This window comes from Manacus vitellinus, unplaced genomic scaffold, assembly GCF_001715985.3.
Source record: "Manacus vitellinus isolate BGI_N305 unplaced genomic scaffold, ASM171598v3 scaffold_0_pilon, whole genome shotgun sequence".
Lineage (NCBI taxonomy): Eukaryota > Metazoa > Chordata > Aves > Passeriformes > Pipridae > Manacus > Manacus vitellinus.
In genome coordinates, this window is record NW_021938789.1 from 9,212,412 (window position 1) to 9,282,643 (window position 70,232).

At 40.7% G+C, this 70,232-nt stretch overlaps 1 protein-coding gene across 2 annotated transcripts; it reads left to right on the forward strand.

Moving 5' to 3' along the window:
- Window positions 1–9,115: 9,115 nt before the first annotated feature.
- On the forward strand, window positions 9,116–59,654 carry C1QTNF7 (C1q and TNF related 7). 2 transcript variants are annotated; one of them, XM_018077406.2, is made up of 4 exons: window positions 9,116–9,319; window positions 56,563–56,761; window positions 57,659–57,904; window positions 58,640–59,654. In XM_018077406.2, the coding sequence occupies exons 3-4, from the start codon at window positions 57,667–57,669 to the stop codon at window positions 59,269–59,271; spliced, it is 870 nt and encodes a 289-aa protein (XP_017932895.1). In that variant the 5' UTR covers window positions 9,116–9,319; window positions 56,563–56,761; window positions 57,659–57,666; the 3' UTR covers window positions 59,272–59,654. The 2 variants fall into 2 exon arrangements, with proteins under 2 accessions (XP_017932895.1, XP_008928603.1); XM_008930355.3 differs by lacking the exon at window positions 9,116–9,319 and adding an exon at window positions 24,009–24,274.
- Window positions 59,655–70,232: the final 10,578 nt, after the last annotated feature.

The window sequence follows — 70,232 nt, forward strand, 5'->3', positions numbered from 1 at the left end:
CCATAGCAACACACCTTGGAGACTGAGGAAAAGCATTAAAACCTTCAGCTGTGCCTGCTGAAGTTGCTAACTTAAACTTCTGGTCTTTCTGGTACATCTCTGAATGCATGAAAGACAGATTTTTCTGCTAACAAAAATAAATGTTCCAGCTTTTTGAGATAAATTACTCATTCTGGTCACTGCTGTTATGCTCCCTCATCAGGTTTAAGTAGTCCAGCTAATTATTATAGCAGTGATTTGTTTGTTCTTAATCAGAAGTTTCATTTCAGAAAGTTACCAGCTATGTTTTGTTACCATTAGTGTCAGAGAACTTGCATAGGTCAGGAAATGCATAGGGCCAGCAGTCTACTCACTTGGAAAGGCATTCGTAGAAAATAAAGTTTTATTAACGGAAATTTAATGGCATGGATCTTTCTAGACTTTCCAAAAAGCCTGAGCATAAATGATTTTTTTTTATTCTGAATCCTTTTAGTTAGGTAACTGCTGGTAGAGCAAGCTGCATTCTGCTCCACTGCAGTACAATGGGGCCATCTGTAATTAATGGAGCTTCAGCCTCCCTGCATTAGTTTTGTCTTAGCTTTGGGGGATGGTGTCAATTAAAAATTAAAAGAATCCTCTTTCCATTAAATTAAAGAGCATTTAAAAAAAAGAAATGCCACCCTCTGTTAGCAGTTTAGCAGCCGGAAGGATAGTCTATCAGCCAGCCAGAGAAGGAACAGCAGAGATGAATATACATGCGTGTCCATATGTACTGTTTGGTTTTCTTGAGCAATTTTATCCTTGGAGTAACCCTCGAATCATTTGTAGGAGGGTGTCAGATAATGCTTTCCTCAAACCCAAGCCAGCTGTATGTGCAGTCAGGGAGAACCGTATGGTGCCTCATGTGCAAGGCTGATATTTGCTGGGTTCTGAAGATAGCACTAAAGCCTGTCTAGCTGACTGTCTCATGGCATGATCCCTGAGCTGCACTTGGCAGCTGCCCTTTCTGCCTGAGAGATGCACGGATCAAGGGCCACATTGGATGGGTTGGAAGGTAGGGCATTTCCTGAACTATGTAGAAGACTTGCCTCTCTGAAAGGTAAGGGACTTTCAGTTTCACCATTCATACAAACCACTCTCAGCAGATAAAGTAAAGGTGTATTTTTTTAATGCATTTATCTTCCTGGTTATGCATTGCATGAATTCAGTACAATTCTTGTCCTTCTTGGAGGTATACAGCCTTTTCTTATCCAATGATTTTCTACTGTAGTGACTAACTGCTAGAACTTTATCATGAGTTTTGAGACTGGGTAAATATGCTGAAACTCATCCAAATGCCATATTTCTGTCTGGATAGGACTGCCAACATTTCAGCACAAATTGTTATATGTATACACTTAAAAATTCACTTTTTTGGTGTTTGAATTTCTTTTACAGTGGGCTTTCACCTATGTTCAAGGACAGTAGAGCTTGAAACAACCCATTTTTGAGAGGTTTGTGATATTCTGAGCCTCCTTTTTATTTGAAGGACTCTCTCCTTGTAAAATATGGTTGGAATAGATGCAGACCTTCATATCCATGGACTTCATAGCATTTTATAAATATATAAAATATATGTTATAAATCTTTTACAAATAGCATTTGTGCAGGGGAGTTTTATATGCAGTTTAGGACTTGCCTGAGGGAATTCAAGTCTAGACCTCTTGCTGCTCAGGAGGATGCCCTGACCATCAGGCTGTGGGCTCCTCTGCCCAAAGGACACTCTCTACCCTTCTGTGTCACACTGTAGTGGAGAAATTGTGGATTCAAGGGTCACTGAGCAAATGGGAGTTTAGTTGCTCTTTAGCCCTGTGCTTAGTGTCCCTGTTTGGAAAGGGCATATCTAGAAGCCTCGGGCTGCTCTAGTACCCATGCCTAGCACTAGCAACGTTAGTGTTAAAATAAACATAGCACTGACCCCTGCATTTTTTCAGGAGTTAGGAGCAGGGAATGTGGCAAATCTGAATGTGTAAGTGGCACAGCAGAGTGAGTAAATTCTGGAGAACCTTGCCTGAAAGCTGTGATTATATTCCTAACTCTGTATCGGCCTGTTCATCTCTCTCTTTTTTTTATCCTTCTTCGTATTCCTGGGAAAAATTGATAGGTTACAGAAGATTAGACAAGGAAAACATGGAGTTCGGGTTTAGCTGTGTTAAATTAAAGGGGTTGGCAAGGTAGTCAGAAAGAAACTGGAGAGACCAACAGTAGAAGTTAGATCATTGTGAGAAACAGGAATATTAACTGCTTTGTACAGGGGTGATGGGATCACATAAGATTATTATTTTTCCCAAAAAGATTTATCAAAATATTGTAATATAGTCATAATTTGTCAGCAATTGTGAGGTCCAGGCAACTCAGGCAACTTTTCAAATTCTGCATAATCTTCAAGGTCTATGGGAAACACAATGAAATATGCCCTGTTCTTAATTGATTCCTTTTGCACCACATTTTTCACACAGACTTGGCTGTTGGCCTTTCTTTGCTAAGTGAGGGTTTCAACAAGTGAAGAAGATGGATGGCCAAACCAATCAACTCCAGAACATGCAAAAGGTCAAAGCACTCAACTAGCACATTGCGGACTGCTTCCAGATAACCCAAGCATAATGAATCGGATAACTTTCTCTTTGAACAAACAAAATAAGGAAACTAGAAAGTAGTTCAAGCTGATAATGTTTTCTTTATGACTCAAAGAGCACCATGGATAGCCCTGTGGAGTATGAAAGATAGTAAAAGTGCTTTCTTAACCTATTCTGTTGAAATAGAAGAGAATAAAATAAGTAGTTTGCATTTGTAATGCTGAATAGATTTGTGTCAATATTTAAAGTAAATTAAGACTGATGTGTGCAAGCAGAGAAATGTTGTTAACTTTTGTGTGTGGTTACAGCTTTCTTCTTCATAAGGGCTTTAAATGAGAGGCTTGTGGAAACATGACCTCTGTACTGTACCCTTTAGCCCTGGGCAATGGACACAGCAAAGCTGAGGGAGCACAGGAGCGCTTGGGTGCTGCCGCCACCATGGTCTCTCTTTGTGGTCTCCAGTGCCAACAAGTCCACATTGTAACAACTGAATTAAAGCCTAGGACTTAATGTTTTGGTGGGTAGTGCTGGGGGATTCCTGCCTGCAGCATGCCAGCAGCAGCAGGGCTGTGGGAGCTTCACCGGTGCCAGCAGAGCACCAACGAGAACTCTGTGTGCTGCACCACAGGGCCAGCAGATTTTGCTTTCTCACTTGTACAAACTCAGTGCAGGGAAAACTGTTCAGAATGCTCAGAGGAAGTATTTGGTTTCCCAATCCTCCCTAATCAGTATGTGTGCTAATTTTTAATGGGTCTCTGTTACTTTCAGGCTTATCTTTAGTTACTGCTCTACTGCACTTGGCAGAAGAGAAATAAATATAAGCCATTATTGCCACACTATCTTGAATACCAAGCATGTTTTCATTCCATCTAGCTAATATGAGTAGAAGATAAAGTGGCGGCTTATTTCCTCTCTATTTACCAAAATAAAAGAGCGTGATAAGTGGAGACCTCATGCAGAGGAGGCTGTGATGACTGTGGAGGGTACATCTCTACAATCACATATGAGATGAAGACAATAATACTGCTCTGAAAGGGAAATGAACTGACAGATGTGAAAATTATTTCCATTTCCATCATAAACAGTTTATGTGGATTTGGAAGAAATAAAAACCTGGGTATTTAGTGAAATGTCTCTATCCCTGTGAAGGGGCTTCACCTTAGCCCATGTGAGATCATAACTCCCACTCAAGGTAATGTGGAGGTAGACCTTGTTTTAATGTTGAGGAAGGGCCTGTACTCAGTGATATTAATCTGACACTTTCTGCGAAACGCAGAAGTCCAGCTTTTGGAGAAGAGATGCATTTGATACAATGGTCACTCTCTCTGCTTTGGGAAAACAGACTAACTGAGACAAAATGAGCTAGAAGATCTATACAAAACATTGCTTTTGGCAGATCTTATTCTCTTACAACAGCCCCCACTCATTTCAGGAGCCCTGTAAATTTCACTGGGTTCCAGTGATGGACTGAGGCATCAAAACATCTTTGGAAGTCTGGGCTCTGGTATTTAAGATTCCTGCTGGAAAAGTGTGCTATTGAAGGCAAAGGGAGAGGGAAGTGGGGAGCAGTGCTGGAAAAACCCTCATCATGTGGAAGTGTAGGCATATGAAATGAAGCTCCAACTAAAATTTTAATTGCAAATATGTAGTGGAGGCAATGGAGCTGCAATGTTCTGCCCCATTAAGACTCCAAGCTCTTTCACTGAGGTGATCTGACTCACTGGAGGATGAGAAATGTAATGTGCTGTACTTCTTGCCACAAATAACATTTGATTTCAAAACAGTAAGTATACCAGAGTTGTTCCAAGCTGTTCCAAGCAGATAAGATTTAAACCCAGCATGCTAGCTTTACGTTGGTGACTAATGATTGCATGGAGGTGCAAAGCAGAAGTGTCTTTAGGTAGGTAATCTCATTGGGTAGATGAGATTTGGACTGTGTTTTCTAGCAAATTTAGGCTTAGAATAAATTATACTTGTTTGAAAAGTCACAGGCCCTGTTGGAGATGAACTTTTCATCTCATATAGATAAAAAATGCATGTGGAGTTAATCCATTAGTACCTAGGTGCCTCCCTGAGGTGTGCAGCCCCAGCACCTGCACTGTTATCTGGACATGAGCTGTTTTTCATTGATGTTTCTCCATCCTGCAGCCATTCACTTGCTGGACATCTCCAGATGGGTGTAACAACTGGGAATCATGTATTCATAGAATGGTCTTGGTTAGAAGGGACATTAAAGATCATCTAGTTCAAATCCCCACCAGGGGCAGGGATGCCACCCATTCAGGTTGCTCAAAGCCCCATCCAACCTGGCCTTGAACACTTCTGGTGATGAGGCAGCCTGTTGCAGTGCCTCAAAACCCTCACAGTAAAGAATTTCTTCTTAGTATTGAATCTAAACCTAATCTCTGTCAATTTAAGGCCATTGCCCCTGGTCCTGTTACCATGTACCTTGTAAAAAGTCCCTCTCCAGCTCTCTTGTAGCTCCTTTAGGTACTGGAAGGTGCTAAAAGGTCTCCCTGGAACCTTCTCTTCTCCAGGTTGAACAATCCCAACTCTCTCAGCCTGCCTTCAGAGCAGAGGTGCTCCAGCTGTCTAAACAGCTTTGTAGCCCCCCTTTGGACTCACTCCAGCAGCTCCACCTCCTTCCTATGTTGTAGGCCCCAGAGCTGGACGTAGTGCTCCAGGTAGGGTGTCACAGAAGCAGAGCAGAGAGAAGGGCAGAATCTCCTCACTAGATCTACTGGTCACATTGGCTTTCACACTCATATGCCAGGCCATATGAGCTTCTTGTCAATCAAAAAGCAGCACCTCTTAAAATGGGTCGTGACTTATCATGAAAGCAGGACCCCTTAAAAGCAGACCTATCCCTTCCTATTCTGTTGAGTTGCAAATGCCAGGAGTTAGTGATCAAAAAATCCCCCAACAAACCAAATAATAATTAAAAAGCTGAAAAATCAGAACAAACCCACCCCCCGTCAAAATAAGCAAAAAATTCCATGTGTTTTGACATCTTATTTCTTTGTAACAACTGATTTTTCTTCTCATTTAGGGCCACTGGACAGTGACATATTTTTGTTTACCAGGATGAAGCCAGTCTCCTGTATGAGGGGAGAATTGGGCTTCTGGCTTTGTGCCCTCCTAGAGTTCACTGGGCCTTATAAACCTGCTCATTCTCTCAGTACTGAGGCAATTGAAATCCTGAGCATTTACATTTACATCCACGTCTTGGCGATTGAACTGAGTACTATATGGACTTCAGTGCATTCAGCCATAACACAGGAAAATCCCAAATTCCAGCATCACAGGATACTTCTCTTTTTAATGCCACAAAATCATAATTCCTTCCTGCCAACAAAACAACTTCTTAGTGGTTCACTGAAGATGAAGGATTTTGTTTGATTCCTGGTTCAGATACTTGTGTTGGAAACATTCTTGATACTTATTTAAACATGCTGAGTCTTAAAATATTTTGGTAAGAGATGGGACTTAAAGATGTCACCAGGAAAAAGTCTCAGCTGCTTGCCACCTGAGAGGATTAAGGATCACAATTCGTCAAGGGTGTGACAACTATATTCCTTAAAGCACATGCATTCTCATGCATCTCTTAAAAACATTCATGTTTTTTGTCTTCAAGATGCAACTCATGTCCGCACTCACAGGACCATGTGAAGACTTGCACTCACAGGTGAGCCAAGGGGCATTTTCTTCCCCTTTGAAATTTCTCCGAGATGAATGATTCCATTTTTCCTAAACCCTGTGTTAGTTGTTCTGTTGTACCTGTGAGGACATGAATGCCAAGTAGCAGTTCCTAGCTCAGTGCTGCAGCTAGCAGCTCAATCCTACCTAAGCTGTGTCCAGACACCGCCAAAAGCAAGAAAATCAATGTTCTGGTGAAGTGCTAAAATACGAAATAGTTGCCTAGAACTGTAACTTTAGAGGGATTAAAAACAAGCCTAATATGGCCACCAGTGAACCACTCTATAAATATAAAATCTTTCATCCAAAATATTCTTCTTTTCTGTTGAAAACTTAACCCTCTGAGGCTTGCACAGCGCTTTGCAATTTTTCCTTCACTTTTACCCTTGTCTCCTGCCTCTAATCTGAAAAGCCTGGTAAGCAAATGAAATAGATTCAACTTCTTCCTTGTAGGACTTTTGCTATGTTGGCGCTCATATCTCTGGCCCTCTGACAAAGCTTTAGCTGCATCTTTCCCCTTATACCTCCTTCCCTATAACCTAAGAGCGGAACTGGCAGCTGGTTCTTTAACTTTGTGTTGTGGACCATAGGAAACTACTCAGGTAGTCTCAGAGGGCATAAAATGTTAGCAGCTTAGAAGGAATATTTGATTTTTAATTATTACTGCTATAAAATTAGTGTGATTAATCTTATTTACTACTTCACCAATGGCTATTTAGCCTTAGTTACATTCCTATAAGGCAGGTAAATAAATGACAGCGAGGAAGATTCCTAGCCCAGAGCTAGGTATGAATCAGTGGCAGAGCTCAGGTTCATAATTCCTGCCAGTCTTCTCCACAGACTGCTAAAAAACATGGGGTTTTTTCCCATGTGATGGGCAACGTCCTTTGCTTCCCCAAGAAAGACTTATCAGGACGAGGAAGGATCATCTCATGCTTTCCTGAGCAGAAGCAGAAAGAGATCAACTGAGAGAATGAGGGCAACACTCTCTGGGTAATCTTTAAAACTTCTGTTTAACACCCACAGGCATGCAGGTACAAGTTTTCAGAGGCTTCAGTACCTAAAAAGATATGCCTAATGCCTGATCACTAAATGAAAATTAAGATACAGAAATGACTTAGGTACATTTAAGTGACATGACAGGATGGTATTTCTACTTTCACTGTTGCCCACCAGCAACTAAGCTGTACCAGCAGATCCATAGAGCAAAATGAAAATATTCTGGTAGAAATAATTTGGGGGAAAATTGAGACTTGTGAAGTCATATACTGAAGTTTTCACAGCACCATATGGTTTTGTAACAGTTTTCTATATCCTGGTTATTGCCATTTAGCGCTGAAATGAAACTCCATTAGAAGAAAAGAAAAAAAAAGTTTGGTTTTCCTTAAACCCTTTCTTCCAGCTTTGGGCAATACTTTATCTATATGTTTGAATGCACAGGACTCCAGGTTTTAATTCTCAGTTTAAAATATGAAATACTTAATATTTCAGTCATGGAAATTAGAACATTCAAACGAACAAGATCTTTCTTAGCCATGCCACAAGTGACATCCTGACATTGACTTGTATTTTCAGAGAAGATTCATTCCTCTTTTAGGGCCATCAAACACCTTTGAAATTTTCAGTCTAATGATTCCATCTTCACTTTCATTAGTTTTACAATAAAATATGGCTGACAAAACCAAAGTCACTTAGTAATAACCACAGTAAACCTTATGTCACCTTAACATCAGCAGGTCAGTTGGATGCATTTCCAAAAGTGTTGAATGATTTGGGGTACAGTCTGAGGTGGACTTTTCAGAACCCTCATTAACAAAAAAAAAAAAAAAGAAAAAAGTTTTTTATGGTACCCACAAGGAAGCTTGGAGACTGAAATTTCCCAAATCACAATATTTTATCATTTGGCTTTTTGTTTGTTTGCTTTTAGCTACTCTGCAGAGAAAACTCATATTTACAAGAGGGGACCTATTTCATAGGTTCATAAATGCACACCACATGTGCCAACCATAACTGGTTGAAATAAGTTCCTCGTAAAAAGGAGGAATTTGACATGGGCCTAGGCAACTCTCCTGTATGAACAACATTTTGCATACTTCACTCTCTTAATTTGAGCAAAGCAGAACAGAACCATGACCAGTAAGTGGATGCCTTTGAAAACCATGCCTCTGTTATTTAAAGCTTGACAGTGTCTCAGGAGGTAGGATCATTGCCGTGAGCGTATTTTGAACCAAACAATTCCAAAACCCCAAGTTTGAAACTCTCCAAAATCAACGTGTTTGTGGTTGTGCTCAACCACGAACCTCAGACACCCCACAGCAGAGGCACCTCACACTACACTCCAGAGCAAGCCCTGGAGGAAACCTCTGGCCCTGTCCCCAAAGCCTCAGACAAGGACTAGTGTCTTTTGGCCAATTTGGTGTCCATGTTCATCTGGGAGCTCTGAGCACTTTATGTATTTGAGGCTGTTGCTTCTTCCTGCACTTTGAGGCAGATGCTGCTCCTCCCAAATCCCATGCTGAGGGGACAACATGCCAGAATCAGCACGATTTTTTCCTCTTCTCTGTGCTTTTACTAAGAAGGAGGCAGCTTAGCCTATCATGCTTTCCAAAGATGATATAACGTTACCTCGGGGAGGATATGCCCCATGTCCTGTTAGGATTCTGTCATACCACGTCAGTCTGGAGCACATGCTTGCTCCTTGCTCCATGGTATACACTGAGCTCCTTCCAGAAAGAGTTTTACAGCAAGCTCACAGTTGCTTTAAATTAGAAAAGTTGGCAAATGGCCGAGGAAAGAAGCGAGAGCTTATTTAGCTGAGACAGACAGTTACAAAACTCCATGCGAGAGAATCAAGCTTCAGATACCTTTTCACAAAGTACCCTATTTGTCATCACAGCATTTGAATTTGCTTTAAGGGCTTTTGAATGACCAAAAATTGCCCGTTGGCTTGAATTTACAACTCTTACACTACCCAAACGGAGCACGTTGCTTTCCCTGAAAAATCCGATGTCATCTACTCGAGTGTGAGGGTAAGTTGTAACTGATTCTACTTTCCTGAACTGACTTCTCTGAAATGCATTTGGAGAAGGGGAAGCAATAGAGGGACTTTTCAGAAAAATGTGTATTTTTGCTGGAATACATGGGATTCTGTTAGAAATAGACTGTGGTAAGGTCTCTGTGAAATCTATTTATGTATCTTGTAAGAAAAAAGTAATAAACTTGGACATTTATGGACACAACATTCCCATCAGAAAATTAGAAGACAAATTGTTTTGAAAATCAAAGATGTAATTTCCTGGCAAAAAAAAAAAAAAGTAGTTTTAAATGTCTACCTTTCACAGAGTTTAGGGTGATTAAATTACCTAGAATATTTTGAAATATTTCTCTCTCTCTAGTGTTAATCTTACATTCTAACAACCGAAACCAAAGACTATTTGGGTTTTTTTGCTTGTGAGTGATTTCATCATCATTCCAAATCTTCACTTGAGCAGCTGTTGCTATGGTTTCATAGAAACTTGTTTTGCAAAAAAAAAATAAATTATAAATACCAAATAAATCATTTTGCTTCAGGGCTGTGCTATTGCAAAGTTAAGCTCCTGCATTTAACTTACTAAACCTTCACAAATATATCCATTTGTTATTATGCTGGTGTGTTTCTTCTGTTTGGTTGGGTTTTTTCCAAGGTCATTTAACTTTTTGTGCTTCCATTGCTACCAGCAATGGGCTTTGTGCCTGTGTGTAGGCTGGGGAGAGAATGTGTGTTGTTAAATACAAATGAAATGCAGAGTGTAGAGTGAATAATCACAGTCTTGGTCTGGGTAGGTGAGAGTGTAAATGGATTAGCAGTTTCTTGCTCCCTTTTTTCCCCTGGGTCTCTGGTTACCATTACCCAGGCGAGGCTGAGGAAAGCACTGCCTGCATGCCAGCTGCCCAAAACCTGATACTCACAGTGGTGGCTAATTTCTATCCCAATCATTTTCAAGGAAATGATGAAGCTTTTCAGGCTGATGTTTTAGGAAAATATGGGTGTGAGCACAGCATTACCCACAACCCTTGGAGCAATAATGGAATGGAAATTCAGTAATAGCAACCTGCTTCAGAAATCACACAAGTATTGGGTTCTACAGCTGCATTCAAGAGGCAGAAAATCCTTCTTCCTGTAGTGCCTGCTCCCTGTTTTCCCTGACTTGGGACAACTTCAGCTGTGCTACTGGAGCAGATTTACCCTGGTGAGAATGTAGGGCTGTCAGTCCCCCTGATGCTGTGTCCCTGTGGGTCACACTGTAGGAAATTAATTTAACAGTAGAGAAACAGGGGAAAGAGTGCAGAAAATAAAAACTGGAAGTGGAGGAGCTGATATGCCTGCCCACTGTCATGGAGAAAATCCTAAAGTCCTGGTACACTTTGAAGCTGCCCTTGGGTTAAGTTTGTGCTGAGTGGGAAGCCCACCATCACCATCCTTACTGAACTCTGGAAAGGTAGAGGCAGGGACACCTTTATCAGGTATCACCTGGGTGAGGATTACGTGGAGTAGGGATTGGGAAGTGTATTACCCTCTCTCAGTGGTTGCCTATTCCTCGTCAATGTGATGGGCTGGTGGGAGTAAAGGTGGTAAAGGCTGGTCCTGCTCCATGTTGCTTAATGACACAGGAGGCAGGGAGGTGTATGAAACTGAGTATCTCAGACACAGGGGCTGTTTCGGGCTCAGCAGCAATGACAGGGAACGATGCAAACAAAGAATGTAGTGGTTTATTATTTCATTCCCTCTGTCTTCACACTTCACTTTTGCATTTATCCACAGTTCAGTCACAGTGACAAGGTGAGAAGGTAGATGGAAATTCATATTCTGAGGGCTGGGTTTGAGTGCCTGCAGGAGAAGTTCCTGTGCCCCATTCACAGAGCTGGCTTATATCCTTAATTTGCTGTGACATGTCCATTCACAGGTCAGTCCCATGCACTGGTAAGCCTAATTTCCAGAGTCCTTAACAGATGCTACATCAACGTTACATATACTGTCATTGCATGATCATATAACATCCATATTACCAAAGGGATACATTGCAAATGATAAAATGAGAACTTAGATTGACAAGACAAACTTAACCTCACGCAGGAGTGAAAATCCTAAGGCTGCAACCTTTTATACAAATAAAGTTCCTCAGAAAAAATCCAGCGCGCTTGTAGCAAGTGTGGGTAGAGTTCTTCCCAAATCTTCGTTTGCAAAGCCTAGCCATGATGATGAGAAAAAATACAGCGTTTCTGATTCCCGTGAGTTGCTTGTCACAGATAGAAGACAGGTCAAACTCCATTTTCACTGCTGAAGTGGCTTCTCTGTTAGCCAAAAGGACAGCAAAGCAATTATGTGATTGCCTTGGCAGAGAAATCTAGAGTCTTTGTAGGCTCATTTTCATGGTCCTACTCCCCAAAACAAAGACTGCAAGTGAGATAATTACTGAGATTTACATTTTAGTCACAGATATCAGGCTGCGAGTGTCAGCAAAGGGTATTCATTTCTGCTCCCAGTCTCTCCAAAGTAAGAGGTACAGATCAGTAGAGTAGTTTCTCTGTTGGGCTGAAGAAGGAATCTAGATTACTCTGATTTCCCAATGCTGAAATAAATTGTTCCTGTTCTTCATAAATTAGGATTCAGTTTTCATTTTGGAAAAGCAGTGTGAATCTGTTCCTGGTTCTGTCCAAGCCTCACCTATTGTTGGATGCAGATGGGAAAGCTCAAAGCACCTGATTCAAGTCTTCAAAGTTTCACTAAGCCTTAGAGTGGGGATAGGGCCATGTGATCAAACAGTCTACACATTTCAGGGGGGGGGGTGTTGGAAAGGACAGAACTATTTAGTATAAAGCTAATTCTTATCACAGAGGAAAATGAGGACCACTTTTAAAGGGGAAGAATAGGCTATGCATACTGGGAAAAATATCCTGGCAGTGGGAGTTATACAGTTATAAAATAATCAGAGGGAAAGAGGGAAAGAGGAGGAAAGTCTCACTGTCTGGGATGTTTCACTTAGTCTGGGCAAACCTAGCAGAAATCTGTGGGGAGCAATCTTTCCTAGGCTGAGAGATGTGATAGTCCATATGTTGTGCTGGAGTTAATGTATTGGCTCATCTTTAGTCTATCTATTGGATTTATCTTCCTCATCCCTGTGAGTATCACGTCCCTCAGACCCAAGTGGGATGCAGCCTACAGGAGTGGAGGCCAAATCTCAAATAAGAATTAAGGGAAATAGTTGATTGTGTTTGAACACCATCAGGCCACCCATCCTATTTGCAGTTCACACTCTCCCCTTCCCCTTTGGAAAGACCCCAAACCCAAAATCAGACATCTTGCAACAAACAGGAACATCTGTCAAGAGTCCAAGGTTAAAGCTGGAGAAGGAAGGGAACTGTTCAGTAGGGGGATGGGTTTTTCGCATGTAATTCATGCACTCTGTGTTATTTCTCTCATTTTTGCTATGTTCTTTAATAAAGATATTTTTCTTTCTGGAAAAAGTGAGTTGGAGAGGGTATTAATAGCTGAGGTGGGACCTGAAATGTAGTTTAAAAAATGTGCAATAAAAACAGGGAGTGACATTGCTAGAAAACCAAGGAGAGCTCAAATGGCAGAGCTGAAAAGGTGTGTCCAGACTGCTCACCCCACCTCTTTCCACTGGTCTGATGGGCCTTGTGACTGGATTCAGGCCAGTGTGGGAGTCCCATCACTGCAGCACAGGGGAAACTGATCTGTGATCTGCCGAGAGAGGCACCTCTTTTGGGTTTTTTACTCCTTGGAAAAAAAGAGAGAAGTCTGTCCTTTTTCTGGATTTGTCCAGGAAAACTCTCCCTTTTCTTGGAGGGGGACTCTCCCTGTGCTGGAACATGCATCTGCTATTCTCACTAGCAGTTACAACTCAAGACCAAAAGTCTTTTCCCTTTTCAGCAGTCTATAAAAACTTGATGTTACGCCAGCCTTGCTAGCCCTGCACTGATGTTCCTGCACAGCGCCTTTCAGTGCGCCTGGGGGTTGAACCCGCCTTCCTAACATATCCCAGACTGCTGTTGCAAATCCTTTTTCTCTGTCACTAAGCAGTGGGAGTGCAGAGAAACACCTAGATTACTCTTTGCATCCATTCCTTATTCTAGACACCACGTTGGTATTTATTTTACAGAGCAATTGGCTCATTTGAGTCTTTATAAGCTCCAGCTCTGCACAGATGTGTTCTGAAAGTTATCTTCCAGAGACTGTCCTTTTTTAGGCCCCTAAACCTGAGGACACCCTTTGATCATAGCCCTGCATTAGCCACCCTCCCAGTCTCACACATCTGTATTTGTCTCCAACTTCACTTCCTTTATCATTTCCCTCCTGTAAATTACTAACCTGGTAGCCTCCTAGACCTTCCATTTTTCTGGTGTGTCTGTGTGTTAACCCATGGGCTCCCCTTTATCACTTCCTCACAGGGGGCTTCTGAGGAGGGCTTGCTGGCAGCCATTCGTCCCCAGACTCATGGTGGTTGATGGGCCACCCTGTAACCTGCTCAAATGGTGTGGGAAGGCACTCTCCAGATTCCTGAGAGCTGATTTTCCAGTGGAAATACAGAGGCTGCTTTGGTCTCTCTTCAGTTACTGTTTGTGTTATTCATTGCAGACATTCATGCTAGAAAGCGGCGATACATGCCTGCAGATGACCTCTGAGCACCAGATTTGAGGTGGGGCAGCAAAAAATTATTCCAGGGAGAGGCAGTGATTTTGAGAGTGGGAACAGGTTAATCTATGCTCCAGCAAAACAGCTTGCATAAAGTCCTGGTTGTTGGATCACAGCTCCTCTCCTGGAAGAAGGGCGTTTTCATTTCTCTCCCTATCTTGGGTAAAGGGAAAAGAAAATAAAGAAAAAGCATCCCCTTTACTGATTCAACTTCATCATCATCAACTTCATCATGTATCTGAGTCTTCCTCATGGGAATGCCAAGATCAAGTAACATCCATAGTCAGGCTGATGGAAACAGTTTAGGCATGATAAGCAGGACCAGGGGTCCTGGCTAGTTGTGAAACAGGTTGTCCTATTACCTCTTCCCTCTCTCCTGCACCCTCAGAAAGAGCACGTACTGTCTGCCAAGGGTTGGCCCTTGGGGTGTCAGAGGGGCTGTGCTGCATAGCCTCCATGGACCTCCATGACTGTGCAATGAATATTTATTTGTTTCTCTAATGGAGAGGCTGCATTTCTCTGTATCTTCATCTTTACAGATGGATGATGCTGCTTTGCATTGGAATGGGGTTTCAGAGGCTGCATTGGGGACTGCCTTCAGCTTTTTAAGGAGAACTGAGAGTTTCATCTGCAGGATTGCCTAGGATGATCCCCTGCATGCTGACAGACCACACACCTCAGTACTGATTAAAAATTTCTGTGTCTGGAGTTTCTCAGACAGAAATACATACACTTTGCACTCACTGTGTCACATTTGAACAGTGCCTCCTGCACTAGCAGGAGGTGCCCAGCTTGTAGGACCTGTTCTGTAATGCTGGTCTGAGAGCCTGTTCTGAACCTGCCTGGAGTTTCTTGTTCTTACAGATTCTGATAGATTATGGGGAAATCTTGATTAAATGTAGATAATCCTTAAACTCACCTGGAGAAAATATCCAGGGGAAAAAAAGGGAATCTTGGGAATAGGAGCTGTTAGAAACTACCCATCATCTTGTCTTCTCCCTTTCTGCAGTCATACTCTGTCCTTGAGAGTCAGGGCTTCTGTCTGAGAATTTTGACTGCCAAAGGCTGGGAAAAAAATGTCTGACTGGTGTGTGTAAAGTGTCTGTTTCTGCAGCCCAACAGGGCATGTATTAAACCTCTGCAGTGAAAGTCAGGACACACCAAGGTCAAATCAATCCTTCATGGAGATGCACAGACTGAGTCTGCCATGGGTGCAGCTTCAGGGATGGCCAGGTTATATTTGTATTGCTGTATCTGGCAGGATTCAGCCCCAGCTTTCCCCTCCTGCAGATAATGGCTCGTAGCCAGGGGGGCTGTTTTCATACCTCCTGCACAAGTTGAATGCCCATGTGAAGTACTGTGATGTGATGTATCTCTTGGCCATTTCCAGCCTGCCTTGGCAATCAGAAAGTTATGACATCTCTGCAGGGATATGCCAGAGTTGTAAAACATCTTGGTTCCCTCAGTTAGGACCATTTTCTTCATCGGAAGGGATGGCCAGGCCACTGATTGCCATCATTGCTCATCCTTGAGCAACCTCCACAATGACTCTGGCACAAGGTTTGGATTCCTTGACATCAAGACTTGATGATCCCATAGCAGAAACAGTTTTGCTTGCACAAAAGAAGTGCCAAGACACCCTTAAAAGGAAGAGTCTGCAGAGAGCAAACTGCTGGAGATGCTCACCACTGCTCCTGCCTCACTAGGAACCATCCTGAACAAGCCCAGGAGCAGGCACACACCTCCCTTGGCCCACCGAGTCCCAGTGCAGAGGGGGGACAAGCCTGATCCTTTTGGACTCCACAGGCAGAGGTGGGAAGGACCATGCCCCGGTACTGAATCCCCCCACATTAGAGCAGCCCAGCCAGCCACGTTCCCGTATGCGCCTCCATTCCAAGCTGTCAGCGGAAGCAGATGTTTCTAATTTATCACTAAAACCAAACAACTTAATCCCCAAAATATGCAGCAGTGGGGGGTGAGGAGGGGCCCTTTCACTTAAAGCTGATTTATAAATTGGGTGATTAAGGTTAATTTGTCTATGAATGAAGCAAATATGTGTCAGATATCATTTCTAACGTTTCCTCCCTCTAATTTTTGCAAGTCCTAAACATCCAAAGCCTTTTCAACCTGAGGCAATGGGATGCGTTCCTATTCTTCTGGCCAAAAGTGGCTGGCACTGCTTCCTTTCATCAACAGCTCCAATATTTATCTATTTAGACCTTCAGAACATTATTTAGATGTAACAGAGGTTGCAGCCCTCCGTAGCACAGGTGCCAGAGGCAAGCCTCAGAGGTAACTCCAGTGTACCCCTTCTTGCTTTTGGGGATGTTAGTTCCCCCCTGGCTGCCTGGGAGTGATGGCTGGAGGACAGCCTGGTGCCAGAGAATCCTATGCTGAAAGCCCTGGCAGGGGGAACTGTGCCATGGGTTTGCACAGAAACTTCACCCACTTCACTCCACAACATGGCTGACAACACAGATGGGAAGGGGCCTGAGTCCAAGCCCATTTCGGATCAGACTGAGGAAATTATTGGGTTTGCCTGTGTTGTGTCAGTGCTGGAGGTTATGGCCAACCTCAGATCATCTGTATTTCAGCACATGCACAGATATCGAGCCATCCGGCCTTCAAAAAGTACACATACCCTGCTCCTGCAATCAATACACGTGCCCTGCTTCTGCTGACACCCACTTCAGACCACCAGTTCCTATTGCTCATAGCTCATGTTGTTGTTCATGGAAAAGGGCTCCTCTCCAGGCAGCTGGCACCCAGCTACAGCACGTCTGCCATGCAACAGCAGTGCAGTAGCCTCAAAAAGACCTTAACAGCATAAGCATTGTGTGTCTGTGAAAGGTGATGGGAAAAGGCAACCCCAAACAGCAGCAGGATGGTCGATATGCCTGGGCATCCACAAAACAGAAGATACCTCATATGGGCCTCAGCAGCCCACGGACCCCCCACCCCAGGATACCAGGCTGGGAACACCAGAGCTCAGTGGGGCCGGTCCCAGTGGCTGTGGCTTGCTGTGCAGCCAGGAATAAGGTGCACAGGGAAGCAGAGTTCATTAGCATGGCATTAACCAAACCCTGGTCGTTATGGGTTTATTGCCTATGGGGTAAATGGGAAGAATACTGAGCTCAATCTGCAAATTGCTGCACTAAACCCAGCCTGATTACACAGAAAAAAGACAGCCGTACCATTTTCTTCAGCTATAGCTTTAAAAGTAAGGATTTAATTAGGTGTCCTTACCTGGTAGACACTGCAGTGCTCCTTATTCCTCACATGCTGGTGCCCCTGCTGCAGAAAGGGACCCAATGTCACAGGCTGACCCCTGGGTCTCACATGCAAGAATAAACCCCTGCAACCGCAGGGGTGTCAGTGCCCGTACTGGAGCCATGGCATAGCATACTGCCTTTGGACATCGGGGTTTCAGGTTTAGTTGCAGCTGCTGAGTGGGTTGTAAGAAAATGCAAAACAGCCTCATGTGCAGCTCTCTGGAAATTCAGCTTTGAACTGAAACAGTGGTAAGGTTGTGGGATGCTGTTGCAATGACCAGTGCACCTCTCCTTAGCAGTCTTTTCCACTGTAAGCAGCATCTCCTGCAGCTGGAGCAGACAGGAAATCCTTCTTCTCCATTATTTCTATTAAATGGTAGAATTAGACAATTTACCAGGATTTCAAGGAACTTTTCTTCAAGCCCAAATGTCAGGTAGGCTAAAGGGATGAATGGGAAGGAGAATAGAAGAAAACCAGAAGGAAAGCAAGTCATCAACAGCAGTAGTAGGAGCAGGAATCAGAGCCCTCAGTGCTCTGCTCCAGCCACTACACTCCCATCCCTCCCACACAGGATATACATAAAGTGAGCTGGGAAAACAGGGGGTTTGAGAAGAAAACTGAAGACAAGTGGAACAACACTGAGCTTGAACAGGCCTGAATCAATTCTAATTTTTTTCTAAAAACCTACCATTTTTATACTTCAATCCAGACAAGTACAATCACTTTAGTAGTTTTAAGCTACATGCAATGGGGGCACCAGCAACAGTTTATTCTGCAAACCTGCAATCTGCTTTTTAATCTTGGAGCCTTTTCCCAAATGAAGAAATGCCATTCAATTCATTTGTACCAGCAATGCAGCCCTGTACTTCTTGTGCCTTTCCTCATTCTGTGTTCATGAGGGATGGTCAGAGACACCCTCATATCTGAAAGCTTTGTACTTGTAGGAGGGAGAGTGGTTGCAACTCATTGCAAGGGAAGAACATTTTGCTTCGATATTTTAGATAGCTTTGTCTGAAATAACCTCAACCTCACTCCAGACCTGATGAAAAGATGAATGAATTTGAAGGAGGAAAGCTGCTTCAAATTCCCGTATATATCTTGAACATTATATTCTGGGGCCCTTATGTTTATTCCTCATTGTTTTTTCCAAGGTTGCAGAGAAGAAAGGGCTACAGATTTAACTTCTGGGAGATTTGATTTGTGCATAAAGGACCATTTTCTCAAACCGCCGAAAGATTAAACTTAATGTTTTACAATCATGTTCAAGGTACATGAGCAGCAGATTTTTGATGGGAAAGTGACACAAGCTGCTGATAGAAAGCCTGCTCTCTAATTCCTGAGGAGTTTGTTTTTGTCTTGCTACCCCTGATGTAGCAGTACTTGAAATGAGTTTTGCTTTTGGCTGAAGAACATCCCACAATGGAAGAGAATGAATGTCCTTGCCTTAAAGCATCTCCTGGCTTTGTCCATTTTGTCTGACCTCTAAGAGGCAAGGCAATTTAATAAAATATTCTTTCTGACCCTCAAATAGATCACACACCTCCTTGAGTGCAGGCTCAGGACATTTGCATCTGAGCATGAGACTTGCTTTTGATGGGTTTTCATATTATGTGCTGTTGATGTTCCTAAATTATGTAGCTCAGTGAAGCATTCAAAACCAAATGTTCAGCCCCCATGGGGTATGGTAGAAGGCCTAAGGATAAAGCTTTGATGTGGATATAAAACCATGGTAGCTGTCAGGTCCTGAGTCATCTTCCAATGGCACCCACATGACCAGAAAGGGAATATATATGCTTCCACACAGTTTCGAGCCAGAATTTCTGCTGCTCTAAATTAATTATGCTGCCTCTGCAATCAGTGCAGCAGCACTGATTTGTATCAGCTCAAGGACTGGCCATTTGGATTTCAAGACTGAGAAGTCATATGGACAAGATATTACACACTACAGGTTTAAAAAGATTTACCTTTTGCATTTTAATAACATACTAATATAAATTATGAACTAAAAAGTCAGAATTCTTCCTTTTTCTAATGTGCAGTTTGAAGTATCAACAGGAATTTGCAGCCCCTGAGTTCTTGCCCATTATTCACTAGTCCCTACACTAGCTGAGACCACATGAACAAGTGCCATTAGCATCTCACCTCAAGTGAGAAAATTCTGCAATCCTAATTTGGCTGCCTTGGCAAACCTGAGCAGGTATGCAGCACTGTGTCCAGAACTGGGGTTGGTAATATGGGACATCCACATAAGGGTTGCAAAGAGCTTAACTGGATCACTACAGGAAGCAGAACCAGTCAAGCATAGATGTGTGACCCATACTATATTTTTTTCATTTTTCTCATTGTTTCCTAGCTACATGCCATTTATATATATAACACCATGGTGGGACCATGTATAAAAGAGCATTACTCACCAAAAGCTATAGACATGAGATGGAAGTGTGAAGGCCATGCATGTGAGCCACTTGTTTAAACATAAACATTCTTATCTTTCAAGACAAGGCTATCTTGTCTTTCAATTCTTCCCAAGCCCTCCTTATATATGAACTGAATTTCAAAATGAAAATTGATTGCGGGTGTCTTAAGTATATTTTTCCAGGCCTCCACTTTAAACAAGTTACAGCAATACTCACCTTCATAAAGTGTTTGATCACTGCAATATAAATTCTCACTGACAGCAGCAGAGATCATGGGGACCTTTCCTGTTTTCCAGAACCAGCTTTTACTAATTTAGATCCCATTCCAGACTGGCTATTTTTTAGGAAGAATTATTCATTTGATGATTCCTAGTACAGCTGCCTACCACATGTACAGCAACAGTGTACATGTGCAGCACTTTTTAATTTTCCCCCACTTTCAGCCTCAGTGCTGGAACCCATTACATAGCTGGTGTTTCACAAATGCTGTGTTACTTCACCCCTTTCTTCAAAAAACGATCTGTAATAGCAAGGTGGCTATTAATAACTAACAGCTAACTAATAGCAGGAATGCTCAGAGGGCTGACAGCCTGTACAATGCCAGCCCGGAGAGATGACCACTCAGTTTCTTACTGTGCACAGACTGGGATCTCTGGCTAATGTCATCCTTGTGCCCTAAGTCCACATCTGTAAAATGAGATATTATTTTCTGGCTTCAGTGCCAGTAAGTATAATGAAACGACTGGGTAATCAGCTATTGCAATAATCACGAGCTTGTAATTACCTGAGATAAAGGATGCAAAATCCCTCTGGATCATAATTACTGAGTCATCTCCTTGCTCTTGGGGGTAATGGGGTCAGATGTGCTGCATGGCATGGAAAACTCTGAATAATAGTCATCATTGCAGAGACAGCTGCCAGCTGATTAGACCTGCTTTGAGCAGATGTTGGATGAGATGAACTCCAAAGGTCCCTTCCATCCCAAATTACCCCTGTGATTGTGTTCTAACACTGCACCTCTGCAAATACATCCTCCTGGAGCACTGAAGACCATGGGGCACACCCCCAAAGTAGTGCTGCAGGACATAGACTGCCTCCATCAGGGACAGACCAAGTCATGCTGGACTGAACTGACTCAGGGCAACTTGATGCCTCCACCAAAAGTGCTTTGGTACATGTGTCTCCAGACTGATCCTAGAAAAAGTATAGGTGCCTTTAGTCAGGACTGTGCCTCCATGGAGTCAGTCAATGGCACAGTTTATGTCCACATGAACCATCTAAAGGTAATGAAAGTTTATCATGTTAGGAAATATGCTCTCTAGCTCAAATTTACCTGCCATGTCATCTTACATCACCATTGCATCAGTGTTTTAGTCCTTCTTGCCCAGCCTTTACATGAAAAAGTGAAACTAAGCCTTGTGGTTCCTGTTGGCTCTGTGTATGAGCAATAAAGTAAAAGATTTTGGAAATAACAGCTACTGGGATGAATATCCCTGTGATGACCAAATTTTTTAAAACTGTGCATAAAATTAGACGATTTCAAAAAAGTTTCATTAAGATAGTTCAATGGACTGTGTCACCAGGGACCTACTTTCTCAGGGTCTCAGAGATAACCATAGTGCCATGCCATCCGAGCAGCACTCCCAGCCTGAAGGCAGCACAGCCCAACCAATCTCTTGGGTGCTGTTTGAATGATAAATAAGAAACACAGGACATTAATTTATGTATCAAGGTCTACACTGCCTCTAGGGTTAAAGAAAAAGGAAGAAGAAGAAAAACCATTTTAACATTTTTGATGGGGTTGATCACGACACAGACTTCATCCTACATGTGTCGTACTTTTCCATTTGCGTTACAGCTCATGGGGTCCTGGCCAAGGTTCCATGTTCACATTCACAATTGCAGTTGTAGCTGCGACCCTTAGTTTGGTAACTATTTTCTTAACTGCTATATAAACATCTGTGAATGTATATACAATATTCAGTAAAGCAGATGACATTTGCAGTGACCAGCTGCCTCCAGTCATGAGACAAGATTGCACATGGCCACAGCAAAACAGAGTACCCAGAGGCTTGCAGGGCTTACACAGTCGGGGTGTGGCTGAAACAGGCTGGGGAGAAATGACATCGTCCATGCCTGGGGGGCTGCAAGTGCACTGCCCAATGGCTTGTTTCTTCCTCTGTCAAAAGCCAGATTCCTGGGGCAGAAACCAAGTCGTGCCTTGGAATAATTAGCTGGTACACAAATTACTGCTGTGTTTTAGATATTGGTATTGAAAACAACACCGTTTGGTCCTCAGAAGTTAGGTATATATTCTACTTGCCTCTAAACACTTCACAAAGCAGCAGGTCATAGCTCTCTGGTCATAGTTTTTGAAGTTTAGCCTCTGGTAGTTACAGACAGAAAGCTGGACGGGCTCTGATACACCCTGCTCACGGGACTGCTGCCTGCAACCCGGGCGTGTGCGAGCAGTCCCGTGTGCCAAGCCTTGTTCCTACAAACCAGATCACAAGGTCTCCACATCATAAAATGAGAGTAAAAGTAAAAAATCCTAGCTATTTTCCAAAAATAGAAAAGATGAACCAGGAGAGAGGGAGAAAAAGCATCCTTGCTGGTGGTTTAGCAGAGAGGGGAGAGGTCCTGCACGGCAGGTGACAACAGGCTCAGCTCTGCGTGGCTGAGCAGGGCAGCTCTGCACCCACCTGTGGGAATGAGTCCTAGGTGTGAGACTTGTACCCACTGCAGACAAAAGGTGTTGTGGTATCTTAAGAATAACACTTGTTCTCAAAACGGTTTTAAAGTAATAGCTTTCAAACATGTATTTTAATAAAAAAAAAAAAAAAAAAAAAATCAAAACCAAACCCCAGTGCAAATAATTTGAAATTCAAGATATACATGTGTGATTTGACACTGCATCATATTTTGAAAATGTTAGTGGAGAATGAGAAGGTGAAAATAGCAGGAGCAGCTGAAAAGAGTCAAAATTAATTTATTGCAGACTTAGGGTTTCAGTATTTGACAAAAGAAATGATACAAATGGAAACTAAATTGAAACTGAGGCTTTTCATATTCAACAAAATATATCACTGCTACTAGTCAACTACAACTGGGAGAGACAATTTAATTACTAATAAACGACTTTGAAGTTGTACGTGTGTTTTCATGTCTTAATAAAGTTACAAAAAAAAAGAAGCAAAAATAAAAGCTGAACCCAAGTCTGAGGTTCAAGAAAAAAAATGTGTAGGGGATTTTTTCAAGTCCATTGTCACACAAGGGGAAAAATACAGTTGACAAAAGAGATCATTTGATCATTCATCATTAAAAACTATTATTTCCTTAAGCTAGAAATGCTTATTAAAAGGTTTGAGGGTTTTTTTGTTTGTTTTATCTTTACGTTTCATAAAACCAGAAAAATTGCATTTACAATATTTTAAAGTTTGATGTTAGACTGTAAGCTTGTTTCTCTTTTTCCCTCTTTTGCAACTGAATACAATGGAATGAATAAGGACTTTGATTTTCTTTCTTATCTTTGCTACTCCTCTAATAGGTTTTTTCATCCTCCACATAAAATCTCTGTACTCATCGTCTAAGAATTATATTACTATATTTAAACTATTTTCTTTATTCTTGAAAGTGTAATTTTACAATGGAGCAAGGAATTTTTTTTTTCCTGAAACCTTACATTTACCTATTTTAAGCTATGTCATTATTTTGCTTTTCTTATTCATCTCCATATTTGTTCTACTGAGGACATGTTCCAAAAGCTATGCTTGCTTTTATGAAGTTTAATAAGTTTAAGTAGACAAAAGGAAAGAGGGAGAGAAAAAAAAAAAAGTAAACAGATATTCTGAAGGAGAAAAAAAGTCTGAAAAACACTCATTTTTCTTGCAGGCGATTCATTGCATTTGTGATGTCTGAAATGCTAAAATTCAGTCTGGGTTACATTTCCTGGCTGAGATACAGAAAGATTCTCAGAAAATCGAGGTTTGAAATAGAAAGTCAGCAGTAACCTCATATGGAAGACAAGGAACGCCAGCAGAGGGGACAGAGCTTGAGAGCACTGCCACTTGGGAGCCATGAATTGAAGTAGAGAAGTCTGTCATCTTTGTTTTATTTTTAAAATATCGGAAAAAATTAAAAGCCGAAAACACACATTGTGTTTTCACTTTGCGGTGCCTGTGCTGGAAGCATTGCTCACATACCCTCCTGGTACAGAGCACACATGCCACGGTTTCTGCGCTGCGATCGCTCGCTCTTATGTTACTGCTCAAGTATGCATTCAGAAAAGAGCCAGCAGATACAGTAGATTTATTCTAGTTGTTGAGGTCAAGGGTTTCTTTTTTTTTTTTCTTTTTTGGACTCAGTAGAGGGGGAACGCTTTCCTCATAACACCAGACAGGCTTTCTGCTTTGCAGTCTACTGTCAGTGCGTACCACTGATAAAAAAACATCTGAGAGCATTTTTAAAGGATTTATCAATCTAAAGCACCGGTGAGTTATGTGCTGTCTCCTGTGTCAAACTTAGGAGGCTTTCAGCAAGGCACAATATCTGTACGCAGTGCAAGTCAGAGGCTACAGCTGCTGGAAGTTCTTGCAAGCCATGTAAGTAAAGGGCTTTATTTAGCTGAAGCAAACTTTGTACGTTCTCTTGCCTCGTAAAAACTCTGAGATAATCTAAACTTAAGATGAATTTCCTAATACTAGTAATGTCATTATCCTGCTGTCCCTTTGAGTAATGCATGTATGTCAGCACAATAAATAAATATCTTACCTTGTTTTGCTTGTGAGTAGTGTACAGAGCAGAATCTGTACACGCCTCAGGCAGGCTCTGTTTGCTTTTCTGATTGCTGACCATTTCTGTTCTCTGTTTGTGACCAACACAGAGAACTCTCTGATTTCTTTGATTTCTTTGATTTCAAGGACAATGGGAATGTGGCAGGGAAATACAAAGACTGTGTGAAGGAAAACAAAGAGGAGAAAGGCAGTTTATAAAGTGGTGTCAGTGAACCCAAAAGTTGTGGAACTTGTGGTCGATGGGATTCTATGCGATTTATAGTGATGTTTAAGGGGTCACAGATAACGTGACTAAGAGAAAAATTAAATGACAGAAGAAATGTTTTGATTTCTTTATAAAATGCATCTTTATGTTCATGCTCATATTTAAAATAATCACTTCCTGTATGGTTATTTGGAACTTATTGCAGGGGACAGATCACCTTTCTCTGAGCTTCATGATGTAATTTAAGATCAAGAAATATTTCTTTGTTCTCTATCTAGTTCATGTACTTATTGACATCAATAGGCCTGGCAAATAGGTGTTGAAATGCCAAATTTCTCCTCTTGTCTGTGAGATCCTCCCTGACGTTTTGATGGCTACCAATATGCAGATATGGTAACAAATAAATGGAAGATGGATTAGCTCCACTGACAAGGTACAGATGGTACTACCCTGAGAAAAAATTTCATGCACTCAGACTTCTCAGTATCTTCCTGTTCAGTTTCTAGTCCCCTTGCATTCCTTGTAGCCTTTCCAAAAGCACCTGATCCCTAAGACTTTGTACCTTCTATTTGCCTCACACTTTTTCCCAGTTTGCAACAACTTTTAGCAGCCAAACCCCCATGTCTGACAGATGCAAATCCTGCCTTCCAATCCTCACAACAAAAATCTGCCACAGACCCACAGGGCAATACCAGCTTTATCTTTTGCAGATACAGTGCTGCAATCTCCTCTTGCATCAGGTGCCCAGAGGAACATGGATGCTGCCCTAAATAGCTTTCTACCTCTCCCAGCCCTCCTCTTGATTTATTTATTTCCATGGCAATGCAAGATCCGCATGGGGAGAGGGGCACTGTCCACTGGCAGAGATGCCCATGATTCATTGAAGGCAACGGAAAAGCCTTCCTTGTCTTCATCCAGACAGTCAGACCTGGGTGCCTAAACAGCAAAGAAATTAATGGACATGCTGGGCTGCAGAGCTGCAGTGTGCTGCTTCCAGTGACACTGGGGTGTCACCTCCCTGAGCGAGAATGGAGAAAGGCTCTGTACAAAGAAGTTTGCAGAGAGACAAAGAATCACATCTTGAAGGTGCACTGACAGGAGCGAGTCAGAGATGAGTGGGGTTGATGTGAAATTCAGACTTCTCTGATGAGGGAGGAAGAACATGTTGTTTTTCAAAGAGTGTTTGGGGAATGACAAAAAGTTTAATTTTCAGTACACGGATGGGTAAGAGCTTTTTTCTTTGCAACACACCTCTCTCATACCTAGCTGGTTCAATGGCACTCCAGGGAGAAAACAGCAGTTTGTTATAGTTTTTGAATTTATGTATATTCATGTGTTCCATTAGTCTCTTGGCAAATGCATCTTTTGATTTCTAAAGCTTTCTGAACCTTTCATATAGTCCTTTGCTTTGAAGCAACAGATGTCTGTGATAAGCAGATGGTTATGGCTTTGAATTTTAACATCTTTAAATAGTTTTGCATATATTTTACAGAGAGGAATGTACTCTGTCTTACTATGCAGTACTCGTGCACTAAATGAAAAGTATCCGTATCTGGATGCTTGATGTCACTTCCTAGCTTGAAAACCAATAAACCACATGTGTTTTAGGATTGTTTGTTATGACATATTTTCATCCAATCATTCAACTTTTGTTTTCAAGTTACAAACCAACTGCAAAATGCACTAGTCTGATGTGAGCTCAAAGAGAATAAGCAACAAAAAGAGTAAAAGGAGCTGCCTCACTTGTGAATTGCTTTCTCACTGATGTGTACTGGGAGCAGGTTGAAATCTTCCCCTTGCACAATTTCCCAGAAGAAATAATGTAGTGCCTATGGAAACAACTGAGCAAAATCTTTTGATCTTTTTTATTCTACAGTTTCATTTTCATGAGGTACAGCTATGAAATCTGATGAGTGGAGTATCTAAGAACACGAGATCTTATATCGGGAATAAATTTGAGAACAAAAATGGAAAGAATAGATCTCAAATAATTTTCTTTCAAGGAAAAGAAGTCATATACACAGTTTCATCCAAATGTTTTGCTATTGGATATCAGTTTACTGCTCTAAAAATTGTAGTTCTTTTCTCCCTCTCTCCCTGACTTTCACACTTGAAGAGTTTGCTTTTTAAAGAAATCACTTGAGACAGTCTGTGACATGTGTGAACTGTTTAAACTTGACTTTGTTGATCTTAAGTATGGATTATTGCACATATTATCAAAGGCTTTGTTAATTATAATGACATAAGATGTTATAGCATGGACTCAGTCTTTACACAAGGCACCAGCCTCACTTGAAAGAAAAGAAATGCCTCATTTCAACCAAGCTTTGGAGCTTTTGCCTCCACCTTTGAAAAGGCTTTTGAAGGGTTCATAGTGCTGGAGAGGTGTTAGAAGAGCTCAGTGATGATGCAGGATATGCTCTTTCCTTCTCTTTTTCCCCTCATTCTCCAATACTTCTTGAAACCTCTTCCTTTCTCACTTATTCAGGATATGGTAACCCTTAATCCCAGACTGTTCCAGAATACAGGTTTTCCTCTTTTTGCACCTCAAATCAGCCTCTCTTTACTCCATAAACAGCATGGCTAGTGTTCATCCTTTCTGGAGTAGAGAAAGCTTGGGATGCAGAAGAAGTCTGATGGGGACAGCATGCCCCAGCACAGCTGATGGACCAAACTGTCCCCCTGTTTGGATTTCAGTGTCTAATCCCCATCTCTGCAGGTACAAGCAAAGTAGATCACAATGTAAGCAAAGCATGAAGGTTGACAACCCCTGTAAACTGATACCCAAGGCTAATGGATGCTTTAATTAGTGCCTGGCATTTAATTGCTGCCTAATGCTATGCATTTCCTGATGGTTTCCTCCCCCAGACATCTTCTGGGACCAGTCAGTACCCAAAACAAAAGTGGACTGATCAAACCTAGAATTTTGCCTAAAGAGAGCATTTCCTCCAGTTCCACTTTGAAAGATTTAAGATCTCTTCCGTATCCAGTACTGAAGAGTTAAGAAGAAAAGAGAAAAGAAAAAAAAATTGTTGAAGTTGAAGAGTTCTATTTTAGTATATTGTTTGACAATATCAGGTTTTCAGGTTTAGAAATCTACATATAAATGAGAAGAAGTTGTGAAAACTTCTGATTGACAGACCGTTTTTCTTTCTGACAATTCTAATTATTTAAAGACTGCAAATGTTCAAAGACTTCAAAGACCACAGGCTACCTGACAGCAGCGTTAACTCAGAGAGTGGCTCTCCTTAATAAATTCTTGCAATATGAAGAGATTACCTTCTGATGTGTGACAGACTTCTCTTGTGTCTATCTCAAGATCTCTTTCTCTCTGTGAAGCTCTGCTATCCATTACTGGTCTTGTGCAACACTTCAGCACATGTGTATTTATGTCCCTGTATACCACCTCTTGGCCTTACAGATGTGAGGACCGAGTATGAAGATAGAGAAAACTGAAGGTAGTTTTCCTGAATTCTGAAAGTATATGTCCATTCATTGCCACACATAAATAAACAGGTTCTTTGTAAGAGGGAAAGAAAACAGCTTTTAATCCTTGACACAGTCCTGTGTGCCTACAATCATCCCATTGGGTCAGAGGTAGAAATAAACCCTCCAAACCTGCCAGAAAGTTCTCAACAGAAGTGTTGACAAGACAATCAGCAAAACTGACCCATAAGTAGCAAAATATCCACATCGGACCTGTTTGGAGAGCTGAGACCAGTTACAAGGACTGTGGTGTCTGTAATGCAAAACCTCTTGGCAGCAAGGAAGCAATGCACTGAAATACCAGTTTGCAGATGTGAAGCAAGTCTGGAAGCTGCTCTAAGTGAGCTGCTGCAATGGAGGGTTGTAATGGGAACATGAATTTTTTTGTTGTGAACCTGCTGGAACAGAGGTTATCAACTGATGTTAGTTAATGCAACTTTGAGTGACTGCCAACTTCTGCAGTCCAGTGAAGTAACTAACACACTTGATATCTTAAATGTTGCTGGGCAGGGGGAGGGGAGGGAAATCTGCTATTCCAGAGGGAATTATTTCTGTTATATTTTTAAGATATTATCTGTGGCTTTTGAGATGTTTCCTGAAATCTGCAATTGCAGTAATGTAAGATCTGCATCCATCTTTTTCTAAAATAATATTGAAGCAGACTACATGGTAACTAAAACAATTCTTTCTTTGAATGTCATCTCTCTGTCAGTTTGTCAGCTGCTGCTCTAGCAAGTAGTTTCTGCCTTGAGGGGCTGTTGATAGATAGTTCATTGAGATAGCTCAGTATCTCAGCTGCTTTGTCCCTGTGAAGTCCTTGAAAACATTGAGAAAAATTTCTGTGTTCACCACAAATTGACTTTGTCAGTTATCAGTAGTTCACATCCTCGACAGCACTGAAAGCCTTTGATGGGGTATGTGGGGAAAGGTGGCAGTGCTGGAAGTCAAAAGAAAGCATTAGGACTGTTTGGGTTTTTTTGTGACAGTGGGGAACCAGATTCAGCATCCCATGGTTGCAATAGCAAGGGCAGTGCCAGCATGCTCTGATTACTGCCCCTCGGTGCATGGACAACCTTCCCCCTACCTGCACAGTCATTAGCATGTCCCCTGAATCTCCTCCCTTAGAGGAAAAAATCCAGACTAGGGAGTCCTGGAGGACTACAAAAATCCCTTAGAGTTCAAGAGCACAACAAAACAAGTGCCTGGGCATCCCTGATGGGCAGAATGATCCCCAGTTACAAAGCTGAGGACTTGGATTCTATGCGACTATGTTGAGTTGATCATACTGTGGCTGTTATGTTCTGCTCCTTAAAGAAAATGCTCTGGATTCATGACCATTCCTTGTTCAGGAAGGAAAATTTTCAGATTCCCTAGTTAGACTGACCACCAGTGGTCATAGAACAAGAGGGTAAGAATCCATATTAACTTATAATTAAGATATTTTATCATTACAATTATTGACAGACACTACAGACACCTAGAATTTTGTAATCTATAAATGGGCAGTCATCCTTCTTTTATCTATACCCATTTTTGAACATTATTTAAATTCCTATATCTTAAGTGGAAATCAGAGAAAAAACAAATACAATTTTTGGGGATTCTGCTTAAATCAAAGTAGTTAGAAGAAGAAAGACATAAATGAATACAATACCTGTGGGGTTTGACAGGTGACTCAAATACTGTTTTTTGAGAATAGGCATGAACTCAGCACATGAGGGAAAGAGTCATCCTCGTGTTTATCTTACTAGTTGAAGAAAATTATAGTTTCAGGTCAACAGCATGCAGAGATGGATGAAGTTGTTGCCAAAGACAATCCCAACAGTGAATCTGCGCTGTGAATATTGCATTTGAAATTAGTCAGCAACAGCTATGTCATCTTGATTTGCATGCTAATACAGATGATGCAATGAGGCTCTGGAGAGATGGATCTACAGTAAGCTGGCAATAAAATTTTTGTCCTTTATGGAGCACTGAAATTTCAAAATTCTCAGGGGTGTATTTCTCTAACTTTTCACCTTGCCTCTTAAATGAAGAAACATACCACTGTGGCCACATTTATGACATCACCTCTTCAAGGAGAAAGGGATGTCACACCTATTTCTTTCTGAAAACAGCAGGTGCAGAAACTAAGTTTTGGACATTTTTCCATAGACATGAGCTATTACAAAAGCTTGCACGTTATCAGCTTTCCTGCTGAGAATAAGGCTACATTATGATTGAGAACAAGCTAGGTTTCAGGGCCTGCTGGACCCTGAAACAGACCACTAGACCCTGTTCCAGGAAAATAACAGTTCTGTGAGAAATATTAAATGCCTTCTCATTGATAAATGTTGTTTCCGAGACAATTTCATGAGAGAACGTCTTTGAACTACAATGCCATTTCCAAAATATGAAGAATATTGGATTCTTGCAGGCAAGGAAGGGACATGAAAGTCCAGAGAGGCACCTCAACGTGTGGGGTGGTAGTAACTGGTGATCCCTCTCCTTACAGCAGATAAAGCAACATGTGGGGCTTTTGACATCTTCGTCCCCCTTGGTGTAGCTCTTTCTCACTCTTTTTTTATCATAGAAATACTGAAAAAAACTTCTTCAACATCTCCTCACTAACACAATTTCTTAGTGTAGGATTTTATAAATCATATTTTTCTACATTTATGGAAGCCACGACCACACTTCTGTATGCATATTTGCTCGCATTGATTTCACTGCAATGCTAGCCTGTTGCCTGTTGTTGTAATGAAGTCTTAATATTTTTCCCTGTTGGTTTGAGGTGGTATTTTCCAGATTATGGGATTTCTTTCCCCAGACAAAAGGTGTGTTACGTACTGTACCCCTTTGCTATGTCTTTGAGTGCTAGTTTTCATGCTGGTGCCCAATGCTGTTCTTGAAGATGATGCTCTAATGCAGACAGGGTGTTTGGCCGATTTCTGCTTCAGATGGCTTCTACCATCTTTTCTTCATTGCTGCCAGTGTTTTCTTTTGCTTCCCTGGGGACACCAGATGCATCTAATGAGTCAGTTCCAGCTTCCAAGCTGAAACAGCTCATGGACAGCAGCCACGTGTTGTTCAGATTCTTGCATGGGAAGGAGAGATCTCCTTCCTTTTTCTCTTGCTGAATCAATTCACTCAATAAGAATTCGTTTCATATCAAACTGGCATTGCTTTTAGCTAACTCCAACCTTTTCTAACTCTATCCTTAATTCCAAGCTTTTATTATATGCTAAAAGAGGAGAGTTGCCTTAAAAGAAAGCTGTTGCCTCAGACAGTTCACCTTGCTCCCAGCTTAAGTGATAGGATAAGAACTTTTTAAACCCAAAAGTCACAGTCTGTAGCTGGTAAAAAATAAGACAACACTCAGAGACATGCTTCTCTCCAGTGTTGCATAAAGAGGTATATAACATATAATGTACTGCAACATCACAGCAGGTCTCCCAAATTGAAAACAAAGAGGAATAAAAGACTGCCGTACCTTGGCTCTTAAATCCTTGAATGTGTTGTCTGTGTTGATTAGTTACTTTGATTTGTGCTTCCCCGCACAGCTCATTTTTCCCTTTAATAAGAGTTTGGCTTGTAAATTGTCACTTGTATGTTCACCAAACACTGCAATTAGACTGGAGTGACGGAATATATTACATTGTTTGTTTTCCATTATGTTTATTCCAGATGGTTTTTGTCACTGACTCTTTTTCTGAGCTGGGCTGTTAATAAATATAGGATAAATCTAATGAATAAATTTGCTGTGCTTGGTATAGATCTCTGGTGGTGGCTGAGACAGGGTTATGCTTCTAAATAATGGGTTCTTATTAGAACTACAGAAATGTTAATTCCTGCTCACTTTTGAGAGGAAGATGGACTCCATGGATAGTGAGGGGTTAAAGATGATGTATGTGTGGGGTTTTTTTCCTTTAAAAGACATCCACTTAAAACAAGATAAGATTATGATGACTTCACAATTGTGATGCTTTATTGCTTCTCTGAACAAAGGAAGTGTTTTATGGAAAAGCTACAGAGTGAGTACCTGTTTTCATGCCTTTTATTGCTGGAAAGTTCCTCTGTGCCCTTGAGCAAGCTGTTTTTTTCTCTGTCTCGGTTCCTGAACAACACTTCTTTTCTTGTTCAACTGTCTTGTCTCTTCAAATAGAAGTTGTTCAAAGTCCCTGCCTAGGCGGGAAATGCAAAAATTGATTTTAGAAAGAGAATGGGAACACTTTGGAGAAAAGAAACCCATATGGGATGGCAATGCAATGTGGAAGTGTACAGGGCACCAGGACTTGTCGAAGTGGCATTGACTGGAAAAAAATGAAAGCTGTGACAGCAGACCTTGGAAAAGTCCTATCACTTACAGGGTTTTCCAGTAGTGGCCTCTTAGTTTTTCCATTAGAAAGAAACATAAGAAAACCCAGGACGAAACACAACATGGTCAGTCCTACCACCTTGCAAAAGTTTTAAAACAAGAAGAGGTGACTGTGGTTGCTCAGAACTGGGATTTTAGAGTTGGATAGAGAGCACGTATTTTAGAAGATCAGGTGTAATCAGCAGATTACAGCAAACAAATTTTGTTTCTACTAACATTTCCCACTTTCTCTGTATTCTTCCAGGGAGCACATAAGCAAGAATCTGCCAGCAGTGCTGCCTTTTGTCAGTACAAGTGGCTTGTCTTGTGTCTTTTAGCTGCTTAACTCTGTTCTAAACAACAAAAACTGTCTCTGTCTCTGAAGGTAATGCAAGGCAACACTTCCCCAAGCGAAAAACCCAGTGATGAACACATGAGTGTTGATTTCCTAATGTCTGAAAGAAGAAATTGTTCATCTGGGCTCACATGGGCCCACTAGCAGCAAGCTGGGGAGCCCAGTCAGTGCTGTGAGCTGGGTGGCAGTGGGTCTCAGCCACAGTGAAGAAGGGAAGTTTCTAGGAACAAGACCGGACAAGGAAGACGAGATGTGGGAGTGATAATTCAGGAAGGCCCCAGAGGAATGGTGAGCTAAGGAAGGCAGGAAAAGCATGGTTATTTTGATAACTGACTGAGGTATAAGAAAAGCGAGGATACAGCCCATACCCTCAGCACTGGGTGTGCTGCCTGGCCAGGCTGTGAGGCATGAAAGCGTTAACCCTTCTGGAACTGGTTCAGGACATTCCAGTGCTTGAAGTTACACAGTAAAAATAAACCTCATGCCAGGCATGTTGCCTGTGGGGTTTATGCTCTGCTTTTTGATTAAATCATTTAGGAATGCAAAGCCCTTCTACCAGGTCTGGCCTTTAACAGCATCTTTGCTTTGCCAACACCAGACTGTGGCAGACAGTGGAGTAGATGCCATGGTAATGAAATCCACAGTAAAAAGGTCCATGTCTGCCTGTAGCTGCTCAGTCATTCTATTTCTGTAGGGCCTGATTCACCTCTGGACTGTGCTGTAGCATCATTTTTTGAAGACTGAAGACAAAATGCTTTCCATTCTGTGTGTCTTACACAGCATACTCTTCCTAGGCACCACTGTGTGTCCACTTACATGGCAGGGAAATGGTGAGTCTGCTCAGAGAGGCTGAGTGTTTGCTAGGAAATAAAATAGATGGACAGCTTGTACATTAGATTGCTGTGTGTTTCACTGGCAAGGAGAAGGAGAGTTTAGCCATGCCCAGCCTGTTCCCTTTGTAAGCAGCGTCACACTAAATGCAGCAAGGTGTGAGCTGGACTGCAGCGCTTGGAGGCAGACAGCCCCTCTGGGGATTTGCCTTGGGTAGGACTTGGATTTTGTACTTTTGAGCAATAGTTCCTGCTTCTGTCACTGAAATCTTTATTTACCCCAGTATCCAGCACTCGGAGGCCTCCAGTGGCGGTTTCCTCTCATTTCACATCTTTCTCTGTTGCTCTCCTTACTTTTGAGCTGACCATGATCAGATACTTTCATGTCACTTCTCTTGTGCCCTGGCATTCCTTTGGGTGGCAGATGGCTTCAGATTTCACAGTTATGCTTCCTGTGCTCCCCAGACCCACCAGTTTTGTTTTTCTTAGAACACAGGATCATTGAGGCTGGCACTACTTTGCAATTCTCACACTGAGACGTGGTCTACCAAGAAGGCACGTGGGAAAAAACATTGTGGTGTTATTTTTTCTCTTATTAAGAAGTGGAGAACATGCAGTGAGCATGATGTTCTCATTTATCTATTTATGAGTAGTTCCTATTCAAAGGATTGTCAGAGAGAGTCAGGGAACATTGGATCAATTTCTATTTGATTACTCCTTGAAAAACTGGAAATTATCATGATGTAGTCCAATGACTTACTCTGGATTTACACCAGTGCCAATGAGAACATAATGTAGTCCATTAATTTTACATCACATCCCAATGGACATGGACAATATATGCAGGGTGTTAAAACCTATCTGAATGCTTATTAAGAGTCCAATAATAATAGTATTTACTGAGGATTATTTAAAAATGCATTTCCTTTCTTCACAACTTCCACGCTCTCTCTTTTGGTCTTCTGTGATTGACACTGAGGACCTTGGCCATAAAAATGGACTGCAATTGCAAAGTCTTTAGTGAATTTTGTGAAGTATTTCACACTTCTCATTCTATTTGTCATAGTATTTTGCTGTCAGCTTAGACTTTCTCAGTCTTGTCTTTTTAACTCCTGAATGCACTACTATGTTTGGAAATATTTCATGTAGACTTTTTAAATAAAAAGAATTCATAACACCCAACAATTATGTCATGAACCAAAATTTATTTTGTCTATCTCCTTTATGAAAAGGATATTTTGGCCTGTTATAAGAAATGCTGATAATAATTATTCAATCTCTGCATTGACCTCATTAATACCACTCAGGGTGGTATTTGATAGCTATTAATGAAAACTGTTTCACTTAAAGATCAGTTGCATAGCAATTTCTGTAACAAGCACAAATAGAAAAATGTTGTAAGTCTCTTATAAAGCTCCATCCAATTCTACTCATGCCACTAAAGATGATTCAGAAATTACTACACGTCCAATCTGGGTCAGCTTCTGTGCTTATAGCTTGCATAATCCTAAAGACCATACCAGTGCCCATACCTCACTTGATTCATATCACTGCTCCCACATAGTAATGCATTGCAACACATACAATGTACTTGAAGTTGATGACCTTTTCACCAAAAAAAATTAAAAATGAGAAGGAAAAAAAAGTCTGTGCTTACAGTCAGAGGAGCAGAAAGCAGAAGAATGACATTACAGCATGAAACCTCTGTGGAGCTGGAGGTAACAAGGGCTGTGCTTTGCACTGAAAATTTTCTGAGCCTTCTCCCGCTTATTTTCATCTCTGTAATATGCTAATGTGTTAGCTTTACAGTGTAGTATGCTGCCAGAACATTGCAACAATGGCACTTAATGCCAGATGCAAAAAAATCTTCTTGAAATATTACTAAATAAGGTATTGTGAATGTTCTACGTGGGAAAAATAAGTACATTCCCTGAGCAGTAAGAATAAGGGAATTTCTTAGGTCTAATAGCTCTTTGTCAAATACTTGTCTTTCTTTATGATGTTTTTCTTCCCTTTCATTTAATTTCTCCGACTATCTCAGCTTTTTTTCTTAAACTAAAATGATCTATAATTTGCTATCACTTTATTATGGTTTGAGATTCATCTTGATCCATTTAGAGGAGTAACAACATACCAGGATTTCTGTGTCTAGAAAAGAAACAGTATCAGAAGCTAATTATTTGGGACAAAATGATGCTAAGGGTTAAAAGTAGGTACTGTTGCTGGATGTATTATTATATTTCCTGTATAAAGCATTGTTTTCCAGATAATAAAACACTTTCTTCAGGTTGCCATGATGACTAACTGCCCCACATAGCCTCTGGCCATGAGGAGAGAGCTGTACTTACTTAGTGAATGTGGGCAAGGCCTAGCTATGAGTGGGGGCAAGCCATGGGTCCCAAAGGATTACGACCCTAATGCTAGCATTCAAAGCTGGAACCCAAGACACTTTTTTCCGCACCCTGCACACACACAGTAGGCATGTCACTATAGTGGACAGGCACTGCTATACAACCCCTGGTGATGCATCACAGCCAGGGAGGCCCAGGCACAGGGGCACTGCAGCAGTAGCAGAGCAAGGAAATGAGCCAGTGAAATATGTCCTTGATTTTCTGGTCCATGTGAAGAACTCCTGGATGCTCCTGAAGCTGTGCAGTGCTTGCTGTCACCTGGCCACAGTATGGTTTCAGAGAGAAAATGTATAAACTCTTTCCTACACATCTTCTATCTACTGCATTAGCTCTCCCATAGGCTGCAAGATCACTTTATTTACTGTTTAAAGACTTTAATGGAAATTGAAAAGTCTCCAACATCGTCACAAAAATGTGCAGTGGGGACAAGCGGAAAAACTAAATTTATCACTGGAAAAACAAAGCCAATACTCTGGTGAGTGGTTGGAAATCAGTTTGGCACTGCAGTTACAGCACTTCAGTGTCTTATTTTTGCTACGAAAATTGTTTTTCTCAGTTTTCTTCAAGGCCAATCAGTAATCATTTGTTTTGTTGGGTGTGTTTTGGTCTGACAGTTTTCATGTTTCTCTCATTCACAGCCTGATTCCTCAGTTTGCTAAAGGACAGCTGATAAAACTCAGTTTCAGATAAACCAAAATTACATTTATGCCATAAATACCCTCTATGATTATGGGAAGACACAGTCAGTCTCTTTTCATTGGCAATGAAATCAGTGTATAAAGCATTCTTGAATATCATTGTTCATTGTTTTCTCAGGGGCATCCTGCCAAATTCTCTTTTTTCAATACTGTCCTTATCTGAACCTTTAAACCCTTTCTTTCTAAACGGTGAAAAGTAGTACCCTGTATACCCTGTAAAATCCTCTGTCTCTCCTTAGGGTATCCATATCCACTACACTCAATAAAGAGAAGAGTGTAAGGAAATATGTCATCTCATGACCACAGCAGCCGTACCAATTGCTGTGCTGGGATTTCCCCAGTCACTAATAATTTACAATGGATTCTCTACTCTTTTTACTTAGCTCCTAATAGTGTTCAGAAATGTCTTAGTTTTTGGTCTGGAATATCAGAAGCCATTATAGTCAGATTGCATATTTTAGTGGTAAAATCACTGAAGATCTTCATCCTGAGGATGTACAAGAGATGTTAAAGAATCACAGAATGGGTAAGGTTGGAAGGGACTACTGGAGGTCCTCTAGTCCAATCCCTCTGCTTAAGCAGGATCCCATAGAGCACATTACTCAGGATTGTGTCCAGATAGCTTTTACAAGACTCCACAATCTCTCTGGGAAATCTGTCCCAGTGCTCAGTCACTCCAATAGTAAAGAAGTTCTTCCTCATATTCAGGTGGAACTTCCTGTGCACCAGTTTCTGTCCATTGCCTCTTGTCCTATTGCTTGGCATCATCAAGAGGAGCCTGGATCCATCCTCTTGACACTCTCCCTTCAGGTACTTATAGGCATTGATGAGGTCCCCTCTCAGTTGCCTCTTTGCAAGACTGACCAGGTTCCCTCAGCCTGTCCTTGTAAAAGAGACACTCCAGTCCCTTAATCATCTTTGTTGCCCTTCTCCAGACCTGCTTCAGGAGCTCCATGTCTCTCTCGTACTGAGAAACCCAGAGCCAGTTCCTTTCACAGAAACTGCAAAGCACACTGAGCAACTAGGAATTTTAATTATGAATTAACAACCGAACCAGAGACTACACCAACACTTCCAATTAGAAGTGAGAGTTTCCCTCAGCTGGAGGAAAGTGGGACCATGGGCGGGGGTCAGGCCATGCAAGTCACCATCCATCAGCATCAAGCTGTTTCTTTGACTCAGAGGGGTTTTGGAGAGCAGCAGCTAGGTTGTTTTCCCTTGACATGAAATTCATATTAGGAATTATACTGAAAAGAGAACAACAACAACAACAAAGTTAGTCCATTTCTTTCAGTATGTTTTAAATTTATCCATACTCAACCATCATATTATAACCATCACAGTGTCACAGCAATAGCTGGATGCTGCAGGATAGACAGACCAGGACAGCTCTTCCTTGCAAGTAGCTTTTATGAGTCATTAGTGTCTTTCTTCTTTCTGTTTGTGAGGTATGAGTATTAATTAACTCCTCTGGTACCACTGTAGGGTAAGAAATCATTGCCTTCCATATGGAAATAGAGAAATGAAGCAGATTATGTGATTTGCCCAAAGCTAAAAAGAGAACTGTTATCAGCACGAGGAGGAGAACTGATAATTTTTCTTAGTGCCTGGTCCTGTAATGCAATTAACAGAGCAACCTTCCTTCACCTCATCTTCTGCTGTGTTACCCTCCACCTGTGAATAGCACTGTCTCCAGCAGTGCTTGCTATCTGAAGCTGAATTTTACTGCTAAGATTAATTTCCACTCAACAGGATGACTCCAACCAATACACTTTTGCATCTAAGAGAAACATTAAAATCTACCTCTGATGAAAAGGGACATAAGAATCCCCTTAAACTGCAGCATGAGCTTGACACTTAAGTAATTTTCCAGGAACAAGCTGATGTTACAACAGCATTTTTTGTGCCACCTAGTGGTTGCAGAAAATTAGATGCCAAGCTCTGACCCAGCATGCCACCCAGCATCAGTACCACAGTAAATCTTGCTCCTGCTCTGAGAACCCCCGCCCTGCTTAGGGCTGCTTGTTCCTTTTTCTTTTGCTGCTCCTGTTGCCAGTGTTTCACTTGGGTGACTGTGAGCTGGGCCGCTAAAACTCTGGAAAGCTGCAGTAAGAAGTGGTCTGAAAACAGAGTTAAATAAATGGATATTCTCAGGAGCACTCTCAGCTTACATATATGCCATGTTTCTGTGGAATATTGAACACTTCCTCCACTGCTTGGAGAGTGTGAAGGAAACTGTGGGGACTGAGGAAACAACCAATAAATGGTATAAGCTTATACACACAGAATATTAGTAACTTGTTTCCTGAGGAAAAGGACATAACTGGGTGCCTTAGAGAAGGTAAGTGGCTGCTCCACTGGGCTGACCCACCAGCGGGGAGGACAAGCAATACTCAGAGAGGAGCTCAGGGGTGGAGCTTGGACCTGGGGTTATTTTCAGCCATGTTTTTATTTGCTTCTCAAAAAATACAGATAGGGACTGATTTCTGCACATAGCCAAACTTTAAAAGCACAATCAAAAGAAATATTCCCCTAGCAAGGGCAGTAAGGAAAGACTGCATCATATATGCTTAATTAAAAACTGTCTTGGAGAGTTAAGGAAAGCCAGAGAGCAATATCAGCAATAGTGATATTTTTCCTACTTTTTATTTGAAACAGCACCACCTGCCTTTTTTAAAAATAAGCAAATTGCTGAACACCAAGAAGAAACCAGAAATTTAGTATGCCTGAAATTGGTCAGCTCGATAGCTAAGGTCATGGCCACATAAGTGATTTCATAAGGGATTTAAGGTGCTCCTAAGCTAAAACATTTTAGCTGAGAATAGTCATGAGAATAAACATGATAGTTCCCAATGCTGATAGGGTTTAAGATACAAAAAGCATGTTCATTTGTCACAACTGACCTTAGTGTTACATAGAAAGTTTAATACCATCTGCTAAGATAGTACTGGCCAAGTGAAGCTAAGCAGCTCACCAGACTTGGTCAACATTGTGTCATACTTTGTCTGTACACACATTAACACATTTGGTAAAAATATAACAGCTTGATGAGAAAAGCTTCCGTGTTTGGATTGGACTGCCTTTGACAATCCTTCAGCATCCCTGCGGCCCCAGCTCAAGCCAATGCCAAGTCCTTGGTAAACGAGCAGTCCAAAGACATCGAGTCCCCGCCACACTCCAAAACTCCTCACCCAGAGGCCACCCATCATGATTGCAGCAGCGAGAAATCCTGCTCCCACCCCAGCATAGGAGGGCTGCAAATAGATGGCCTTGTGCAGATTCAGCTGTGTCGACCCAAGCTTGTCCACTGTGCTAGTTAGGGCTCCCCCACTTCCTGCCAGGCACAACGAACCAAAGCAACAAGAGCTCTCTTATTCCCACTGGACAGGCCAACCTGGTTCATTTTGACTGAAAGAGGCCAGGAGACACACTTCGGAGCGCTTCAGACTGTGTGCCAGGGAAGACAGCATGGGCAGGCAGGTAGTGATGTCTCCAGCCATCACCTGACATGCATGTCTGCACCCTCTTTAGGCTGAAGAGGATCTGGGATGGCTGTGCCAGCAGAGCTGCGAGGGCAATAACCTCCAGCAGTGTGGCTTGTAATCTTCATCTGGCACAGCTCTCTACAAATAGAACATCTGCCCACAGCCTAAAGAGATGTTTCAAAACTGATTAAATTAGACCAGCACAAGCACCCATCTGGATACTTTTAGCGCTTTGGCTCCCATTCACCTTGCAAACAACAGTGATGGATAAAAATCATTTTCACCTGCCCCAGTTGCAAAGTGGCCAGAAGGAAAGGAGGATGCATCAGCCATGCTAGAATCTTAAACTTTTGACAAGTATGTCTAATGAATCCTGATGAGGTTGTTTATGAAGTTGCCACCTGGGATCTCCTGCCCAGCATGGCCACAGCTGCAGAAGAGGCAGTGGGAGGAATGTGTTCCTGCAGCCATGCAAAGTCCACTGTCTCAGCTCAAATGGGTGATTTCAGTGGGTCCAATGAGTTCAGGAAAGGTTTACACTGTACCACACCCTGGTCATTTACTGCATGGGAAACCTTCCCTTATCCTTCTGGCTCTTATGTTCCCCTACACAACAGTACTGGATAGCAAAGCATGTAGATGCTCCTCACGTAATTTAACGCAGTGTTGAATGGATTAAACAGCCTATAGAAGTGGCAAATCTACAAGCAAAGGGAGCCAAAGCAGAACAGCAGCAACAAACTGCAGAGGGATAGTTACATTTTAAATAGCTACACACGTTTCTGCAGCAAGAGACTAACTATATCCTTAGTTTATATAACTCCTTCTGCCAGCTTAGGCCAGATAAAAATAAATGGATTGATTCTAGATGAATTAGAATTTCCTCTAAGGATCTGGCATTTATCCAGCCAAATTATTTGAAGATAAACCAATGCAAGTTTTGTGCATAAACATTAGATATCATACAGCTTAAAACAAAAACAAAATCATCTATGACAACTGAGAGCACCATTGCCGTTTCAGTACCATTTGGAGTCTGCAGATAATGCAGGTCTCTAATAGATTTTTTCTAAACTCTTAATAAAAGTCTACAGTTTACATTATTTTAATGTACCTCTTACTTACTATGCCTTGCTAAAATCCTTTTTAAGAAAAACAATTGGAGTTTTAACTAGTTTCAGATGATAGAGATAAAATTGGTCTTTACAAATCTGTATTTACAATAGGATTTTCAAGGAGAACACTGTTTATATTTCCTAATGTTATCCAGGCTGTCTATTTGTAAATAAGAGTCAAAGGTTTACAAGTTTTAGGCTGCAATAAAAGTAAATCAGAAGGAGGGAAGACCATGAGCAATGAAAACCCCTGATATGCTGGAGCTGCTTTATCCAACTGGATAAAGATCAGACAGGCCACAGCAAGAAGCAACCAATAAGCTGAAGGGAACAGATGCCCTTCAAAAAATTTCTGTTTTTTTTTACAGAGGGAATAGTATTGGTAACTCATTAAATGGTCAGATTGGACTTCATGTGCCCTTGGCCTTTTCCTGGTATTCAGACTAGACCAGGATGGTAAACAGGCATGTAGACAATCAGACAGGGAGGTCTCAGGGTTCGTGAGCTGTCTGCTGTTTCTGGGAAGTTGTACAAGTTGACGGGTAAGAGGAATGCTGCACAAAGCCTCCATTTGGCCTCTGCCCACTGTAATTTTAGCTGCTATTGCAGGTGAGAAGGCTGAGGAGCCTCAGCCATGTTCTGCTGCTCCCCATATGATCCTGTCCACTTCCCACTCTCGGAACGCATATAATTCTTCCAAGTGCACAAGCTCCCCTTTTGTTTACCACAGGGAGACTTGCACAATCTCTGGCTACATTCACTATTTCCTCTGAGATATTAAAAGGAAGCTGAGCATCTGTAAACAGCAGCAGTATTGTGTCTATACCATCCACTACACACAGCAGACCTTGGCTGCCTGTCTGCCTCCAGCTCTTCGTGCCTTTGGACATGGAATGAGCTGCAGAGGCCCTGGCTCTCCCCAGGCCTCACTGCAGCACCCGTCAAAAAGGCAGAAACATGACGGGTTTAAAAAACTATAGAAAAAAGGAAGCCCATAGCTAAGAGATGAAACTCCAAACCAGAACAAACTCTTTGGTTAACGGGACCCTTGTTTTTGCCAAACCCACTATGTTTGCTAATTTGCAAGGGTGAGTCATTGCTGCCCTCTCTCCACAGCTGAGGGTCCCTGGAGAGGAGGCTGTTTTGGCTGCCATTACTTCTGCACAAGTGGTACCACCTGCACAGCATCTCAGTTTCCAGGGCCCAAAAGAGAGGACTAGTCTTCAAAAGCCCACAATTGAAGAGAAGACAGTGACAGTGAGTGGGGCTCGCAACTATGCCCTACACCCCCACGGCCTTTCAACAGGTCCCTCCTCTCTAACTGCTGGCTTACTGCCAGGGAGAGGTGATTATGACATCTAGGCTCACCACAGCTTCAACATTCACAACAACAAAGTCTCTACTTCTGGCAGGATAAACAAGGTCCGTGTTTAGATTTCCATTTAAAGGCTTTTCCCAGCCTTTTTCCAACTCAATCAGCTGTAGCATCATGCAGAGGAAACAACCCTTCATATTGCCACCTCCCTGCCACCACACAGCTCTTTAGACTGGTACCCCTTTCTGTCCCCTGTGGACATCGTGGCAATCTAGAGGGAGATATAGAGATGCACTAGGGTGGCTCAGCCTTCCCCTGGGCTTTGAATGCTGTTGTATCTCTCCTTTCCCTTCACCTCCAGCCTCACTCTCTGGCAATTAAACTGAAAAACCCACAGGACAACCAACAGACAGGGAACAAAGGAAAAAAGGGTCTTATATGTCCATTAGGAGCAGAACAGATTTTGACTTTTGGGCTCCCGTTGCTGGGAAGAGAACTCAGCTATGTCAGGAGCCCAGTGAGGATAGGGGAGTTCTGTGCTGGCAGGCACAGGAGGAGGAGGGAAAACACTCTGACAAGGAATGGCAAATGTCATCACCCTGTAACCCAGCCAGAGCTGTGGCTGGGAGGACATGCCTTCATCAGTGACACTGCTGCGTAGAGCTGGCTACTCATGGAGAGTAAAGCAAGAGCCTGCACAGTCTGACAGTCTGAGGTTAAAACAGATAAATAAACAAACTTGATTATGAATAATAATGAGACACATCTGTATTAAGAAAACATGATTGTTTTGTTAAATGTGTGCCAAGGAAAGCAGTATTTTATAGAGTATTTGAAAGACTGTCCTTTGAGTTGTCTGTAGCAAACACATGAGAGTTTATGCAGCTTTGATGAATTCAAAAGGCTTTTTTTCTTCCTCTAAAAGCTGCCAATGTCTCCTAGAAAAACATTATGTTTACTTTTTACTAGTTTCCTTGGCTTTTAAGTCTAGCAGAATGACAATCACTACAATGGGCAGAGGCCAGATAACACAATGACAGGCAGCTGCAGTTTTTGCAGCTGTACTGCATTCTTGTTAGAGATGATGGGTTTATGCTGACCTGAGGACATAACATGATAACTGTTCTTGTGTGCCATTCAGAATCTTGCTTACTAATGTTAATACCCTACAGAAGAGTGGATGGCTCTTACAATTTAGTGGACCATATAACCACTGGAGTTTTTAATTGTAAATTTATAATATTCAACAAAGAAAAATCTGTGGCCATCAAAATGTTACTGCTTTTCCGAGAAAGATAACATACTAATGAGCAGATTAATCACTGTCCCTTATAAAGCAAGAAATAGAAGGAATCAAACTAAATTATTAGCTAAAAAGATTTAAGGGAGACAAAAAGGTTTAAGGGAGACAAATGCATGCTGTGCATAATTAATATAACAAATTTACTAATTATAAGAAATGTTGTGAAAAGCCAGAGTTTAAATTCTTTCCAAGTTTACGGATAAAGAGTCCAGCAAGGTTGGCAAGAAAGCAAGGACTCAGAAAATATTTCCAATTCGGAAGACCTCAGTTGCAGGGCACTGGAACCAGGAAGATAACCTCCTGGCAAGCATTGCTGCAGTTCCCACATCATTGTGAAGAGCACAAGAGCCTGCTACAGGACACTGCCCAAGAGTGAGGGTGCAGGGCTAGAAGTGCTTTTGGTCATATTTACCAGAATCCTTCATATGTAACATTGATCCCAAAATAGAGACATAATGAAATGACTGTTATGGATGATTTCATAATTGTCCCAAGAGAACAAGTTGGGACACCAATTAATTTTACTGAGAAGGAACAGGAGTGGCTTTTGAACTTCTGCAGAGACCTAGTTTCCTGCATTAACAAAATAAGTAGAATAAATACAAACTATAAAAGAGAAGCTATGCCAACAAAATTGTCTCCAAATGAAGTGTTTTGGTGTTTTCTCCCATGAGCTAATAAATTCATGAAACTTATTTTTTCAACTTTACAGTGTGTATACATATATATATATTTGCACATACATATATTTAAACTTTCCCAAAGACAGAGGAAAAACAGAAGCCTCATGAGAAATCAGTCTCACAGTGAGAAAGGGAGGATTCTAAGCAGGAAAGACATGACTTTTGAGCATAGAAGAGTTTTCAATTGCAGTTATCCTGTTCAAGACATAATGTGTATTTTAAGCAGTAAACAAAATCACACATATCAGAACAGAACTTTCTGCAATGCCCAATGAAGCTACCTATAACAAAGATAAAACCAGCTTATTACATTCAGGCTTACTGTTTATCAGCTAGAAACAAATCTAAGTACATCGTTAATTCAGGCCATCAGAGAATAGATCTGTATTAAAGAAAATTAACTCCATCAGTCAAAGTCAAATAGAAAAAAAATCTCTAATAATATCTTTGACATAAAATGTATCCACCATGCTCCAGGGCCTTGAAGAAAAGCTAAGTGAAAACGAGACTCCTTTGGCTGGTAAATGTAAAGATGTGCACACACACGTGCACATATACACATATTTATCTGTGATGAAATTATACCCTGGCTGAGGGAAAAGCAGCTGCCTGAACTGATCTGAAAGGCTTTAAATTATAATAATTTTTTTCAGTTTTATATCTTGATTCAATGCCATAAAACTTAAATGGTTTTATCACTGAAAGGAAAGGTCATTTTAACCAAGGCAAGAGAAAGCTTCTCCATGTTTTATGTATTTTCAACTTTATTTGCAAGTCAATATGTTCTGAATCTCTGTAGGTTTCCATTAAAGTGGAAATTGCAAAACCCTTTACCCTGATGAAAGCTTGAAGCTGATATGCTCTAAGCCCTGCATGACTCCTCTTTTTTATATATATTTTATTTGTATTAATAATTATGTAAGGAAATTTTTGGAGGACAGATCATTAGAAGTGATTCTGCCATACTGCTTCTCTCAGACTAGCCAGAATTTCTTAAGAAACAAATTTAAATTGAGGTTACTGTTTAAAATTCAAAAAGGCTCATGGCAGACTGCTGCCATGGACTTGCAACTGCAAAATAACATTGAGTTTATTGTCATCATTGTAAATTATGTTTGTAGATACTTGAATAAGGAGCTTGAGCAAAACTCCAGACCCTATAATAAGGCAAAGTTATATTCACTCATTATGGAATCGTGAAGACAGTTGTCTATAATCCCTTTTCTTTTTAAGAAATATGCCTACTTAGGCATAACCCAGTAAGTACCACTACCCTGGGGTGTGTTTGCACTGCAGGTGCACCCTAAGACTGTGTCACCTGTGGATATGACTGTGTGCCACCTATGTGTCCTGTTATTCCTGTGATGCTGTGTCTGGGCAATCCAGCTGGTACCCACCTGGGCCCCACAGCCTGGGGTCCACCCAAATGTGCCTTTGCTGGCTGTGCAGACCAAACTCAGCACGCTGCTGCATTTGGGTCAGATGGCTCCAGCGATGCTATTTGCTACAGGGACATCTTAACCAACATGGGGAAGATCAGCTGGACTGGGGATGTCCCAGGGTGACTCTAACACCCCATGATTCAAGGCTAGGTGGGACTTGTTGACAGACAGAGATCAGGGGAAATTAAAGTGAAAATGAGATTAAATTGGTTGCTAAACACTCTGTGACCTTCAGACCATCTGGGAATGCCCGCTTAAATCCCACGGAGACTGTTCTGAGATCACCCTGAGTCATCACACACATGCAAAACAAAATCAAGGCAAAGCCTGCTCCTTGCCAGCCAAAGGCCAGACTTTCCTACTGAAGAGTGGCATGACTACTGACAGCTGCAGCTTTTTCATGCTATTCCCTGGAGGAACCCAAGGAAACAAACACTTCCCAGATAGGATGGATTTCAAAAGAAGCCAGTCCAGTTATTGTTGCAAGAACTTAAGTGAGAAAACACCTTCTGTTACAGAGTCAGAAATGACCGGTTATCAGGTGCTAGGCCTCATCACCACTGTAATGAAAAAGCTGAAAGAATTATGCTGACTTCATCCATTTTAATCTCCCATGAGAGAATTGATTTGAAATACGAAATGGCAGTTCACAATTACTCAAGAAAAGCAGAATCTGAAAAGAATAACCTGCTTTTACATTCACAATATTATCCCTGATATTATTGATGTTTTTGTTTTACTGATGAAGAAATAGAAGCATGTAAGATTAAATAATTGGCATGGAATAGACATTTCTGGTCAAGGAACAGAAATTAGATCTCCTGAAGGAAAACTCTGTGCTCTGTTCTCTTTCTTCCTCTCTGTGAATTTGATCAAATGCCACTAATAAGAGAGAGATTTGCATTTGATTTCAGTATGTACAGAAGCAGGCTGACAAATGATTATGTGTATCAAATTGAAGTTATCATATCACAGGGAAACTGTCATTCTTCTAAGTGAATTTGTGTCAGACAAATTTGCGTCAGACAAATTTATGTCAAACAAAAGAATACAAAGCTCTCCTCTCCTCTCAATATCTTATGCTTATTAGACTCTTTTTAAAGACTTACCAGGATATATTGCAATTAGGATATATATATATCAGACTAGAGCTGTTAGCTGAATAGACGCATAGACTTTCCAGAGTTCTATATAACAGCATGAGTTTTTTGCTTTCAAGGTTTGTACAAATTAGAAAACAAATAAATGAGATAATTCTTTCTTTTTCTTCCAAGGTTTTTACTTGGAGATTTAAAGCTGCCTGCCTGAATTGTCCAAGTCAGAAACATAGAGGAAAAAAATTAGTGTCAGTGTTACTTCGAAAAGAAAGAGGTCTTAAAACAGATTTTAGATTTAACAATGTGTTGTAAGAACAATCCAAATATTTTTTTCAAATAAGCAAGCTTGACACTTGCATCTTCACAATACATGGGAAGTAATGTATTAAACTCTAAACAACTTGGACTGAGACTCAGCAAATCTAAACAGTCCAACACAGAAATGGTTCTCATCAGGAGACTGATGAAAGCAAGACAAAATTCTGAAGGACACAGGTTGGCTATGTGGCTCAGTGAATGCCTCAGTAAGAAGAGACATAAGGATCCATATGGTATTAACAGACCTTTGAATGCTTTGTGCTGAAAATTGTTGTTTCCATATGTGTAGAGTGGACTCATGCTGCCAGACTGGGATCACAAAGGTTTTTTTCTCTTTGAATAAGTACAACCTGTCAGAGCCATGAGGTCACTGACATCCCTGAAATCTCTACCAGCATCTCCAGGGGTGTCCCATTACCTTGCCCGTGGTCCAGGACCCCATTTCAGGCCAACTGACCCACATCCACAGGCTGATATCCTGGTCTGGCCTCAGATGCAGAAGGTGCCTCCAGCTGCCTCCAGGCTGCCCTGGTCCCTGCTGGGGTGATGGGATGGTCTCTGGCTGGTGAGATCCTGCCCTGCTACCCAGTTCCCTGTAAGTTCTGTCACTCACAGTCCCAGGGAGAAGCCAGACCTTGCCCAACACAAACACCTCCACAAGATATAAAGCTGCAGAACATCAACTCAATCAACTAGAAATGCAGGTCCTGTGTGAGTGCTTGCTGGGTACCAATGGGATGCCAGAGGGTGGGCTTGGGTGGAGCTAGCACTCTTGTGAATTCTGATGGGAGATGGGATGCATTGTCCCTTCTGCTCTTCTATGGAAACAGAAGTCTTTGTTTCAGTAAGAAAACACAGAATTTAAATGGAATTTTATTTTACAGCTACAAACTGTTTAGAGCTGTCTTTCTAATGTGCATGACCTTCAGTCTCACAAAGAGGTCAACCTCCCTGAAAATAAAAGGTTTGATTTAATCAAAAAGACCTGCTGTTACCCAAAAGCAGACATGACATAAATTTCATTCTATTTTTATATCTTCCTGGCTCCAGTCTCCTGATTCTGACATTAAGCATAACAATCACACATGTGGCTAAACAGGGCCAAATTCTCCTTTTTTTTTATTCCAGTATAAATATGGAAGTAATACTGTTGAAGTAATGGCTTTGAGGTAGGCTCTCTCCACAAGAACAGGACTTTTCTCAGAACAGCCACAGTCAGGAAAGTATGCTGATTTTGAGGCCAGATTTTTACTGACAAGTTAGGGATCTAGAGTGGGGGGAGACCACCCGGGCTGACATGAAAGCCTGGCAGTCCCAGAGGCTGGGGACAGAGGCTAGTGTGGGTGGCATTTTGAAAAGCACGAGGCTTCAAAGCTCTCATGCCATTTTCAAAATGCCTTAGGCTATCAGAAGTTCAAGCTCCACTGATTTACAATAAAACTTGAGCATTTAAATGCATTTATCTTTTGTGCTGATGAGACATGGCCACCTCAGATTCACACCTCTGTGAGATTTAGATTCACGGTCGCAACCTCTCCCTTAAGTTTGACTTCAGTTTCATGTTGAGGCTCTATCTTTCCTGCTCTTGAACATGCCAACATTACACCGAGGGTCAGAAGATGGAGACCTTGCAGCTAATTCTGGGCAGGGGATATTGCAGTGTCCTGTGGATGTAGTCCTGCAAGAAAGCTATCAGCACTGGCATGGCTACAGGTTGCTCAGGCATTGAGCCACGTCAGGTGTGCACAGCCTGGGTCTGTGTCGCCCAGCTAGGCAAAACTTCCAGTTTTCCTCCTGGAAAACCTAAAGGCTTGCTGTGTTGCAAGGGCACCCTTTGTACACCTAAAAACATTGCTGACTTAACTATGACCGTTTGCAGTTTGAAAAAATTTACTCATGTCAAGCCGTGGACAGACATCCTCTTCCATGTACAGCAGTACAGGAACAAGAGGTTGCCACTCAGCTGAACAGCTGAACACAGCTGCTCCCTGCCCTGGATCACAGCCTACACTGTGGGAGAAGTTTATGGGAGCCATCCCCAACTTTTTTCGGGGAAAATGAACCAGCTTAGTCCTGCCAAAGCATTTAAATTGCTCCTTCGGTCTTCTCCTAGTTTGATGTGGAATGTAGTCCCTGGCTGGATGCCTGCTTTTCTGCGGGGTTCCCAGAAAGGCACAGTGCTGGGGTGATATCATTTGATGAACTTCCAGAAGAAAACAATGTGCTGGGGGAGGAGTGTCCCTTTGGGGGTCTGGAAACTTTCTTCTCCTCATGTTATCTTCTTAAATGGTGAACATTGTTCTTTGGTGCAACATGCAGTAACAAGGGAGCAACTATGTGAAGGACAATCCATCTTCAGAAGTGTCTGTGACCTAATAAATGACATTTACCTTGCGGGGATGAGAACCAAGTCATGCCCAGGGACTACAACATACTCAGCTGTATATTCAGCAAAGTTCCCAAAGTTGTTCTCACTTTGCTGGCTGGTCCCCATCAGTCACCCCTCTGCAAAGTGGTTGCTCTCACAATGGTAGCTCTTTATGGACTATTGCTTAAGAAGCCCAGGTGCAAACACAAGTGAATACAAGGCACAGGGCAGTGGAAATCTGTCCCCTATAACTCGTGGCAATAAGCTATGATTTTCTTCCTGTTTGTTCCCATGTACCTTGCAGTCTGAAATTTTTTTTTTTCACCTTCTGTTTTTCCTCTCTTCATGACATCCAAAATAGTTTTCCCAATCTGTTCTCTATTTCTCTTCTATCATTGCAAGGTTGGTAAAGCAAAATGATCCAAGACAGGAGATGGAAATTTTCCCGGTAAGGGCTGCTGTAGAACCAAGAAGAGGAAGCCTGCTTGAACTGAAAGGCACTCCACAGGAGAGGGGCACATTGCTGTAGGCATCTATCCACATCTTTAGATCCTTTCATATGCTTTATTCCAGTTCAGATTCATAACCAACCCTTCAAATTGTAGGTCATCCCTGAAGACAGTTTCTGATTAATGGCTCTTTTCTCGTTTTAAGAAAATGGAGAAAACTTTTTAAAGGAGCTTGTTCCTGACATGGAGGGACACTCATATCCTGAGTCTTACAGTGTTAAATCCTGGCCATTTTTCACTACATTGCAAGCAAACATTTTATTGTCTCCATGTTACTTGCCAACTGTAAGCAACTGGCCTTGTTTCTCGGCTCTCTATCAAAACAAATTCTATCAGGTTTTATTTATTTGTGTGTTCTGGCACAGCTGGCAGTGAAACTGCTTTGCCTGCCAGGATTCTTGTTAAAATGTCCCCCAGCTGAGTTAAGCTACCTCACCAACACACCTTGACCAGATTCTAGGGCATTTTTCGGGAAAACAACCTTTCAAATAATGGGAATACCTGGAACCAGAGAGACTATGTTTCAAGTCAAACACTGAGATATAAAATTGTTCCCACTCCTTTGATATTTTGAAAATCAAACACATTGAACTTCTGGTCTTTATTATAAGCACTCATTTTTTTCATGAAGACTTGAGACATAGTTGAAGAATCTGACTGCATTCAACATAGTTATGAAGGAAACTGTTCAAACATGATTGAGTACAAACTTAAATGAGACTTAAATGTCCACACTGCTAATGGGGTCTTTAAAGACTGTTTTCTCAGGAATATTTAGCTAATGTTCCTTCCCCCTGGCTGACTGATTCCTTTGGGCACCACCAGCCATTCCAGTACTGGGAATCAAAAGTTCAGACTGCTCAAAAATTTTCAGGTCACTCTCCCCTTCTTATACAAGGGAAGCAAAGACAATGTAAAGCCACATGAAGATTGCTGGATTGCATAGATAACTCAAGGAGAGTGGTGGTGGCCAACTGTGGTCTTGATTCCTTAGAGTAAGGTGTGGTCTTAACGGGTGGAACTCTGAAGTCCAGCACAGCTGCCATAACACAAAACAAGCTGGGAGATGCATAAAGCTGCAGCCAACTGAGGGAGGATGAAAAATGTAAAAAAAAAAGGGGGAGAAAAAAGTCCACAATTAAGACTCAAATTTTAAATGGCACAAAAATCATACTCTGCAAAGAAACTGCAGAGTCTAGTGTGCCAAACTATAATCCACTGTTTCTGAGGCTTTGTAGAAAGGTCAGTGGTGGTGGTAAATTGACTGGCAGGTTTGAAACCTTCAGACATGTGGACACAATTGACTTTCATGGATCATGTTTTGAGAGGGAAAAGACAGACATAGCCAATGAGATTTCAATCGAATTTTTGAAGGTGTCCCCCTCTGCTTCTCATCCTAACTTATTACCTCCTCCTCCACCTTGTTTCTCCTGCCACAGCTACTGGACAGGAGAGCCAGAGAAGGTCTGTACATCTCACAGTGGGTGTTCAAGGTAGCAATGTGAGGTAATATGGGCCTTTGCTTTTGGAAAGCCAGAGGATATACAGACTACCTTATTCTTCACCACTAGTCCATTGCCAGAGCTGCAACAGAAAAAGCCCACAAGCATCACAACTTCTTGTCTACATTTTCTTGCACAAGGAAGTTAAAACAGACCCTCTTCTACTGCTCAAGCAGTTGTGCATATGTATTGGAAGGGAACTAAAAGCTAGCAAGGAAAGTAAGAACACAGCCAGGATAACCTGTGACTAATAGCTATTGGCCCTTGTCCCAGCTTTTATTTATAATAGATTCACGGGAAATCTTCTAGGATTGTTTCAAAACAATGCCAATTAGTAAATTTTAGAATTAGCTCTGCATAGTTAGACAAGGAAGAAAGATTAGATCATATACCAGGAAGTCTCAAAACTGGGAATTTGCTACAACCCCTTAATTCCTAAATTTAAAAAACTGTTAATGACATAGTCTGATTATGCCAGTACTGAAATGAGATTTCCCAATGTCTTGATGTTAAAGACCCTCTGCCCAGCACCTAGCTTCAATGGGAATGCAACTTACAGAGTATGTTTTCAAGGTAGAAGATATAATCATGGAATAGTTTGTGTTGCAAGGGACCTTTAAAAGTTACCTAGTCGAACCCCCCAGCAATCAGCAGGGACATCTTCAACTAGATCATGTTGCTCAGAGCACCATCCAACCTGGTCTTGAATGTTTCCAGGAATGGGCCATCCACCACCTCTCTGGGCAACTTGTTCCAGTGTTTTGCTACGGTCATTATAAAAAATTTCTTCCTTATATCTAGTTTAAATCTACCCTATTTTAGTTTAAAGCCATTACCCCCGTCTTATCGCAACAGGCCCTACTAAAAAGTCAGTTGACATCTTTCTTATAAGAGCTCTGTTTAAGTCCTGACTCTCTCAGCTTGTCTTCATAGGAGAGGCGCTCCAGCCCTTTGATCATCTTTGTGGCCCTCCTCTGGACCTGCTCCAACAGGTCCATGTCTTTCCTGTGCTGGGGACCCCCGAGCTGGATGCAGCACTCTAGGTGGGGTCTCACTAGAGTGGACCAGAGTGGTAGAATCACCTCCCTCAACTTGCTTGTCACGCTGCTTTGGATTCTTTAGACCTGCCACCTTAACTGCAACAAGGTACTAGGTCCAGAATTGCTTTTTAGTGTTTTTCCACTATCAGATGAATGAGATGACCTTTTGAACAGTGAACAAAGGAATCAGCCACTCTCACTTAGAAAATGTATTCCAGAAATCACTCTGAACAATCTGGTCCAGTGAAAAGTGTCCCTGACCATGGTAGGAAGGTTGGAACTAGTTGATCTTTAAGGGCCCTTCCAACACAGACCATCCTATGATTCTCTAATTGGAATTGATCATCATGTCCATCACTTTTCAGTGAATGCCTTGATGTGCACTCTTGCTTTGTCTAGTAGATTTGAGATCTATTGAAATGCCATTTCCTACACTTGGAATAACATTATTCTAACCCTGTGTTCATATAATTCTTCTTATTATTTTGGTGATGGTTATGATGAAGATGACTCTTATTGTTGTAAAGAATGTGTTTTTCTGGCTTTCAGTATTTGGAAAAATACATTGAACTGTTCAGATTTTGCTTTTCCCCAGAGAAAAATTACTTGGCAGATATAAATCACTTTGTTTCCTATCCCAGTTTATGGTCAAAAGTCTGTATCTTTGAAAAGGACAACCAGAGGCCAAGAAAAAAGTGCAATTTATGACTCACTTTCTGCCTACCAGTTAACTCTCTGGCAACAAATATTTCAGTGCAACTTAGGTGACTCCAGAGAAAGTGATCTGAGAGGTCTATTATACCCTCTAACTTCATAAGCCCATGTGAACTGAAATCTCTGATTGTGGCCTCCTAATTTCACATGAAATTAAAAAAAAAAACCATGGCTGTATGTTCTTATTCACCTTTAGCATTACAATGGTGCTTTTAGAGCACTCACTGGGAAACAAGGGGCATGGGTTCAACACTGCACATCCTCCCTCGGTCTGAGGAGATGCACACTTACCAGAGACTTCTGCAATAACAGAAAGGCACCTTCCCCCCTCCTTTTATAACAACTACTCCTATGCATGAAGAAATGGAAGAGTCTGAAGTCAAAGGGCAAGAGAAGTGTTGATTCTCTGGCCCAATGCCTGGTTTCCTGAATGTCATTTGTTGCCTACCACTGTTGGAAGCAGCTTGTATTCCCCCCAACACTAAATTCAGTCCCATAAACATCATCACCTGAACGTTATCCCCATTATCTCCCACTCCAGCTCTCTTCCCCTTCCTGCAGTCCCACCATTCTGTTTCACAGAGCCATCACCCCTTAAGCTCTTCAAGCCATAGCTGAAAGCTTCGTGTATTCCCCTCTATGCTGCCTTCATAAATTGGTTGTCCAACCACAACACCCCAGGCATCTAAGGCACATTCCTATCTCAACAACCCCGTTACCCTCACCTTCCCCAAACGACCTTTTTCCCATGCTCTTTTCAGAAATACATGTCCCAGACTAATTAATTTCTTGTAGGCACATGAGAGGAACAGCAGGGGAGGTCTGGGAGCTGGAGACAGATTCACACATCAATAAGTTACCGGCCAGCCAGTGACAGGAGCAGCTGTGTGACAGCGCTCGCTCTGATTTGTAAAAGATCCTGGACATAGGCAAAAACAGCAGTTGTTGAGACTGTTTTTGCTTGGATTACATGCAACACAGTGTGTGAACACCTGGCCTACTCATTCAGACTTTCATCTGGCAAAGGGCAGGATTTTTTTTCAGTCCTGGATCCTTAGCTCGTGTCTGCTTCTTATCCATGAGCTTTGTGTAAAATGCATATGCAGCCTTAACCATGAACTCCCCCCAAGCTGTTCCCTCCTGGCTATGTGTTTAAAGTTGTTCTCTGCAGAGAGCTTTGTTGTCCCTGATTTAAGTCATATGACAATCCATGAGCTTTATTTGTGTACGCTCAGTAGTACATCAGAGCAAACGTCACCGTGAAGTTTGTCCTTGTAGCTAACAACTGCCTTGGAGTTATCTTTTGCTACTCTGCTGTAATGTTAAGCATTCATATGCTAATCCACTTGTGGAGGTTGTTGTGCCTGACTGTACTGTAAGGCTCTATCAAATGATGGCAAAATCAATAGTTTGGTTTCTGCCAATTTGATGCAAGATGCTCAATATGAAAAGCCGAATGTATATCACTGAAGAGAATTTTGGAGCATCTTTTACTTCTCCCCAGCTAAAATATTTTCTTGTTTTTTCCTGCATTACCACTTATACCAAGACAGTTTCTAATTTTCTGTTCTGTAAAACAGAAAAGATTCTTCTTAAAGACTGTGTATACGTACATGTATATGTATAAGCTAGTGTCTTCCCTGATGAATAGATCTGACCAGGGCATATACCTGTTGAAATTTACTTATGAACTGCAAATAAATGTAATGGCTTAGGGTTTTAAATCAATCAGTCACTACCAATCAGTATCACAAAGAAAGGAATGAGAACAACAATTTCTAGATCAATTCACTGTGCAATTTCTTTGACTCTGAGCTTGAGAATGAATCTGGTAACCAGTAGTGTTCTCCAGTGCTCAGTGTTGGGGTCAACCTTGTTTAATATCCTCATCGGTGATCTAGACAAGAGGACCAAGTGCACACTCAGTCACTTTGCACATGACGCTAAGCTGGGCAGGAGTGCTGATCTCCTGTAGGATAAGAAGGCTGTGCAGAGGGATCTGGACAGGCTGGATCGATGGGCAGAGGCCAACAGTATGAAGTTAAACATGGCAAAGTGCTGAGTCCTGCACCTGTATTACAACAAGAGCATGAAGCACTACAGTCCGGTGCAGTGGCTGAAAAACTGCCCAGTGGAAAAGGACCTGGGGGCACTGTTTGACAGCAGCTGACCATGAGCCAGCAGTGTGTCAAGGTGGTCAAGAACATCAAGGGCATCCTGACTTGTATCAGAAATACTGTGGCCAGCAGGATAAGGGCAGTGATTGTCTCCCCGTGCTCAGCGCTGGTGAGGCCATACCATGAATCCTGTGTCCAGTTTTGGACCCCTCACAACAAGAAAGGCATTGAGGTGTTGGAGCGTGTCCAGAGAAGGGCAACAGAGCTGGTGAAGGGTATGGAACTTGTCTCAAGAGGAGCAGTTGAGCAAGCTGGGGTTGTTTAGCCTGGAGAAAAGGAGGCTCCAGGGAGACCTTGTCACTCTCTACAACTCTCTGAAAGGTTGTGGCGAGGTGGGACTCAATCTCTTCTCCCAGGCAACAGGTGAGAGGATGACAGGAAATGATGTCAAGTTGCAGCAGGTGAGGTTTAGATTGGATATTAGGAAAAATATCTTCATGGAAAGGGTTGTCAAGCATTGGAACAGGATGCCCAAGGAAATGGTGGAGTCACCATCCCTGGAAATGTTCAAGAAAAGTGTGGATATGACATGGTTTAGTAGTGAACATAGTGATGGTGCTAGGTGGATGGTTGGATGTGATGATCTTATCTTAAAGGTCTTTTCCAACCTTAATGATTCTATGATTCACTGTAAAAAATGTAGGTTGCATTTCACACAGATATTTTTCCCAATCCCCCATTCTATTTCTTCTTTTTTCTCCCCACAGAAACCAGCGGACTCTGATTTCCTTGAATGCTGTAAATTATCCCTGAAGGAATGGACAACTCCAACAAAAAACCACACACAAGTTTTCTGAGAAGATAGCAAAGGAATTAGAAAAAACAGCTTGACTTGCAGATTCTCACCTGACCCATGAGTGACTCTCTGCTAATGTAACACTAAATTAAGACACCTTTGTACATCAGGTACTGCAACCCCTCAGCATGTCACTGTTTGTACAGTGACTTTTCTTTAGTATCCCAGTATGCAGTGGAACAGAGAAATCTAATCTCCATTCAATAGTTTATGGAAACAACTAAATACTATATATAAAGCTTTAAACAATTTTCTTGCAAGACATTGCAACACAGTTCATTGCATAAGACAGGGCTTAAAAAAACCTGTTAGCAGCCCATTCACACTCCATCCTTCACACACACATTCCCCTGCAGGGCAGCTGCCTTATTCCATCCAACTGACTAGGGTGAAGTGGTTATTTGTGCTGTTTCCAACCAGGCACTGAAGCTACCTTTTCTTACTGCCATCCTTTCTGCAGGTTCAGCAAGTTTCTGCTGCAGTTATCTGAGTTGGAGATTCATTTGCCACCATAAGGGCAAATTTCAAAATTAAATGAAGGTGTAAGCTTTATCCTCACTAGAAGAGACTGTTCCTACAGGCATATCATCCTAGCACAGACATAACTCCCTCAGCAAGAGGGCTTTTCTCTATAAAGCTTGTGTAGGGCCTAAAGACAAAATAAACCTAGGCAAGCAAAGGACTTTGAATTGAAAAATTCAGTTTCTTTTTTTCATGTGTCAACATTTGGCCCAAAAAAAGCTGATATTCACCGTGTCAGTCTAGAGGCTACTTACTTGAGAGACATACAGCAACATATATGGTGACCAGAAAAAGCTCCAACCGGACAGAATTTCCTCCTTGCCTCCTTCATGGATTTTGGTAATGCAGAAATCCCAGATGGAGCTCTGCACCCATACGGGTGCATAATGCATCACAATGTCACACTTATTTGCATATTCAGAGACATTTGCATGTGACTGGAGTGTCATAATATGCATAGTTTTATTCACATGTATTTTTTCCAGATGCGAGGATGTTTGTGTTGCTGTACATTACAAGTTTTGCCATCTATACAAGCGAGCAACCACTTCAAAGCCAGCTCAAAGGAGAAAATTACTACACCAGATACATATGTAGCATCCCTGGTTTGCCAGGCCCTGCAGGTCCCCCTGGAGCCAGCGGATCCCCGGGGCCACATGGACGCATTGGTCTTCCAGGAAGAGATGGTAGAGATGGCAGGAAGGGAGAAAAAGGTGAAAAAGGGAGTGCAGGTATTGAATATTTGTGTAACCTAACACAACAAAGACCCTTCATCATCACTGTTATACTTACATATGTGTGTGTGTGTGTATATATATATATGTATGAGATGAATGTGTGTATGTATCTGTGTGGGTTTAAGTGTGATGCATGCATATATATATATAGTGAGAGAAAGAAAATATGCAGATATATTTTAGACATGTCTAATATGCACATACTGACATCAGTGTAAAGAAAAGTAAATGCACAGCCTTCCTGCACACAGATGCTAAAAGTTTGGGAAGAATGAAGCATGTGTGGTGTTAAATAAACAGTCTCATTTGTGCCCTTAGCCAGGAGTAAAAGATTAGCAGGTACTTAGGTACACACTAAAAATGCTCTAACTATATGAGATATTTGGGCACAAGCATCACTACATAGGTAGCCACACCACTGTTCTTCCCATCAGCAGTGCCTGTAGTTCAGGCAGCAATAGACTGATTACATAAAATTCTTCGAAGTATAATCAAGATATGAAGAAAAGTAGGAATATAGAAATAAAGGACCTGCAGGCTGTGAGGCCTGGTCATCTCTTCCAACCTTGCATTCTTTTCACAAACTTACTAGAAGATTTTGAAAGTATTTTTGGAGTATTTTGAAATTCTGACCCTCTTTTTTTTGTTTGTTCAGGCACACAGTAGCCCACACAATCATTTATTGAGTTGATATGTGCAATCATTAACTAACTTAAAATGTTTTTGAAGGTTTAAGAGGAAAGACTGGGCCGTTAGGACCAGCTGGAGAGAAAGGAGACCAAGGTCAGTCTGGTAAAAAAGGACCTGGAGGATTGACTGGTGCCAAAGGTGAAGTAGGTCCAGCTGGACCACCTGGACCTAAGGGAGATAAAGGAGACCGAGGAGAGCCTGGTGCACCAGGGGTCTGTAAGTGTGGAAAGATAGTGCTGAAATCTGCCTTTTCTGTTGGCATCACCACGAGCTACCCAGAGGAAAGATTACCAATTGTATTCAATAAAGTCCTCTTCAATGAGGGGGAGCATTACAACCCTTCCACAGGGAAGTTCATTTGTGCCATCCCAGGGATTTATTATTTTTCTTATGACATCACCTTAGCAAACAAGCATCTTGCGATTGGGCTGGTCCACAATGGGAAGTACAGGATAAAGACATTTGATGCAAACACAGGCAACCATGACGTAGCTTCTGGATCTACGGTGATCTACCTTCAGCCAGAAGATGAAGTATGGCTCGAGATCTTCTACACTGATCAAAATGGTCTCTTTTCTGATCCAACGTGGGCAGACAGTTTGTTTTCTGGATTTCTCTTATACGTTGACACAGATTACCTTGACGCTTTATCAGATGAAGATGAGCTCTGAAGCAGATGATAACGAGTGACATTCAAATTGGACACCCCAGCACTGGATTTTATCCAGCTGTGTGGGAAACACAAAGTTGAAAGAAAAAAATAAAAATCTGGGAGTTTATTCTTGCTGTAATAGGAACCAGATCTGAGTTTGTAAGGATGTTTCTAGAACATAAGCTGGATTTTTAACTGAACAGCAGGGATATCAAAAAGAACTGTAATTAACAGAAGACTGCTTCACTCCAGGACTGACTCTTCCTGAAAGTTCTGTTTATAATACTATTTAAACAAATTTAAGATACTGTACATTGGATTTTATATAAAATATATTAAGTTGCAATGTAGAATGGATATTTTGTATATGATATTAAAATAAAATTGAACAACTGACCACAATATCATCTTTGGTCATTTTAAGACAGGCAATACATTAAAAACAGATATAACAATGAATTCTTAAAAGTAGAGGGGTAAAATAGGAATTTCTGCTTCAGGATGTCTCTCAGCAGATCACAAGGACAGTTCCATCTGATATTTACAAAAACGAATTACATTCATAACCAGCCAACCTCCCAATAAATATATGAAGATTTGTACTAGCTGAGGACTACCCAATACCAGTCATAAAAGACCAGAACAAAGGTATTAAACATATCAAGGAATTAAAAAATAAAGATCTGAAAACTTGGAGACAATCAGTCAGTAGTCAATGTGAGTATTTTCAGTGTAATTCCAAGTGGGTTTGCTATTCTTTCAATGCCATCTAATATCTTTATGAGATATATGGAAAAAAGTATAAGCTTTTTGTGGAAGAAAATTGTGGACTCCAAAAAAGGATAGAACAGTAACCAGTAATGTGCATAAATTATATGGAACATAGGGAGTCACATCATTAAAGCAGCCTTAGTTATATTCCAATATGGTCATATGCAATGAAATAAATGTAGGTCACACACAAAATGAAAAACTCCATTCAGGAAATCAATGAACTCGAAAAAGGTACGTGGGGCCTCATGGATCATCAGCTAAATATGAGTAATCAAAGTAAGCTCTTGCTATAGCCCTTTAGATGTATGATAAATGGAAGTAAAAGTAGGAGTAAAGAGTAGTTGCTTAGGAAGCTGCTACTTCTGTCATTGTTTCAAAAACTTACTTGAAAACTGGAAAACAAAATTGTTATAATTCTATTCATGCAGATTACATGAGAGATGTAACAAGGTCAATTTACTTTTCTTGTCAATGAGGTTATGAGGTAATTTGATCACAGTCTGCCGGTATCTGGAGATAAAATTTCTGGTAGTAGCTGGTACTTCCTTCTGTCAGACAGGAGTAGAGCAAGATTAATTGGTGACAAACTATCAATCTCCACTGGAAATGAAGAAGCCATTTTACCAGTAGCAGCAATCAATCATTGTAAAAACATCTAGGAACATCATGAGTTCTCCAGCATTCAACACCAGTCAAGACTGGCAGTCTTTCATTGGGTGCTCTTACTTTCCAAGAATTTAAAATCTTCTTTTATTCATCCCATATTTACAGAAACCTGATGTTTCTAACAGTTATTCAGATAACATCAAATGCTGGTGATCTGTGTTGCACAGCTCTTAATCCCACTTTAGTTATGACCAAGGCAGAGAGAAATTTCTAGGGTTTTTTTCAGTGTACTTAACTGAATTAAGAACATTACAACCAGATAAAATGACACAAAAATACCACTGAGATTGCAGAACAAACACTACAGTTATGTATGGAACATTAGTCTATGCTCCCTCTATCCATGCCTTCATTTTCTCCCACATTAACATGCATGGCTTTGTGTACATGACTGCTGCTTTATGTAGTGAACAAGTGCAAAGTCTTGACCACAAATCAAACTAGCAGTGCTTGTACAATAGTTATTTTATTTGACAGTGAGAGAGGTGTGATAGAAGACAAAAGTGGATTATTTTTCTAACTAGACATCTAATTTATTAGTGTCACACAAGGGCTTCTTTCTGTGAAAAATATGGAAGAGAACACTTAGAGATTCAGTTTATCACCCTGCTGTACAATCATTTATACATCTGCAAATTAAGCACAATATGAGTGCAAAATGCAGCCCAATCATCATTTACAACAATGATTGATGCTGATGCTTCACAGTCATCAGTGCCTATAAAAGGCACAAAGAGGACTGGCATTGCTCAGTGCCTGCCTGCACTGAATTCCACAGGACAGAACAGATGATCATATCGGGCCTGTGACTTCCAGGAAGCATAATTCAATAAATGCAGGACTGGACATATAATACATTTTATGTAGAGAAAGCAACTTACAGAAGTATATAATTAGATTATTATCTTTAAAAATATGGAAATAAGTTTATGACATTTGAATCAGTAGAAATTTTATGTTAGTTTTCATTAGAATTTTTATTAGAATTAGATAATATTCTATAAAACCAAGCTTAAGAAAAGAGTATGATTGATTTTCTTCAGACTATATAGAAATATATTTGGTAGTTACAATACATCTGGAAATTTTCAGACAAAATGAATTTTTCTCAGTTGAGCAGAGAAAATATACAGCTTTATAGTGAAATGTTCCTAGTTGCAATCCTAACTAAAAGCAAACTACTTCCATGTAATAATCTTGTAAAAATGAATCCAATGTAAAAGAGAGATTTTAACCACACCTATATTGAGAGTGACATCATGGGAATAAGTAAACCAAGAATTATCGCTTTCCTTTACTTAGAAATTTTAGATTTATGTTTGTACGATGGTAGAAGAGTAATTTTTGCTTCCCTAAGTTTTCCCTAATGGATTCTGTAGTTTTTTGAACACTTTAATATTTTCGCAAGACCAGTTAAAAATAAGTAATTCTGTTGAATTATTTCTATAGGTTTTGGCAAAAAGAATCCTTTTACTACATGTATGGACAACATATGTATACAAGTACCATGTGTCCCTGCCCCCATTAAGGATCTCAAGATATTATCCTAAAGTAAATCGTTGTTATTGCAAGTATATTACTTGAAAATAGATCACCTTTGATGACACGATAGTTCATTTGGGGTATTTCTCTGTCTAAATTTGAATTTATATGGAAAATGTCTTTGGCTGATGTCTTTGTGCTATTCCCACCAGTAGGTAGGGAGGTCTGGTTTGGTTTCAAGATGTTGTAGGAAAACAAAGAGCAAAATCTCTTCGGGATTAAATTTGAAAAGAATTAAAGATTTTTTCACAATATATAGGTCATACTACAAATGTCATAATACCATATAAAATTAGGCACCCAGACAAAACTAGTAATCTAGACTTTGCCTACAGTCAACAGAGAGAAATTAGTGTCAACAGAGAGAAATTAGTGCCACTGGGTGAAACTCCCAGGAAGAAGCATGTCTTTGCTGCAGCATCAACTCTTGGGCTTCCTGATCGAGGCTGCAAGAACTCATACAAACCTCAAACCACTAGGAAACCTTCAAACATATTAAGAAGCTCAGTGTTCCTGAGATTCATAAGTAGAAAACACATATATTTACTTGGCATATACGTATGTAAAAACGCATGAGTAAAAATAAAGTTATTTGAAACAAAATAGCTCCCCACAGCCTTTTACTCTTTCAGACTTTCTTTATACTTGTTAGAGTGACATCAAGGAAGAAGTAAGTCATGTGTTCCGTTGCTGAATATTTTTAACCTAGATAACTAATAAAATATTTAACTACATCTTCAAATTGATATGAGTATGTTCCTTTGAACACATACATTTATTTTCCTCACTGCTGGTATTCATGTCCATATGGTTAGGTAGTTATACATTTTTTTCAGAAGCAATAGGTCAATTTTTACAATGCTAAGACAATATAGAGGAAATAGTTACTAATGGATATCAGTACTGAGAACATTATCTACATTCTTCAAATCTTTTTAAATCTACCTAACACCATTTATGTACTTTTGGGATAGGCAAAAGTATAGAAAACTGACAAGAGGCTTATTTCTTCCAAGTATGTTCCTTTAGTTGTTGAAGTTCATTTAATATTTTCTTTTTATTTACCTTCCACAGGTCACCCACTAGGTTCAGTTTATATTCATATACTAAAACAATTACTGAATAACTTAGTTTTCCCTGATTGCTTTATTTATTATTTATCCATTGTCAGGTAATTCATAAGCAGAATAACTACAGTGATGCTGTACTAGGCAATTTGATCAGCAGGAACTTAGTTTTATGTGGAATTTTGGCCCGTTTTATACGTGTCTTTCAGTAGGTGACGAGTCCCATCCAAGAAATAATACATGAAAGTAAACAGGAAAAAAATAGAGCTGACAAAGTAATATACCACTATCTTTTCTAATGAGTAATACATTTTTTCAAGAAGCAATTTATTCCTTTCATTATAAACATCTAGACTTTAGCTCAGAGAGCATTTAGAGGTCACATACACTTTCCTGTAACCTTAGGTCAACACTCCCAACTGAGGTTATGTCAGTATTTCTGAATTTCAGAGGCATGATTCTTCCTCACGTCCACAGGAAGAAATTTCCTAATAGTGTAATGAAATTCTCAGTCTCTGATACTTGGGTTTGTCCTAGTTGCATACATCAGATCAATTCATGAAAGTTATTACCTAAGGGAAAAAAATTAATTAGACATATAATACACATATTTTTAATAGCAAATATACACAAATAAAAAGGTGTCCTGGATTATTTGGCATTTGGTTTAAAGCCCTCAACTCTGAGTATAATTTTGGTATAATTTTGGCAGCTACCTGCTGGAAGGAGATTTTTCCTCTAAGCAGACTGTTCCTGCAGCAGCAAGTATTAGTAGAAAATTTCTCTTACCTGACTTTAATCTCTAAAAGCTCAAAGACCATTGTGTAGGTTAAATTAGTTCTCAGCTGTCCTGTCACCAGTGCAAAGTAATAGGTGGGATAAATCTCCATTTGGACAGCCCCATATTAGAGACTTACATTAAGAAAGGAGGAATCAGGAGGTATTGTCTCTTCACATTACTTGTATCTAAGTGACTTACTCAGGTTGGCCTTTAACTCTGAGATGGCAAAAGTTACATAAGATGTCTGCTCTTCAAGAACAATCTGCTAAGTGGAAAAATTGGCATAATTTGATTTGGTGATTTATATGTCTCACAATTAGAGAGAAGATGTAGATTGATGAGAACAGAGAAGTACCCTTATAATGACAGAAATGACCTCTTGTCAGACCTTTCATAAAGTATTGCTCAAGCTCCTCCTGGGACAACTTCAACTGCAGTAACTTGGCTGGTCTCCAGAAAATTTTGCAGCGTACTAAGATGGGCTAGCAATGTTCTCATGGCTCCAAATTCAACACATTAAATACATATAAAATATTGCAGTTTTTAAGGATACTTAATTTTAGGTGTTGAAAGCCTAAAATGGAGGCTGAAGTGATTCTCTAACACCAGAAACAACATAATAAATTTGTTCCTTTTCAACTTTAAAGCACCTGTCAAAATTCTAAATACAATACAAAACATAAGGCAGTATTTGTAAAATTGTCTCTGTGAAAGAATAGTCTTGTTTATGCCATATTAACAAAGGGACAAAAAATACTGAATTCTTGAAAAAAACATAAATGAACCATTGTTTTCAACAGGCTCTAAAGTTAATTTTTTGCATGAAGCAGATGGGATTTCTAGAAACAAGTGAATTGTATGAAGGAAATGTACCAGCAGTTGCTTTTCTTTCTATGCTTTCAACTAAGTTTTATCTCTATACTCAGAAGAAAGTGGGAAGGGCTTGGAATTTTTGAGTTGTAGAACAACGTCTTTCATCATCCGAAAACTTGCCTACCACTGATGCTGATGTCCCTTCCATGCACCACTTTCTTTCACACACATTCTATCAGATGTTCTGGTTGTGAACACAGACTTCTAAACTGCGTGTGACAAATTGCAGGAAATGTTATTTGTGACTTCTGTCATGTTGGAGTAAGGTGCAATCAGTTTAAAACAATCAAGATAGGCAGAGTTTGTTCTTCCTTGTTTGTAACCTCCCTGAAACTGGGATTGCTGTAGAGTTGCACATAGTGTTTGAATTCCTATTCTAAGAGCACAACAACATGTACTATTACTCAGTAATTACCATACATGGCTTGTAAGAGCTGCACTTTCCCTTCTGTTTTGTTTTTCCAAAAATTTTGACTTTGATTCTAGGTAGGTAACACATGTAGTTTGAATTCTGTATGACTCCTATGAGCAGTGATTGCACTGACATGTTTTTAAGCAGCTTCCCATTTCATTAAGCAAAGGTCTCCCACTGCTTCTTTAGGGTATCACAGTAATTTTCCTTACATAATGCTGTTCATATTTGTCTATCATTTACATTGTTTGTACAACTGTTTCTGAGACTGGAATAAATTTCTGGGGCACAGACTTATCAGCAAAACAAGATGTTGAACCCGAGTTCTTGCCAAAATTCTGTATGAAGTTTCACCCACTGGATCATTTCCACAGTCCCTCCTATGGTGAGGCTTAGCAGACAACTGAGATTGTGTACTGTTTATGTTACCCCAAGAAACCCGTCCTCTGACTACATCTTTCCCATTCTAGAAAGCTGTTTTCATGTTAAGTGTCTTCTAACTATGATAGTTCCTCTTTTAGCAATTAAAAATGCATGCTCCCAGTCTTTTTAACTACTGTGACTATTTACTTCTTCCCGAGGTCTTCTTCTCAGGATAGTATTCAGAAATGAGAAACAATTTAGCCCTCTCTTCTCATGTGATTCTAACCATTAAAACCTTGTAGTAACAGACCTTCGGCTGTTATAGGGACTGCTTATATACAGACAATTATAAATACGTCTAACAGCTCCATTTACTGCCACTGTTATTGTTTGTTCTGATCATACTAGAGATACTGATACACGTTAACATAAAAAATTACTCTGTTAGCAATTCAGTGCAGCAGAAAAGACCCCTCTCCAGTTTTGACAGGAAAACTATAAATTCCATTGTAGCTATAAAAATTAGGAATTGTATATAAGACAATGCACACTTCTGCAAACTGTCTCACAGTGCTGACATTTCTGCCATTCCTAGTCTCTACATAAGCTTGTTGTGAGCATTTAGCAAGCAGATTCCTCCTCTGCTTCTTTAACCAGGGTTTCAGATTGTGTTTCCCTTTAAGCAGATTCTAGAATAACTATCATAGCCTTCCTATCCTTTTTTTTTTTTAATTTCTGCTACAGAAGTATTAAAGTATATTGATAGCTCTATAACGTTATGATTTGTCCTACTGATAGATTTTTAATTCTGGGGTGGCAAAAAACCCTGTTTGCAAATCACAGCTGCTGAGAGAATACCTTTTTTAACTCTGCTATGTGTCATATAATTTCTCCCCAAAATGACATGCTAAGAAGTTTTCTAAGGTTGATGTTGATTTGTAAAGGTCATCTGTAAAGAATAATGCAGCTTCAGTTAATACTCCAAGTACTGTAATGCACTGAAAAACAGAGAGCACTAGGAAAACAACTGGCTACTAACCATCCACTTCAAGGATTTATCTCTTGAAGCTGTCAGGGATTTTTTCAAAGTGAAACTAATCTAAAAATATTTACTTCCTGGAATGTTGGCATGTAGTCTGAATTAGAGGTTTAACATGTCTCTTTAGTCAACAGAGTGAAGAGGTCTCTTTCCTTAAATGATTGATATTCAGGAATCAGTCATTGCTCTGGTTCACAGAAGTCCCAAGAAGGGGCTGTGTCTCTCCTCTGCTTACTTTATAAGCACAGAGAAATTAAGTCAGAAAATTTAGCAAAGTTTGTTAAATAAGGTTAGGATGAGTGACTATTTTATTGTATTTCAGTCCGAAATAACCATTCCTGATCCTGCAAAAATATACCATGGATATTTGTTTTTTAAAGGCACTGCAGTAACTGAAATGGTCGCTGTTTGCAGGAGCTGAATCCTCCTCATGTTTTATTTACGACTTTCCCTTTTACTGTAAATGAAATTGTTTACGAAAAGTCGGACGGAAGTGTTTTAGTGGTTTAAGCAGGAGAATCTGACTCTTTCTTTTAAAAAGCACAGCTGAGGCACCGTTGCTAGGGGCAGTGTTGTGCTTGGCTCTTGCCTGTGTTCCCAGAGCTGCTGTATAAGAAAACCCAGGTAGGAAGCCAAGGTTTTCCTTTAGTTCTGTTTCAGTGTCACTGCATTTTGTGTGTTTTCATGAATGAGACAGATTTCAGAACCCAAAATCCTCAAAATTATTTTCTAGGCGTTTTTGATGTAATAATTTTTTTTCAAAGAGCAGTGAGAGAAGCTCCAGTGTGTTTCTGTTATTAGTTTTCATTGCTTGGAAACCAACTCTAAGCTAATGGACAGCTTTATAGTTCTTGCATCCAGTTGTTTATTACATTATAAAGTATCTGTTATAGTATTTAACTTCAAGAAATGCTACCAAATTGTTAAAGAAAGCAGCCATAAGGCACTTCTATATGTTGCCAGCGTTTTCCATTTGCATGTGCCTCTAAAAAATACTGTTCAAATTGATACATAAAGCTTGATATGAAAAAGAGGTTTGTGCACCAAGCAATAAAAATGCTGCCACTTCTTGCGGTGCTGTACCTCTGTGCCATGAAGAAGATATTTGATGAACCTTGCTGGCAGCAAGGAAATGTGGCCATTTTTGGGTAAGAGACACCGAGGAAATTGGTGTTGAGGCAAATGCACAGGAGGTTTGGGAGAGAGTCACATTTGCCTAAGGAAACTACTTGCTTAGGGTGTGTTCTGTGCTAGCTGAGATTTATTTAGAAATCTGAAAATGGTTTGGGCCAGTAGCTGGTAAAGCTAAGCCTCAGGCAGGAGATAACCACGTCGTTCCTCCTCTGCTTCTTCTCCTTTTTCATCAGGTATGTCCCAAGAGATAAAGAGGAACATGAAGATCACTCTGCATATTCTAGGCTGGGCTGGAAGCACTTTTTGAGGCAAATATGCATGATCCTGTACACACCCAGTACAAAGAAATGATGGAGAAACCACTGGTGACCTGTGTCACCCTCAGTTAGCCCTCTTGCTACAGGAGGTTTAGCCAGCTACAGACAAAGGTCCCACAAAAGGTCAACTCCCGTGAGTTGTTTCATGGAAATTTTAAAATCCAGAATAAACTGCTGTTCTGAGTTACTTCATCTGTGAGCACTGTACATCCCTTGTACAGCCCTTGGGTTTTGCACTGGTGCAGCTATGCTGGTGCAACAAGCACAGCCGTGGTCATGTTCCTTCCCACTAAAGGGAAAGCAGGACAGGAACTCACAGTAATAGTAGCCATGAATTGAGTTGTACAGACATAAATTTAAAAATTTCCCCAATGTTTGTAATTAAATACAGCCACTTCCTAGTGCAAATAAAACTGAAGTAATTTGGCCAATAGAAGTGATTTCAACCCAATGCTGAAAGGAGGGGAAAAAAGGGATTGAACATGTCTCTGTGATCTTATTATTGCGGCTGTCTTTACAGACCCTATATGAGTTCTTTATGTAAAAACAAAAAAAATTGCAAGTGTGTTCATACAGCATGCACAGGCCCACATTGTTCACTATTATAATGAATAATTAAATGGATACAGATATTTTTTAATCATTCCATTATGAAAAAATATGGGTTTTTTTAAGTACTAAGGCTGTATGTTAAATGGTGTCATTTGATTATTTGGGGTGAAAATGTTAAATGGAATGTCTCTCATGATCATTATGCACATATTGAAGCATATCTCTCATGAGTGATTTCTGTGTTGCTTGTGACAGCCGGGTGTCAGTCACTGCCCAGATGAACTGCAGCGAGGAATCCCAGACGACAATCACTGAGGTTAGTGTCCAGTTAGTTGAGACAAAAGTGGTGTATGATCATTTTTCACTGAAGAGTAATAGGAATCTTTTATATATGTAACTGTGAAAAGTGAAATATATAAGCCAAGAGTCTCTTTTAAGCCCTTGTCAACCCTGAATCTGTCAGTACCATTCTAGTTAATGCAGATTTGCACAATTAATTTCTGTGCAAATATACTGCAACCAGACATACCATATGCTGGAAGTAGGCACCTTTAACATGTTGGGTCTTTGTTTTTAATTCTATTTCATATTGATCCAACATTACTTGATTAAGTTATCTTCAAATTATTGGTTAAATACATTTAGTCTTGAGTAGGTTGCAGAACAATGAAGCTATCCTGTTTTCTTGTCTGCAGAAAAGTTTTTGAAGTGATCATGTTTAAACAGCAAAATGTTAGAAGGGGAAAAAAACCAAAAACTCCTGTGATATGAGGAGATAAACTGTAAAGATAAACAGGCAAGATGCTTTGGAGGTGTCAGTAGGCTTTAATCTTGATAACAAACAGCAGTGTATGTTAACTTTGGGCAGTGTCAGAACTGTGGCTTGCCAGTGCCATCAATGGAACATAAGCACATATTCAGCTGATAACCATCGATCCAGCTCACTTAAAAAAAAAATTATACATATACACATATATACATACATATACGTATATATATACACATATACATATATACACACAAATACATATATATATATGTAATATATATGTAATATATATGTACGAGCTGGATCAACATCCTGTAGATAGATAGATAGATAGATAGATAGATAGATAGATAGTTGTATACACTGGAGATATATAGAGATAGATATATATACAGAGATATAGAGATAGATAGATAGATATACATACAGCATATATAGACAGACAGATAGATATATATACAGGATATATAGACAGATAGATAGATAGATATACAGGAGATATATACACATAGGATGTACATATACACGTATATATTTAATATGTATATAAAAAATATACGGGGAAAATTGCTACAGTCGGGTGTTTTGGTAGAGCAGAGGCTATGCCTGTGTGTCTGGGGACAAGGCCCGCCTGCACCCACAGCTCTCTCTCTCCTCGTGTCGGTCCCCGCCCGGCTCTCCCAAGGCTCCC

What these genes read in the sequence shown, in the direction of transcription:
- C1QTNF7 (XM_018077406.2), top strand. Translation starts at nt 57,667, where the DNA reads ATGTTTGTGTTGCTGTACATTACAAGTTTTGCCATCTATACAAGCGAG. An exon ending in AGGTGAAAAAGGGAGTGCAG is followed by an intron (nt 57,905 to 58,639) that starts GTATTGAATATT and finishes ATGTTTTTGAAG; the next exon opens with GTTTAAGAGGAAAGACTGGG.